Genomic DNA, 72,089 nt, shown 5'->3' on the forward strand with positions numbered 1-72,089 from the left:
CCTGGAACATAATATTTTTTTCAATGCATACAAAAACTGCAATACCCCCCGGACATGTGAAAAATAGTACTAAGTTGGTACTACTCGTTCAGCCATTAGTAAAAAGTATAGAGCATAAACATTTAAATAAGGTGTACTCTAATTTAAACCTTATTATATTACATACACATATATTTACAAAATTGCCATCCCTATATAAAGTTGAAGTTGAATTACTTGAAGACTTCATGTGAGATACTTTTAATTTTTGATATATTGCATAAGAAGGTGAAGGACGAAATGACTTTTGAAACAGGAAACAGGATTGTTGCTTATGGCAAAGTGTAGCTGTGTGCACACTACCCCTTTTTTTTGATTATTTAATATCGTTTTATTTCATTCCTACAGTGGAACACTGAAATATAAGTTAGAGATGTTAGAAATAAGAATAATTTTCTCTGCTCCCCAAACAACTTAGACATAAGACCCTTAGACTTAGACCCTGCCCTCGGATCCAACAAAACATACTGTACATGTGTACAGTACCTAAGTGCAGAGTATTTTTGGCACAATATTACCTAATATACTGTAGATGTTTTGGAAAACTGCATTCAAACGATGCAATAACTTTGACAAAGACTGCCCCAAACCATCAAATCTTTCCTCTGTGTTGGTCGATCTGGAATGTCCAAGTATCAGAATTGGTATCGGGAAGGTAAAAATAGTTTCAGAGCATTTTGCTTTCATCTTGTCATTCTTATTCATACAATTGTACAATTACAAAATGTGAAACCTTTACTTACTTAAATTACTTTAAGACCCAGTTCAGGCACAGGCCCTGACTGTTGACCACGGAATAGCACTGCAGTGGTTCGGTTCCTTGTTCAGTACCACCATCTCGACAGAATTTGAACCAGCATGTTTCCACTCATTTACAGTCTTCTCTAACCTTTTAGCTTCTCAGGTCCCCCATTCGTTAAATATCATAAGAATACAGATTTAACATAGACCACAAAAACCAACAGTCAACAGGAGAGACTGTTTACATAACTAGGCCCAGGTAACATTGACATATCCCAGCTATCCTGTTGAAGTTTTTCATGATTAGTCTGTGGTCTTAATTTTTCTTTTTCCACCCAAATTGCCATCAGCACAGGCCACAGAACCCACTTCGTTGTTCTGACGCAAATGTGAGTAACACTTAGTCATGTAATTACTTTCTCCTCTTGTAAAACATAAACAATATACATATTAAAGCACCCAATCACACACACTCAGATGAAGCGACAGTTCTTCCTTTCAGAGAAAGAGGCCTCTGTAATTTCAATTTTAATGGCATTTGCATGTGTATGTGTGTGTGTGTGTGTGTGTGTGGGTGTACTTGTGTTTGTGTGTGTGCGACGGAACCAGACATCCTACCCTTGTGTTAGTAACAGGACTAACGGGGGGTAGTGCACCCACAATATTACACCGCCTCATAAATCTATGGCCCCTGTAACGTTTATGTCGCTGGCCTGTGATCTAAGGTGATAGGCATGTCCGGACACGACTGCCCTCCCTCCTGTGCCTCGGCTCTTTTCTCTGTAGCGTGTCTGAAAGAAACAAGAGGTCAGGGGTGAATCTGGTCGCATGACAACGGGCTGACAGCCTCAGTTGCTAAGGGGATAGGTGACAGGGTGGCACGGACGCCGGGTGACAAGGTGATGGCATGAGGTGACAGAAAAGTTACCAGGTGAGCACGGGGGTGAGTGACGGCATCTGACCGACTCAACCGAACCCCGCTTTCTCTTTCTTCTTCTTTGTCTGTCTTTCTTACTGTCATCCTCTCTCCATCTGTCCACCTCTCACGTCTTCGTCTCACCAGCAATCACACTCTGTCACACCTTTGAACTCACTCCCTGCCTTTGACAGGACAAGAGTGTGTGTGGGCTTTTTTTTGTTAGAGACACTGTATTTGTGTGTGCGAGCGCGCTTGAGTGCATGAGCTTGTGTGCAAACATGAAAGCGCTTGTGTACTTACACGTGTCATGTGCTCAGTCCTATGTATTTGTGGCTGCTTTTGCTCCACTTAGACCTTTGTTGTTTCACTTTTTTCCCCCTTCTCCATGTACTCTTTAAAGCTTCTTTGGGCCATGTTCTATATGTGTGTGTGAACTTGTGTGTCACACAGCGATTAACATCCTTCCTGTTTGCTCTCTTCGCTCTGAGTCACAGCAGTGACGTGCTGAAACAGCCGAGTGGGGAGGCAAACACTCCTGTTGGCAGTTGAGGAGAACCGGGGAGGATATGAAAGGTACTCCCCTCATTTCATACACCAGCAACCTCACACACTGACTCAGCAAGCAACCGTGGTGTGTGCGTGTGTGTTTCTTTGAGTGTTCGTGTGTTCGTGTAAGTGGCGAGTGAGAGCTTACATGTGTATGAATGCATTGGTCCACATATTATGCCTTCTAAGAATAACTTTGCATGGTTGCACAAATTGTTTGAGATCAGCGGTCATATTTACACAATCTGCAGTGGAGCGGCATGTTCTCAGAGTATCAGGGAGACATTATTCAGCCCGGTACGGGAAAGCATTTGACCTGTCTGGCCCTTCACACACCCAGTGTCTTGTTCAGTGGAGCTCCTCCTTGCTGGGGAGGTGAGAGGAGACACAAAAGCAGCACTCATTGACCGGGTTAATAAGTATTCTGTCTTGTTCCCAGTCAGATGCTCTTTACCTTCTAATACACTGTCTGTGTGTTTCAGTCTTCAAAGCGGCACAGTGACCTCATGTCTGCCTCACACAGCTTTTGTAAACTAATGAATGACAGGGGCCAGGGATTCTGCTGCCTGTTCGAAACAGGGCACAGTGTGTGTTTGTGTCTGTTAGGGGTTTGGGTGTTTGTGGATTTGCACATATATAACGTCTTCCCTCTCAAACACCCCCATCTCATCTACCGTGTTGGTTTGGGCCCTTTTTCTCTGTCGTATATGGACCATGTCACTCCACACTGTTGTGGATTGTTACAGGAGCTGTTTTGGCAGAAACCAACTTTTTTAATGTGGGTAAAGTGGCCAATCAGCTTCTCTAAATTCATCAGTATGAATCAGTGTAAATGCTTTTACACAAAGAATAAAGTACAAAGAAGTTAATTGAATTAATGTACCTGTTTGTTTTGAATAATTAGAGACAGAGAGATACTACAAAATTATGTCCAAATATAATCAGTTGAGACCTGCACTGTGAGGTACCTGATTGGTTTATTATTGCTTTTGTAATATGCCTGTCCCGCTCCACTGCCTCTCTCAGCCTTTGATCCAAAGGAGGATCAAGAAGAAGCCAATCTTGCCATGGATGAACTCATCATCCAGATGTTCACATCCCACTTCTTCGCTCTCCTTTCACCACTGCATTTATTCAGTATGTAAACCTTGTTTCCTGGGGTTCTTAATGTGCGGTTTGGTGTTGTTTGGGTGATGGAGCTAAAACTATTCAACAGTAATGGAGCTTTAAAGCCAACGTGAAAAAAAAAGCAAGATTGAAACAATATCACAGTTGCCACAGTTCTATATAAAATAACACTGTAGCTTCATCTCACAATAATTATAATACAATTAACACATCTTTAGTATCTGCTGTCTTTAAAGATAGTTGTGGTTAGACAGAAGTAGATCACTTGGCTGCAGTAGCAAATGCAGGGACTGATGTCTATATTTACATTGGGTCTCAGTTAGAGCTATACAGATATTACATTAGTCATTTCATGTCACATATTCACATTCATAAAATCAGTGCTAGATCCCATCTCTGTCTTGACATAACACTGAAACCCTGCATTACTGAGTTCTGCACCCAGTCGTTTTAGTTTTACCACCCGCTGTTGTATCTTCTGTTTAAAAGAGGAAGAAAAAAAGGTATCGCCTGCAGCCATTTTCTCCTGCACTGTGGTTGAAAGGTGTTCCTTCCTGGCAGTATCTGACCTGACAACCATCAGGTGTCCTGGCTTGCCCAGCTGGTTCTCTCTTCAGAGCCAGAGGAGAGCACTAATGCATGAGGGACATAAGCCCTGTGAAGGGAGGGAGAGAGGAGCCGCTGCCATGTCCTGCCGCTGCTGCGTGTTGTTTGTTTACAGGAACGTGCCACTTGGCTGTGTGTGTGTGTGTGTGTATGTGTGTGTGTGTGTGCGTGTTGCTAAGGGCCATGGGTCTGGATGGAGAGATAGGGCCTCCTTCATCCCTAATGACTATTGAGTGTGTCTCACAAGATGACAGCCTGCTGAGAGCACCTGGCTGGCACCCCGCACCAGTTCTTCTTCACGTTGTAGGAAGCCAAAAGGAACAGTTTTATGTATGTGCAAGCTCCCACTGCATATCCATGAATCAAGAGGTCATGTCATCTGCTCTGTAATTGTCATGTTTAAGTCTCTTCTAAAGGAGAAATGGAAAATTCCAAACCCTGGAGTTCATGCACTCAGGCCACCAGACCTTTTTGTTTGCTCATGCAAGACTGAAAAAGGTACCAGACTATGTTTGTATAATTTTATAGCTTTTATGTCGGGCAGGAAGAACAAAAACAACATGTGTCTCAGAGTTAGTCAGTGATTTATGTCGTGTTTGTACAAGTATGAACAATCCATCTTTACACAGGGTCCTAATTTCCTTAAAAAAATCACTATTATTCCTCAGAGTGGAATGTGTCTAAATCTGAAATTTAGTGTGTTGATTTAGCGCATGGAAATATAATCAAGTCTTTCATAATACAATATGTAATATACTTAAAATATATGATGACAGATAGGTTGTTGTTTCATATAGTAGCAGTACAGTAGCCACTGTGAAGAAAGTCAAGCTTGTAAAATGTCATTTGTTTTTTTTAATTTCATACAGCAGCCCCCACTAAGCTTTGTTCCAGGCTTATTCCAGTAATCATACTTGTCAGAGCCCCTCCACTCTGCCAAAGTAGGGGTGAGACACCTCGCAATTACTTATCTGTATTTTGTTGAGACGTTTATAATTCCCACAACCTAATACAGGAGCATCGACTCAAATTACAGGCTTTGAGTTACACGGTGAGAACTTATTTATTGTGGCACCTTCTCTTTCTTTGCCGGTGTCAGTCGACTACAAAACCTAATTAGTGCTTTCAGCTCAACACCCATTAGCGGAAACCCGATCCTTGGCTCGGTGGAGAAAAATAATTATGACATTCCTCTTATAAATCATTGGTTATGTCCTGTGCCCCTTCAATGGAAATATGATTTCCCACTACAAATTGTCCGACCTGTTTTATGTTCCCCAACATATAATTAAAGCCGTGGCGTGTGAGAGGAAGTAATTTTGTTCAAAGGCTTTTGGCAACAGCGGCGCTATGTCTTTTCTGCTTGTTTAGAGAGCAGCTACTGGCAAACCTGGACATGTGAGCTGTGTAATGGATTAGGAACAACGGCAGCAACATGTGTGAATAACCTGCGTTTGTCAGTCAGCCAAGAGACTCGGGAAGTGAAATACATCACTGAGTGGCAGGGGTGATCTGCGGGTCATCAGGTATACGGCGAGGGCCACTGGCGAGCCGCTTTCTGACTTGGAGAAAATGTGTCCGCACATGAGAGCTGCTGGGTTTAGTCTCAAGGGGAGGTGGGCTTCAAACCACAAGTAGCCATGCATGACCTACTGTACAGAGCCCAGCGTGTCTAAAACGATTACTATAGAAGAAAAGCTCTCCCATGTTGAACTTATATAAGTTTGACAGGAGCTATGACAGCCTAAAGCTTTTCGACCGGCAGGTTGTATGTTCCATTATTGTAATGGATGATGTGGGGGATTGCCACTGTGGAAACTTTGTACAGACGTAGAGGGTTTTATTCCTCTAATTACTGGTCTACTTTCTTTCCATATGATATCTTGCGAACTATTTATCTAGTTGACTTCACAGTCGAGCATTAAATGTTTTCATTTCATGAAAAACATTAATGTTAAAACCTTCACTCCAGATAAACCCGGTAGGATGAAGGCAAAGTTTTCTAACATCAGTCTTCACCATAGACTCTTAATAAAAAGCTCTACACACAACGTCCAGCAAATAAACAATGAAAAGTGAGAGTAGATTGTAGAACTGTTTAAAGAGGACACACTAATAGCTCCGGAGCATTAACACAGGCCAAGAAAACAGTTCATTCCAAACTAGAACTAGCACTGGACTGGTATGGATAATTTGACTTTGATTGAACGATTTTTATTATTGTGTAATGCACGTAATGTGCCCAGCCTAAAACAGGCTTACAGGACACCATTAGAAAAGAGAATTAGAAAGAACCCAGAGTAACCGCATCAATAACAAAACTGAACAAATAAACCGTCCTGACGTGTTTTTTTATTAAATTTGTTAAATGAAACAACCATTCCACTCTGTCATCGCCATTGCTCCAGAACGTTTCTGGATTTTCTATAGACATTCCATCTAATATAGATATTCTTAATTCACCGTAATAAGGGAAATACAGAATAGGATGTAATTCATTCTCAACCTCTCAAACAATGCACACAACCTGGTTAGTGTTGTTTTTCTGTTTGACTCATTTTCTAGACCTCACACTTCCTGACATTTGTGTTACAATTTGAAAGCAGCTAGTAAATTCAAACCTCAAGAGTCCTGTAAAAATCAAGAATTTTAAATAAAATATGAGATGGTGGTTGTTACACCAATAACTCCAGTCCTATGATCTCCAGCTAAGTCTCAGTATGGCCTATACCTCCAGTTTAATACTGGCGCATTAGGGTTGGCACTTGAGAATACTTGGGTTTAACCCAGCTTATTGTTGTAGTGGATGGGCTAATCACCTTCATACTTGTAATCCTCCCGAAGCAGGAACATTACGTTATTGTGTCCTGTTTATCTTTGTCCTTCCAGGCAGGGAAAGGTTACACCATTACAATGCCTGTGTGTGTGTGTGTGTGTGTGTGTGTGTGTGTGTGTGTGTGTGTGTGTGTGTGTGTGTGTGTGTGTGTGTGTGTGTGTGTGTGTGTGTGTGTGTGTGTGTGTGTGTGTGTGTGTGTGTGTGTACTTGTACATATATCTTTTTGAGGACCATTTTGAGCCTACAACCTACAGAGTGAGGATTTTTCTGACCCACTTTCAAAGAGCTGTTTCAGGGTTAAGACTTGGTTTTAGGGTTAGAATTAGGTTTAGGTTAGGGTTAGGCATTTTGTTTTGATGGTTAAGGATAGATAGATAGATAGATAGATAGATAGATAGATTTTATTATCTGTCCCAAGGGACAGAAATTCTTCTTTTGACAGGCTTAACACATAATTCACAATGGGGTAAGGGGCTAGGGAATGCTTCATTCCAATGGGTGTCCTCACTAAGATAGATGTACAAGTATGGGGTTAGGGTTAGGGTTAGAGTGTGCGTATGTGTGAACTCTGTATAAGTGTGGGAGGAAGTGACAGCCTGTACCAACGTCAGCCAACTACATGGCTGTCTGAGTGCCTTCCAGAGGTCATAGGGCAAATCTTGTGGTAATCTGCTAATCCAATTGGCCTGCCGTATTCACATGATCTGCCAGGCTGCAGGACAGCCATCTTCTGTTCAGACACACACATATATCTGGGCAAACGCACACGCCCGCTGTCCGCAGCCTTCTCTCGCGACTTGACTGTATGACACCGGCCTGTTTGATTCCACTTAGGCTTGAAGCAGATTAGTGAAGGTGACTCCTCGAGGGGAATTCCGCTGCATAATTGGCAGAATTTATAAACCAATTAAAAGCACATTCTAAAGAGCAGTATTCTGCAGCTATTATTAACTCTCTGTGATGGGATAAGCAGGGCCCCGCTGATGCATGCGTGCACACTTGCTATCATACAAGTAACTGTACAAGTGCGCCTCTGTGATATTTAAAGTTAATGTGATCTAAATCCAGTGGTTATCCAGTTCCTGTGTAGGAAAACTGAACCTGTTAATTCCCCAGAGTCACACATGTTGACTGATCCATAGCATATTCTCTCTCTGATAACCTGCATGTTGGAACATGAGAGAAGTTATGTTCCAACCTGCTTTTCATATCTTCCTATCAAGAAAGAATTGACCACATCATAGCAAGGAGACATTTTGCCTTTCAGAAATAAACACACACATATACCTTGCTCAGGGAAACTTTATCATTACTCTTAGCCAAACTTAACCATTACAGGACAGTGTTTCTAATCCTTAGCCTGCGCTGCCACCCTGTCTGGGCTAACTAACATGCCACATATGAAAGGAAAGCACTGACTACATGTGGTTCCCATGCAAACATGAGATAACAACCACATCATGGCTGGCAGGCTGCACTGGGAGCGTGTCGTGCTCTGCAGCACCAAAGCCGAGGCTTAGGAGGGGACTGGATCCCATTTCCCAGGCTGGAGCAGGACCCGAGGGCAGAGTGTGGAAACTGAACTAATTGCAGGATATTGGTCCTCGGATGATTAGAGGAGGACATGGAATGCCTGGTCTGTGATGCAAGCAGACCAAGGTGAGACTAATGACGGATGCAGTTTTTAATGTCTTCAGATAAGTCTATATCCTACAGTAGAGGCTTGCACCTCCTGTGGGCCTCATATCTGTACTAAGAGGACAGTTGTGGTGCCTGGATTCTCATAACATACACATTCCTCCAAGAACACATTAACATTTATATTTAAACATACATTTCAAGTATGTTGTTGTGGGAGGGACCTCCATCTATATTTTTTTCACATATACTGTATGTGTAAGTGGTGTAAGTTTCCAGCTGCAATGACAGTGGCCTTTTTCATCACAGCAAGCTTACACACACCATCATGCCTTTGTTTGTCAATTTATTTAGAAAAACACTGTATCCTGCATCTACTTTTCTTTTCTTGACAGTCGCCATGATGCATCTCAACAATGACCCATAATATTTACATTTCGTTAACCCTGACAGTGACCCGACAGATCGCAGAAAAAACATGAAATGCTTTTGTGAGATTTTTTTAGTATTTCTGAGTTTTGTTTGTAGTGAATTGCCACACAGGCCAGAACAAACTCGTATGGGCTACATTTGTGCCAGACGCTCACCACCCCTCTCTTAAAAGACATTATCTATACCAGGTGCAATGAGAAACATACTTTGAAAAAAGTCAGAAGAGCTCACTCTGCACTAAAACCAGTCAGATTATCATAGGTCGAACCTTCTTTTAATGTCTTAAACTGTGGACTTATAAATAACAGTGGTCTATATAATGGTGATTTTGTTTAATCATCAAATAATGTTTCTTTCTTCTTAAGTCCATAGGTTGATTTTTATAAAGTGTCTTGTGAAATCGTGTAACTTTAACTATCAGTGTTTTCTGAAGGATACATGCTGTGGATAGTTGTTCACTATTCATTTTCATTGTAGTGCTCAGCTGACACCTGTTCAGTTAAATCATAATTTAACAGTGGAACACCATGTGTAGCTGCAGTCTGAAACAGAACAGCAGCAGTTTTGTGTAATTCAGATAATAATACAGAAAACATCTTGGCTTTTATTACAGACATCTCAAACGGCAATGCAACAAGTGGTTATTATTTTCCTTTTGTATGATACAGCTGGCCCACCTCTTCAGCTATGCTTTACTTAATTGTTTGTGTCCAGAAATGTTGGCCTCACTGTGCAGGAGGCAGTTTGGAACCAGTGAAGTGTTGCAGTGGCTCTGTGCAGACACCAACCCTTTGATTCTGTGTCTGCGTTTAGTAGCCCCCCTTTGTTTGCAGTGTTTGTTTGATGTTACTTTAGCAGAAAGAGACAGACACCATTGAGTAGTGGGAGTGCTGTTCTGCTGCGTGCCATTCACGCCTGCTGTAGAGCGCACAGAGTCAAACACAACAAGGGTAGGCCATTGTTTACCAGTGGAACTAATCGCCCTGATGGCACCTCCATAAATCCCCCTCCCTGTCGACAGTGATTGGAGTGTACCTATGTGTGACCATGGACAATACAAATGCGCCAAAGGCAAATAGAATGGGGGTGCATTGAGGCAATATTTAGCTTGGCCAGATGGCCGGTTGCATGGAGCAGGCTTCTTGGCCCTCCACATCTGCTCCTTGTGATGTGCCAGCAACTGGGCGAGTGTCTGAGCTTTACTTGTTAGAGCTTCCCTGTGCACCCAGGTTTGTCCCACTGCAGAGTGATTTCTCCCCACTTTCACCTGTCTGCTGCTCTCCCAGCTCACTCCCTTCCCTCGTCAGTCTCCTGTTTTTACTATCTTTGTGACAGGATCTGAGTATTTTGAGGGAGACATCAGTGCAGGTCGCAGTCACAAATTCTCCTCTCCTGATTTCTTTATTCCTTCGTCCTGGGAGATGATCAGATTCAGACTTGTGGTGTGGTCCTGTTGCGTCACCCCCTCCGCACACAGAAGCTTGCTTTTGCAGCTGTTTAATATAAATTCCCTTCAAATATCTTTGTCCAGATGGTTTATTTTTACAAACAATACACAGAGCAGCATTCCTACTGAGCCCCCGCCCCGTTACTGTCTAACTAGGCAGCTTCACTTCAGAGGAGCAGAAAGATGGGCGCTGTCACGTTGAGTATGCACAGATGGTCCAGTGACACTGCTGTCATACAAACAGGCCTCAATAAAAAAGATATATACACATGTATAGGTATGGATATATACGCCATTCATTTTCAAAGGAGGAGACGTGCACGCGGATCCTTCATACACAGGGAGACAGATGTGCAGAGAAGCAGGGAAGAGGAAAAAAAGCACATTTATGGATTTTGGATTCCAATGTGTTTATTTTAATGGGGTACATACACATTTGTCATAGATCACTAGGTTTCTAAATGATTTCCAGATGACAAACCAGTGTTGTGTTCTTGTCACTGATATTCAGTGGTTAGGCGTGTCTGTCCTCGCTGGAGACAAACGCACCACATAAGAGCCTACTGTGATTTATAAGCTGCATTTCTGGACACTAAACGCTGTGTAGGCACCAGTGTTGCACCTGTTGAATGACAGCAAGACCCTGAATTCAAATCCCCCAAAAATGTTGCTAAAATAAATCTAACCTTTTATTAAAGTTTGTTTTTCTACATTGTATATCTTTAAAAAAAAGAAATATAATGTCAGTTGGACTCTTTGTTGGATAATTAAAGGTTTTGGCCAGTTTATAAGCTATCAATAGTTTTTTTGATCAAATGGATGATGATCAATTAATTAGTTAATAATGACTATTTGCAGCCACATTTCTATCATCAGCAACAGGTACCTGTTTGATATAATAAAAACACAGATCAGAGTATTAAAAAGCAGTGTTTTTTAATTTTACATTAAATAACACATTTAAAATCCGAGTATTTAACATCAGAAATATTAAAATACATAATTACGTGTATGTTTTCTCTGGAGTATAGAAACTATATTATGAATCCCATTGGTGGAATTAACAGCTTCTTATAGGGTGGGCATTTTTTGCAGTGTAGGTTCAAACCCTGACCCCCACCCTCACCTCTCCCCGGGCCTTACTGCCACATCTACTGCACATCCTCAGCTCCTTTCCGGGCCCCAAGCTCTGGAGCCTCACAAAGGAGCCCTAACAAGAGAGAAGAAAGAGCCAGTGCCACTTGGACGGGATTACATCCTAGTAAGATTCTTCAGTCTTCTTGGCCAGCCGCCCCTTAACCCTCCCTTCCCCTGATTAGAAAGTGAGCAGGGAAAGGCTGCCTGGACCAGAAAGGGTCCAATGAAGTGTTGCGCTGTTGTATGGAGTAGACTTACAGGGAGACGTGTCAGTCTGGACTCATCAGAAAATCCTGCCATTGAAGTCACTGTAAAGAGCTTATTTCTCAGTGAATGTGCAATGGACATTTTCTTGTCCTAAAACGACAAATATTTGCGTTATTTAAATCTCTGTGTATAACACATTATTGACTTAATACTTCCAATTCCTTTTAATAGACAAACTATAATATATGTTTTTACAGTAGATTTAAGTGTTTTAGTTGATTTAAGTATAGCTCCCATGCGCCCAATATAAACTTTAGTTCATGCTCTGACACGCCCAGAGTAACAAGGGCACCACAGCGCTCGTCTTTTTTACTTTATCCTTTCGGAATCTAATACCTGACTCCTCCCGTCTGTCCTCAGATCCACTCGCATGCCCTTGGTCCTGACCTATTCGTCTCCTCTCCTGCTTCCTTCACTGTTTACATTACACACCGCCATTTACGTGGTTGTCATCTTTAAATCATGTTATACTGAGACTTAAACAAGTCATGCAACCCATCAAGTACCAATATGTCATGTTAAAATCTTAACAAACATAAACAATGTGTACACACACTGATATAAATAAAAGAGGGATATTTTTTGCAGTGTAGACGTCTGAGATGTACAACCACCAAGGGTGAGTGATGGCCTCCATGTCCCCCCCTTTGTTTTCGCCACCTGAGCCCCATGCCCCCTCCAACAGTGGTGGAAGGGGTCAGGTGACAGGTGGACAAAAACCAATAGCTTCAGAGTAAATGATGCATACCCCAGCAACAGTAAATAAGAGGCAAGGTGCCATTAAAGAATGGCAGCCTGCATAGCTGCCATTCCTGCTGCTAGTGATGTCGGGGGGGTCACCTAGCTCAGTGTCTCTAGCAGGACTACATGCTCAAGAAGAATAGTGCGTACACCTTTGTGTGTCAGAACATATATGAATGTGTTATTCTTGTTGAAGTAGGGGATTGGGGCAGGGTACTGATGTATGTTGTTGAAGTAGTGGTCAAGGGCCACGACACTCACCAAAAAAAAAAGACCTGAAATAAATGGAAATAGCTTTGGGGCTGATGGCGTAGACCTGATTATAGTTGTTTGTAGAGGACGGCAGTAATAGCCGTTATTCTTTTGTTGTGTTTCACTTATCTTCCAGAGAGATGTCTGACATAGTCATTTCAGCCGTGAGGAAGGTTAAGTAATTCAACAAAATCAAACTGATGGAGTAACCGCTGCATCCACCTTCAGGCTTTTGTCGCTGCCATTAGCCATTCCAATTTTTTTTTTTTTTTACTTCAGCCAGTGCAAGAGATGAGCTGTTGTTTGGGGGGCGGTGGTTATTGTCTAAAGCAGCTACGTCAGAGCAGCTAACCTCAGAGCTGAGAGAGACAAAATAAAACAGAGCTGGGCGGGGGGTGTTCTCGCTTCCCTCAGGAGCTGCATCGTATCATTGGAGCCAAGGAGGCAGCTGCTTGCTCGCCGATCCAGGGCTCCCCTCAGCCAGGCCCTGCAGCACTTCCCTGCTCTCCCCTGGCTGGGGACTGACGAGGCCTGGAACTCTTCCCTGTTGCACATCGCAGCCAGGACAGCAGCCGCCAAGCCAGCCAGCCAGGCAGGCAAGCCCCCTCCCCAGCCCCAGTTCCCAGCCAGGCCCCTTTGTGGTGCTCCACTGCCCAGTAATTGATGCCTTGCACTGGGGATATATTTAATCACCATAACAAGGAGTTGGTAGGAATAAAATGATCTTGTAAAGGCACTACAAAGCTCTCTGAACAAGCTGGATCAGAGTTTGTGGGAAGCTGAGGGTGAGATCTCAGCGCACGAGTGTATGAGCATGCATGACTCTTGGTTGTCTTGCACATGACTGTTTGGAATCTAAGACACTCACCTACGTTTTCCCCTGTCTCTCCCCCGACTACCTCCCAGCCCTGACTCCATCTCAAAAACACGACTGCAGGCCAACAAATTTCATTACAACAGCCCTAAACTGCACAGTTTTAGAGCCTTCTAATTATTCCTCTCTCAGATGTGGTCGTGTTGAGAAAGGCTGTAAATCAACAGAAGCAGGAGTGCCAGGCCTGGAGCTGTGAGAAAACTGGAAACAAATGACCTGCCCCTTCCCCTACCCTTTCCTTCTCTCACCATTCGTCTCTCCAACACCTTATCTCACTGTCGGACTCCGCCTTTGACTTCCAGGGACAATGAAAGATGAAACTGTAGGGCGAAAATGGGACGACGTCCGCAGCATGGGGTCTGGAGGTTCAAGAGACTGCGGCTACATCCATAATACTATGTTTTCATTTGAAAATACATCAACTCTGCTCCAGATACACCTAGCATCCACACTACTCTGGAGTTTTAGAGACACCAAAACAGAAATGTTTGGAAACGCTGCTGACCCCGTTTTAGTTTGGGGCTGCGTTTTAGTAAAGACGGGTAGAAACGTCTATACTAATGATTGGAAATGAAGACGTAGGCACTCACAACTGCTTGCTGATTGGGTCTTTTCAGTCACAACGTAGCCTTCACTGATTCATCAGGCTCCTATCACATGAATCAGCATTAGCCTTGGCTACCAGTTTAGAACACAACATGAATAATCAATTACCACCATTGCTCACCACATAGTTTTATGCACCTGATAACAAAGTGATTTCTTGCACACCTTCTTGTTTACACCAGTACGTGCAGGCCCAGTGTATGTGAGCGGTCACGTGGTTTGTGTTAGAATGGACGGGGATTAAAACGATATGGAGCCAAAACGCCATAACGTGGACAAAGACCGTTTTAGTTGGAAAACGTAGTAATTGAGGAGCTCCACCGCAGCAGTTGGGTGCTGGCGTTTCTATCTAAGGGCGCCATAACGGTAGCGGCGATGTGGTGCGTGGTTGTAAGATGGCCGGCAGACAGCTGAGTGATACCTGAGACCAGGTTTGTCCGTCTGCTCCACAGTCTGTGACCGCCTGTAATCAGCTTCTTTAAAAGTTCCAGCCAGTAATTGCTCAGTATAGCCCCAAGATAGTAATCAAAGAGATGCTGAACTCCATGCTCTCCCTCTCTCTTTCCTTTTTGTCTCTATCTTTCCTTCCTTCTATTTCTCACCCACTCTTAGTTTCTTTCTGCGGCTTTACATTTGGAGACGGTGTAGAGAAAAGCATCTTAGCATCTGTTTTTTAGTGTTGGAGAGAAGAAAATCTATTCCAATTGAACTAATGGCAAAATTGATATTGCTTTGAAGAATGCCCCCCTCCCCCCAACCCACTCTCCTGTCTCTGTCCTGGTTGCATTTTTCCCAGTTCTCTGTTCTCTTATCTTTCAACAATTACAAGAACAGTCTAATGGCCCTTTTAAGTTGCCTGCCAGCTGTATTTTAAAAATAATGTCTTCTTCTTCTTCATCTCTGGGTGAATGTAGCAGTGTGGAGGTTCATTCTCATGTGAGGATTGCTGATGCCTTTCCTCTGAAGTCATGATGAGGGCATTAAAGCTGTTTGTCTGGGCATGAGATATGAGTCTATTCCCGAACACGTCCCATAATGTTGTGTCAAATCTGTCAACCATCATAAGGTACCAGGCAACGTTTGATGTGGAATGTACTCCTGATTTAACAAAGCCAAATTCAGTGCAGAATTGCCATAACTGATTGTTCAATGAGATGAATGATTTAAAAAAAACAGTGCATTATGTAAAAATAAACATGTTGTGGTTGAGTTCCATGGTGTTGTTGTTGCACATCAACTTCAAACAAAACCGTGTATAGACTGACAGATTAATCAAGCAAGAAAAGTAATCGTACTGTTCTGTGTCTCAGTTGTGGCAAAAATATTTAAACACTGGATTTGTTTGAGCCCTCGTGGGGCTAGCGTTATGTATTTGTTAGATGTCACTGAAATTGAATTTATGCTTGTTCTGTACTGTTGCTATAAACAGCATGGTGTCACTGGGTGAAGTCATCCGTTCACTCTCGTGAGACGAGTGAAGTAACGGACACCTGCAGTTCAGCAGATGTCTCGTCAATTATCACTGGCTGTTTTTCACCAGCCTCACCCAGCACCCACCCCCGGTTCCTGGAAGGTGGCCGCAGCCTAGCTACACCTGTTTGTCCTTTTCAACAGGGATCTGATGTCCTCATCATCTCATCCCATTGTTCACAATTTACAGTCTGTTTTTTAGTCTTTCAGTTTTTTTTATAATCAGACTATACACCCCCTTATGATAACAGTTACATTCTGTGCAGAAACACATGATCCCAGTCGAGTGGCGTGCTGTCACATAGTACTTAGTTTGATGGGCTCATTGCTCAACTTTAATGCCAGCTTAGCCTACGTCGCACTGAATTCAAGAGGGGAAAAATGAAGCAGTGTGTCCTTTCCTCTTAAGACTTAGAAGTTAACCTGCTTAAGAATCTGCCTGACGTGGGATATCAGGTGAGGATCATCCAGCATGGGGGATCAGATCTCATCATCACCAAGCACGCGAAGGTTCAGAGATGTTAATACATAGAGGAAGCAGAGTGAGCGAGGGAAGGGAAGGTGACAGTGAGGATGAACCCGTAAGAGAGAGAGAGAGTGCACAAACCGAAGCAGAGAGGAAGAGAGAAAGAAAACAGCTTACAGATACTGGAGAGAGGAATGAAGGAGTCAAGGAGAAGAGGGTATCAGTGGTGCAGCTCAGTTGAGGCTCAGAAAGATAGAGAGTGAGAGAGAGAGAGCAGAACAAGCCAAGTGTTTGAAGTGGATCACTTTAGGCCAAACATCTGAAGAGGACAAGACTGCAAACATGTCACACTGCAGCCTGCTTGCATTTAATAACAGATGTTTGGTCTCTCCGTCTCCGGCAGTGGTTCCCCATCCAGGTTGGTCTGACCTAGTGAATGAATAATATATACAATTTATTTTTATTTTCCATCTTTATAAAAATTAGGTTCACTGTCATTTTAGCAGCACCGAATATTCCCAACTCCTCCTTCTCCACTGTCTTCTGTCCACTAGTGAACAGTCCCTCGCCTGAGGCCATGTCAACACTACTTGTTACGGGAAAGGAGACGAACATTACTCATTCACTTATCCCCACCCAGTTTTTCCCAGAAAGCCTAAGAAGTCAAAGTGGCAATCTTCAGTCCCCAGTCCCATCCTCCTAAATACAAACAACCGGGACTGTAATAAACCAACTGCAAATCTTTCCCTGCCTTTTTTCCTCAATTTGTTCTGTCCACTCTCTTCATGGCAAAATGCTCAGCCACGCTTCCTCTTTAAGTGTGTAATTACTCCATGGCTAAAGCAGCCCATATATTGTCCCCGCGTAGTGGCATCGTCTGTGATTAGCTCCTAATTTATGGTTGCACAGAGGTTTAAAGTTTTAATAATATTTGGGCAATCTCATGGCAGGCCCCGCCTCGCTCCACGTGATGGATGAAGACTGGACAGAGCCATTGCAATTCTGAGCATGACAAAATATTGGCACCAAACAGCTTTATACCTCTGCACTCCTTTATGGAGTCTGGCAGTGGCATGAGAGCGGAGCTAGAGGACTCTCATGAATTATAGATATGAGTGTGAAGGATCGGGGCCGAGGCCATGTGAGCGATGGACACGCGGGACAGGATGTGGCTCGGCTGATGCACTGCTGTTCCTGTTGTCCTGCTGGATGCTGATGCTCTCACAGATTAATGATGGTATGCTGAATAAAGCAGGTCCTGTGTTGTGGCAGCTCATCGGCAGTAAAAGGCGAATCTGTCATGAGACGCTGTTGACTGCTGATGGCGAGTCAGATGTGTTTTTTAAAGTGTTTTTGACAAATAGATCCATTACAGGGAGCTTTAAAGACTTTCTTTTAAAAGTCTGACTTTATGATGAGAGCGTGATGGAGAAAAACTGCCGCGGCAGGAAGTTGCTGATGTCACTTTAGGCCTAAATATGCACCAATATTATTAAAAAATGCAGGTCCTCAGCTTGAAGGGTGGTCATTAAAGGGTATAAATTATACTTTTTCCATTGACAAGGTTGCTGCGGTTGCCATTTTTTGTCAGTAAAATGGGGTCTGAACCTACTCCAGCATTCACAAATGAAGAACACAGCAGGAGATTCTCTGGTCAGACGCTTTCACAACAAGAAATCTTCAGAGGGTTCAAGTGAGGGGTGGCGCAGCATGAGCAGTATAAATTCCGCTGAAGAGATCACAGGTTTTAGTTTGTAGTACATCAACACCAGCGTGGGCCCTTATCACCAAAATCCCTCGAATCTCATTGTCTTTCCAAGTTGACATCGTCGTCAGTGTCTTTTACGTATAAATGACGCCTCTTTTTCATCTTGATTTTTCATTTATTTGAATTTTTTTGTGTCTGTCGTGCGTTAGAAACGTAATCGACACATCCTCTGCCTCACTGAAAATCCTAAGGATTTTCTGCTCTATTCTCACATGGGCTCATTTTACTATCTCTCTTGTAATTATTTTAATTATCTATCAATCCGCAGCATATTTTATTTATTTATTGATCTACTATTTAGTCTACAAGATATAAAAAATACTCATGATAACTCCTTAGAGCCCAAGGTAACGTCTTCAAATTAACTGCTTTGGCTAAATGGTTTGCTGAAAGCAGCAAATCTTAATTTAAAAATCTTTTAAACCAATAAATGTTTTTTTGAAGAAAAATACTGAAACAATTAATCATTTATTGACATAGTTGCATTTTATTTTGTTGCATTTCAATTTTGTAGACTAATTGAATAACTAACTAATAATTTCAGCTCTAATTCCGTCTCTTCATTTTCACAGATTCCATCTGTGAATTTACTCATGACAGTAATGTGTATTCATCTCCCTCTCATCAGTTTTTTATGCCAGCTCACATTTGCAATACATGGAATTAAACATTGCCATTCTGTTTTAATGAACCACTTGTTGAGGAGCATTGATTGTGCCGACATTAAGCCCATGCTCAGATAAGATAACACAGAACATTCTCTAATCTAGCGCTGTCCTACTTCACACTTGACCAGATGGAGATTTTTTTTCTATATCGCTGAAAGAAGAGAGAGAAAAAAAATCTCTTTAAAAATTAATACATTATTTACACCCATCAACGGCTTACCAGCCAGTGTAAATCAAGTCCACAGCAGGCTCCACTCAGTCGCTCTTAATGACTTCTAAAACATATGCTTTTTTAATCTTTCTCTCTTTTTTTCATTGCTTTATTGCAGCCCTGAGCTTTTTTGCCCTTTATTAAACCATGCTTACACAAATACACACAGACACACACAAATACACTGAATTACAGTGGTCCTCAACTTTCCTGATAAAAACCAAGGAAGGCTACACAAGCCCCTTTTCCACGGGTCAAAAAAAACACTAACACCCACCAACATGTGTTTTTTTGTCCACAATGTGGACGGATAGAATTAGCATTCACTCCCGGGTCAAATGACTCTGCAGTGGACACAAGGTTTTATGGGCTATTGCTCCAATTGGCAGTGATGGAAACATGACACCCGGATGAATGTGCTAATACCCTTTTCTTCTTCTTTAATTGGGCAGTGTGTGACGTGCATTGAACGTTTGGGCATTGGTGCATGAATAGCCATGAATGTTTGTGTACTTGCTGTTTTTGGGAACAACGTCAAACAATATTTTTTTTCTTTGTATTGTACAAGATGCAACACTATTAAGACAGACGGGTGAGAGAGCTTCTCAGTTTCCAGCACATTCGTGACATTGATCATGACTCACCGGGGGGAACACAGAAAGGCAAACTCCTTTAGGAGGAGGCTCGTCTTTTTCGCGGGATTACCCATGTTTAAAAAAACGTAAATTTTGATGTAAAAGAGGTAACAGTGAATTGCCCAGCCCAACAAAACCCACCCTCTTTCCTCTCCTCTTCTTCCCCCTTTCTCCTACTCCCTCCTGGAAGGAGAAAGAGGAGGGAGACAGGTAGTTAAGCTTGACCTCGTGTCCAGTTGGGCAGCTGCCTCCTTTGTCAACACTTGTCAGATAAAGTCAGCCATTGTTGTGGCAGGTAGCTGTTTTTACATGCGACTTACACAGTGTCAGGTGGGCGGCACTGGGAGATTACCACCTGAGATTTATGAAAATAGTCAGTGATAAAAAGAACAATGAGACTTAACAGGGCTGGGTAAGTGCTCCTAATTCAGCACAGGAAGAGGGGCCTCCACGGCTCCACACCTACAAACAGAGGGAGTCGGAGCATGAATGCCCCCGCAACCACTTTGCCATCAATTAGCAAACAAGCCCAGTGGTTGGATTGTCTCTGAGACAAAAAGAGAAGAACGGTATACGTGTTTGATTATGAAACAGTGAGGAGCAAGCAAGCTGAGAGATACGTTTCCAGACTACTGTCTGAATGACATCAGGTAGGAGAGGAAATGGCTTGTTTCCAAGATGATTTCAGCCAACTGAATGTTCCAAATAAAGCTGTAACATAACTATCCCATCCCTTGTGTCATACAAGCTGAGGAGGAATTAAGTTCAACTGAAGAGATTTCAAGGAAAATTGTGTGTTACATCTATTTAAGAGCAGCTACTGTGAACTGAATGTATTTCATGTATGTGGCTCTCTGCGCATGCCGAGCTCTTCCTTTGCTTAATAAATATTTTGAGATTAAAAGCAGTGATCCTACAGATGTTCGGGCAGACATGCACGGCAAGCGTATGTTTTTTCGTGTTAAGAGGATACGTTTTAATTTAACTGGAGAATAATTATTGAAATACTAGGCTGCAATCCTAATCTGGGGTCCAATCAAAGCATGAGCCTTAGTCAGATTAAATCTAACCCTACATTTCCATCTGCTTCAAGACATCTCCAATGAAATACACATTTTCTTTGGAGGAGAAAACAACAGAATTAGACGTTAGCCTGCAGCGGTCTTAACGTCAGTGTTTACCAAATCAGTTTGGATTAAAGAGAAGGCCCTCGTCCTGGCACAGGAGCAAGTCTGTACAAAAGGACAGAGCAGCATTCCTAAAGTTCCTTGACCCAGACTCATACACGCACACATACACACACATACACATGCACTCCACCATGACCAAATATATGACTTTATTTGCAATCAGCTTGTATATTGCTTGGGTGCATTCTTAAATCCGCAGCAGCAAGGTTGGCCTGCGAATTGACAGAAGGATTAATCAACGGGATGTTAAAATGGATGAGATCATCATACAGATTCCGGTTCAGCTGGGACGTTTTGTTAGAGACAATGAATGCAGCTACCATCACCTGCTTCTTTTCACCTCCTCCTCCTCCCTGTTATTGTCTTTTATGAGGAAGAAATGCTATCTGTGAAACTCTGTTTCAGACCATGGCCAGTCTGCAGAGAGTAGTTGTCTTAAATCCTGTTTGTCAGGCTCCTGTCCAGCAAGTTATCACTTAACCTTTTGACTGTGGGCTTGTTACCTACTGTAAACACAGGGATTGTGTCGGTATTAGATGGGTGAGACCAGGGCTGCGGTCAAACAGTCAAAATAATCTCCTTTAACCACTATTCTTTGACCCAGATGGAAAACGTCACTAGGTCAAGGAAAGATGTGAAGGAGAGGCAGTATGTAGTTAAAAAAAGGAGAACCACGGTGTGAAGAAAATCGGAATTTTTTGGCCCATGTCCCATCCTTACATCCTTCCAAGATTCGTGGAAATTGTTTCAGTAATTTTTGCGTAATTCTGCTGATAAAACAAACCAACTGACACAAGCAGTGATGACAACATAACCTCCATGGTGGAGGTAAAAGGGTTTTTAAACCGTAAATGTATCGCCTAACATTTTCCAAAGACGCCAGAAAAGGACATGAACATGTGGAACATATTGTAATTTCTCATGTATGAGATTGACGCCTTACGTCACAGTTGTTGTGGATGTGTCACACAGATGCAAACTGAATTAAATACCATGCTAATTCTTCTCCACATCACAATGTACATGACAGTAAAACCCTGTCATATCTAAACTGCTGTTGTTTTTAAAGTGTATTTACCCAAAAGACAGTGTAATGTGTCATCTCAGCAGAAAGCGTCTCGTCTGTCAGTTCCCTCTGTGAGAGTGACAGGAGATGACAGCAGGCTACTATCGCCTCCTTCTCTCAGACATGATCTCGGCTGCAGACATGTCAGCCTTTGGCATTCTGGCTATTTGATAATATAGTTACACATGTTCACATATGTCTGAGGGAATTAAGACATACATGACGCTCGGCTGTCTGTCTCTGGCCGATGTCATACTCTCCCTGTTGGAAATGACGGCCCTGTCTGTCCACACCCTGCTGCATTTCACACTGTGGAGCATTTCATTGCTCACTTTGTGGTTCACACTGATACGTCGTAATATATCATCCTCTGACTCGTCTGCCATCTCCCCACTCAAATAACTCACTTTCAGTGTAGCTTGTTTTAGTCCCTCTTTTTTAATGACCATGACCAATTGGATATTTTCTGTTGGCAACTGTCTTGCTCCTCTCATACACTGCTCCATTGTGAATAAAAACTAAGAGGGCCCCTCTGGATTTTTAACTTGTGTGTGACACTCTGTAAATATGTCTCATGTGACTTCCCATCTACAGACTGTGTAGTGGCACAAACTTCATGTTGTGTGTAATTACCAGTGTCTGTCAGTGTTTCAACATTGTGTATCCATGATTTTCAACAGCATTAATTAAAGCCAAATTCTGCATGAAATGTGAAAAAAAACATTAGATTTTAGAAAGGTAATCATATCAAGTAACTCTCTTGTGTGTGTGTACTGACAACCAACTTGACCCCATTGGGTGGATTGAATAGCTTCTACCAGGAAAGTTTGCTTTCATGTATTTGACTGGTCAATGCTTAGGTATTCCAGATGGTGCCAAAGTTTACCAACAACTTGATTTGTCCTGCATTTATGTACTGGAGCCCTTTGTGTTAGCATCTTTTCTGAGTGGACGGAGTGTCCTCTCAGTGAGGGGGCTGCATTCTGGAAATGCCATATTCAAGAACCCACAGACCCATGAACCCAGTCAGCAGCTTACGGATAAAGAAAATTGTTTATGTGGCAGATGACATTTAGAATTTAAAAATGGAGTACTAATTAGTATTTTGTTATAAAAAATTAGCTAAAAGACTGAAAATATAAAATCCTAATCAGAGCTGAATTGAATCATGGCAAATCGGCTTCAAATGATAATATCATTACAAATGTTTCTATATCATTTTTGTATTTGATTGTGCACTGTGTGTTCACATGATTAAAGACTATACTTTATATTTATTCATAAGGTCGTATCTCTAGGATGATTTGGCAGTCAATTTAGTTTTCTGTTAAAGTACCGATTACTCACAGTTGTAAGCATGGGGACAGTTGGTATAACAGCATTGTCAAAATTGATTAATTACACCGATAATGGAATTACTTTGATTTTATTTAGATAATATTATAATATCTTGCATGTGGTAAGAGCCCAAACATAAAAGACTAGAAATTATTGGATAACAAAATCTCACTATAATTAGATCAAATATAAAATCAGCAAATAAAATCAAATATTAGACTGCCTTCATTAATCATTGTTCACATGTAAACCTGCATGCGATCAGTCTGACCAATATCCAGTAAATCTGTTTAATGAATTTAAGGACAATACTGGACGTATATTGGTTTAACCTGATTTGTGGGAGCGCACAACACAAGTGTGTTGACATGACGCTCGAGGTACAGATCATAAAAGAGGGAGGAAGTATCATAATCTCTCATTACATCATTCATGGAGGTTATTGCAACGACATAAACCACTGCTGCAGGAAATGACTTAATAACTGTCATAAAAGTCGGTTAAATACTAAATACCAAAGTCAGTTAATACCCGCGCTCTCTGTTTCCGATCGATATCTGTTGAAATGAGACATATCCTTTTTTCCATTCTTGCAGCGTTGTGTATTCTTTGTAGACAAAATGTATCTGAAGACATTTGTGTGAAGTATCATTTAAGTGCTAGAGTATAAACACATTCAAAATCACTCAATACAGAAAATTCTTCTAAATTTTTATTTACATGGCTGATTTTCAAGAACATTTTGCTCCATTTTGATGTGAGCACATCCTACCCGGCTTCAGATGGATCCTCTTTGAAGATAAATCACCTTTAAATCTGTGGACAATGGCGCAATGGATCAAGAGCAATATGTGTGGTACAGAATATCAGTAGCTCTTATGGGTAAGCCTTTTATCCACATCTCCAGGAACTCCTCCAATAATTGTCCACCAACTGCTACTTTTTAAACTTGAAATGCCCAAGTTCTTTTCGCCCTCCAGTGCTGACCCACTCAGTGCTCTCCACAGGTCATGTTTTTGGTGATGTGCTTTACTCGGAGAGCTACCTAAAGCCATTTTATCAACTAAAACAGACTTGGTGGACCTCCTTCTCAGTTGTGTCCCAATTATCCCTGTGAATCTTGCAGCAGGTATCCAAATGTCAAGCGTCTTCCATGTAATTTCTCCCACAACTCCTCAGCGGGTTAGATTCAGTAATTAGTACCTGTGGGATGTGTCAGTGTGATCAGAGGGCTAAGCATGGCTCCTTGCTCAAGCGGTCCTTCATAACAGCTCTGTGGTTGCATTGTGCAGACAGGGATTTTTGTTCGATAGAGCCCCTAAATCAGACGTCACAGCGGTGTCAGCAGTGTGCGGGTATGGAGGCCAGGGCAGCTGGTGTATCGAGGGGGGTCTTAGTGTTCTCACAGTCTTGAGAGTTGCATTCCCACAATTGTCAAGACAGAAAAAAGTATGAGCTTTTAAAAGTTTGAAAGTAGTTCTGCAGAGGAGACAGGCGAAATATCGGTGACTGAAGCATTAACGGGAGATCAAGTGAAGTTGATGATCTCTAGATTTGCCCCAGAAGTCAAATCTGGGGCTTTTTATTTGCCACAGTGTTTTTTTTTTTTTGTCTAGCCTGTCCTTTATTATGCAAATAACTCTTCTTATGCAATTTGTTTAATGTTTAATGTCTCACGTTTCGAATATCAGTTTAGAGTTTGTTTGTTCCAGCAATTTCTGTAACTGTGTGTATTTGAGAAAGTAAGCAGAGTTTGAACTTCTCCTTCACACTCTCTTTTTGTAGTCACATCTATCTCTGTCACATTTGGATGTAAAAACGAGGGCCTATCAGAGAAGACCATCTGAAAGTGTGTCCATATTTACTCTGCATCAACATATGAGTTAAAACTGATACCCTCTATGACCTGAAGATTTTGACCTGATTCTTTTCTAAGGTCATTCAGAAAGCTATGAACAATTTGTCCTAACTATGTGGTCAGAGCACCTTCCTCTTTTCAAGTATAGCCCGGCCTAAAGTGAAATACTGATATTGTCAGTGTTTCAGTTCCTCAAAATATATGACAGCAGGTTACGTGTATATCGAGACGTCTGGAGGAGAGCTATATCATGGAAACCCATTCCGAGTCAAGTAGGCGTGTCAGGTATGTTTTAACAGTCAGGTATGTAGGGAAAATGTGTAACCCCCCCCCCCATAGCTCTACAGACCTATTAACGTTTCCTGATTTAGGAAATGAGGTATAGTTTTCAAACACAATATTTTCTGATTATATAAAGTGACATAGTTCCTACTTAAATTCGGTTATATTTTGCTTTGAACCCAGATGCCAGCATGACACAAACCAAGGGTGGTGGAGGACCATATGATAAACCCAGCAGCCAGTGCAGTGCAAATCATTTTCTATTTGAAAGGGTCTTTTGGGATTGATAGGGGCCCTGGGCTCATAGGCCTAAGAGGTCAATATAGCCTTGTTATCTAGCTACTGTATAATGCAACAAGTTGACCTAAACCAGGTAAGCTGTGCTCACTCATGCATTAATAATCCTTATTGTGTTTTTACAGCTGTTTAATTTCTAAAATAATTAGGGACCCATTGTTTGAGTCGTTCAAATTAGCTGCAACACAATGAGGAACAAGTGAGATCAGTGACCCAATCCTCGCTTACTAAGACTTGGAGTCAATCCAGATCACATTTTGATAAAACATGCTTGGATTCATCTTAGAGCAGGACAAAACAAATCATGTAAACATTACATTTATTTATGTGCCTCTTTATTTTAACCAAACGCTTTTGTTCTACTAGGTTTCAAGCTCCCCTGAAAAAGAGAATAGGCGTTGAAGCAACACAGGGAAGCTGTGGGAAATCGACTGATGGGGCCGCTCAGCTCTGTGTCTCCGTTTGATATAAGAGCTATTCTATGCAAAAGCACTCCCCGCTCGTTTTTCCCCCCTCTCCTCCCCCTTTGTCACTTAAAGAATGCTTGGCGCCTGTGGATTAATTAAAGTCTAAACATTAAATATTGATTGATGCATTATCAGTGGCTCACAGTCGCCTCCTCTCAGATTGATTTCCACTGTGATTTATTGTCATATTTGCAGAGTCATTTCACTTGATAACAAAGAGAAATTGCTTGCAACCTTGGTACCCCCACCATTAGCCCCCCACATTGACATGCTCCCTGGTACTTAGCTCTCCTCTCATCCTCCCCCTCTTTTTCTCCCTTGTTTTCCGCTGTCCCTTTTTATTCTTTTCCCTCTTTTTACTGACTTCTCCTCCTTCATCTTCGCTGTCATGCCCATGCCGTTTCACAATAAGTCTGCACTGCCATTTCCTTCACAGTTGTTTGTAATGTGATGCGGGTGCACGGACGTGTCGCTGCTCTGTCACAAGCCTAATACAAAATAATAATAGATAAATAATAAATTAACTATTAAGAGGACATGAGGTGCAGTTATTGGTGTTTTTAATTTTTGATCAAATATATTTATGCCCATATCTATACGACTATAATACTACCACAAGGCATTTATCTTTTTAAATGGTAAGTATGTCATGTTAATGAAAGCAAAACTCAAAAACAGGCGTGGGACTCTTCTGTGACAGGTATTCTCTCCCGTTGTTGTGCCGTTTGAATGTGCCAGATATAATTTACTTCTTTTTTTCTCCTCAGCCTTCGACTGTCAACAACTCTATTAATTTGTAGGGGGGAAGTCTGATTTATAGGCTTATGAGCCCATGTTTCACATCATCATTTGTTAGGCAGATATTTGCTGCCAACTCCCTGGATGATGCCATCATCCCATTTCTGCAAAGCAAACACACTCGTTTGGGACAAATGCACAGAAGCACACACAGAAAGACACAAAAACAACCATGATATATAAAGTACACATACTAAGGGGGTGGAAAATCCAAATATCTCTTTCTGCCCAAACTCTATCAGTTGGGTTTCTTTCTGTGAACAGCATCATGTCATTTTCACACAGAGCAACTCTTCACCTCTCTGTTACCATTGAATTAAGCAAACTCTCTGCTATAATTTAGATCCTATTCTTACACTGGCATTAGGGACAGACATTACCGCGCTTCCTCAATTGCACCATGTTAAAACAGAAAAATGCTTTGTCTACCAACACTTAATATTTTTAGAACTTCTACTCAAATCAACTCATTATTTCAAGGGCTCGGGACAAATTGAGTTTTCCTGATTGCAATTGGATTTGGTGACATTGAATTATGAGATATGTCTTAATTTGTTTTTGTGGCATCTGCCTGTGTGCGTATGTATGTGTGTGTGTGTGCATGCTTTGTAACATTGAAGATCTTGTGGGTCTTAATGTCTAAGCCAGTGTTGAAACGAGGGATTCATGTCATCCAGGTCTCACACGGTACTGTGTTGTGTGCTAAACTGCATTATCACTCATGAGGAGACGGTGTGGGAAACGACATGGTCTCAAATCAGGCGCTGAGTGAAGAACTGAACACATGTGACCTGAGTATGGTTCAAACCAGGCAAACTTAACAGTACATAATTCTTCAGACTTGTACTGCATCACTTTGAAAACTTTTGAGTTGTTGCAGAATTAAATAACTATTTTAATTTCATCTGCAATATGTTGTATTATTTTTTTTTATTTAAAAGTACATTTGCTGCCTATATGTTTGAGGATCGATAGTAATTCTCTGTCTTTATTCACACATTTTGACCTTTTTAAAAGATACATTTAGATTTCCATTCGCTCTGTATGGGAATTTCAGCTCAGCTTCACATTTCTTCATTAGCCATACATCTTCTATCGAGAGCATTCTGCTTAATCAAATAGCCTCTTTGTGTTTGACATGCATAATCAGTAAGCAGCGAGGGAAATTATGCAATTAACCCTAATTAACATTTTAATATTCTACAAACTACATGAAGATTAGCCGTGTGCTTTGACTCTTTCAGAGCATGTTCACACACGCTCTACAAGCTCATCTATTGTCTGCGAGCGCTTAATTAAGGCTAAATTTGCTAATTGTTCATTTGTATTTTTTCTATTGGCCTATCATGATGAATCACTGTGCAGTAATTCATCTGGCCGGATGTACTTCATCTCTGTCGCATCGGAGCTGGCAGCGAGGCTGAAGATGAAATGTTCATTGTTAGCATCATCTGTCACACTGTGGGAGGAGAGCGATGAAACAGCTGGGATTTGCGTGAGCTTTACAGTACCAGGCCTCTTCCCCGACACAGCCTGCTCCAACTACACAGCGTCTGGATTAATCATCACAATTAATTTCTAATTTTATTACTGCACACACATACACTCAGTGTAAGAAAAACAGGCCTTTTGCTGCATATTCAGTGGTTTAGATCAGTAGTTCCTAATCCTTCCTTGTCTGACGTACATCCTCAGATCTGTCATACAACCAGTCATGTTTAAAATGTGTTGCAGTGTAAAAACTGTATGTTTAAAACTGTGTTTTACTATATTTTGTTGATTGCATTGTCAGTAGTAGTGTAGCTCACATTGTTGCTAGTTGCTAGACGTCTTACCCATTTATTCATTATACCCGTTTTATTATTTTAACTGTTTTTCATCAGATCATTCATCAAATCTCGCTCACTAATTCAACTGTTTGAACATTTAGCTGAATCTAATAGACCCTTTATTCGCTAGGTAATGATTGCAAATGTTTTTGCACTACTGTTTCATAACTTTGTGCTAACTGCTTTTTCTATTTCCTATATACCCAACTATTCCAAATTGTTTCTAACTATTTCATTAATGATAATAAAATTGTTTAAACTGTCAACTATGCATTCATTACTTTTTTTAACTCCACTGAGGAGTTTATTTTTCATTTGTTTCTTTGTGTGTTTGTTTTGTGTTTACACGAAACCTTGTAGAAGAATCTGGTATGAGTCAGGGATTAACCTGTTAAATTCTGGTGCAGATGTAGGGGGTCACTTTCTTTAACATTGCAAGCATTTTTTGACATTTCCCCCAATTTTCCAGGGAGTAATTCATGAATCTAGCTGAAAAAAAATGAAGCATACTAAGGGAACAGATATGTATCAGTGTGTGCAATTTGGTGCAGCTAAATTAATTTTAAGGGGACAGTTGGGCCTTGGCAGAGCTACGCACTGTACTGACTGTTGGTTTTATTTGTTACCATTAGCTTGTAGAAACTATTTCAATTATATACTTTCATTTCATTCACCCATTTCTTTAAGCTAGCTAATTCTGTGTGTTTTCTGATTCACTAATTTTACAACACATGTTTATGTTTTACAACTTACTGATGTTGTAACAGGCAGGCAGAGTTTACTGGTGACTTCATGTATAGAAAAGATAAGCAACGCACCAGTTTATAATCCTGTTAGTTTTCCTTCTTAAGAATATGTTTATACATTTGAACCAAATCTTAACTTGGTGTTTGAGATGAGTGGCTCTGGTTCAGAATCATATAGATTAAGGGCAACCTGCTATTAAACTAATACTAAAAATAATCAGAAATCCTTTGTATGTTGCTATGACGACGCCACACCACACTGTATAAAACCCCGGAGTTTTATCATGTCTTGCATGTAGTTACAGTTTTCTCCAAGGCCTCCTGTTGAAAAATCCCAGCCCTATTCGACGTAACAGTTCAATACTTCTCTCTCTCTCTCTCTCTCTCTCTCTCTCTCTCTCTCTCTCTCTCTCTCTCTCCTCTCTGCAGTCTCTCCCTGCTGCTGCATGTATTGGCTTTAGGCTCCACCAATCGTCTTATTGATCCCAAATGAAACACTGAACTCATCAATACGGTCTTAATGCGAGTTTGTTGTTCAATCACTTGCCATTTAAATCACCAGACTCAACTCCCGCAAGCCATCCGTTTTCTGTCATGCGCTGCACATCTCAACAATTTGCTTTGTCATTTTGGGAGGAGCGTGCAATTATCATAAATATCTCCCTGCACTCACTTTGTCAACCCCACAGTTTGCTGTGATCAGACCTGCTCGAACTCAGGAGTCGGCCCCCTTTTTAATCTCCTTTGTTACCTTTTATCCCGTGTGGAAAATAGGTGCTTTTCTCTTTGCACCAATACTTACGATGGCCTATTCTTACATCTTAAATGAGCTTTCATGAATGTCACAAATGAAGTCAAAGTGCAAGCCCATTGATTAGGCTGGTAATTAAGATGTAAATGTGGCTGTGGGCTGGTGAGCGATCACACCTGTGATAATAGCAGAGTGCTGTTAACATCACCAGGGGCCTGACTGCCATGCGGTGCGCTGCCTTATCAATGTTTGGAGTGTATCTTCTGTGTAAGTATAGGCTCCACTCCTAATTCATGCTGTTTGCTAGCGCTGTGCTGCCACTGGCGGATCACTGGGCTACAACGTAATGACAATTTTCTCCAGTGGGTGCAAGTCTTTCCAGATATCTGCTCAGTGAGGGGTGTTAGCCACCTGGTTAAACAAAGGGCCACTGTAAAATGTTACAGTCCAAATGAGAATCACCCTATCTGCCAAGTGCGATGAATGTAAAGGATTCACAGCTCGTGTTGACGGAACATGCTGACACACAAGGCCAACAACACCTCCTTACTTCCAACAGTGTAAAGGGGACAATAGAAGGCATACATGTGCTTATAGTGGATTTAACATGCACTGCATAGATAATGTATATAGCTGAGGGTTGGTAATCTTGGAAAAGCTAGCATGAGCATGCTACACTTTAAAAATACAACCGCGTCTCTCTGCCCCCCTTTCAACGCTAGCTCTCTGTCCTATCAAAATAAAGGCCAAAAGCCCAAAAATATACTTAAAAATATACAACCGGGGATGATTCAATGTGTAATTTTGAGTTTTGCTAAAAATGTTACTGATATGTCCCACTCCCATCAGCCCGTTTGTCAAATCTATGCCCCCAAAACACATGGACGTACACTGCCTGACAACTGCTAGAAGCTGACTTTTCTGTGACTCGCTCGCTAACATCTGCTGTCGTCTCTGCTATAGTGGTGTATGTCTCTCCGGCTGAAGACAAGTCATCCACAGTGAGGGAACAGGCAAGGTCTTTGCAGTTAAGCAGGTCAGTTAGTGACAGACAGGTATGCCATTTGGTCCGAATGAAATGATTAGTCATATTTTTACCTGTGAGGCCCACAGAAACAGGCAACTTTACTTATTGATGGATATCGTAAAGTAGATTTCAACAAATAATTAAAAAAATATTTCAGTGACAAGTTACCAACCCTACCTTTAAAACTGAGAAGTAAAAGAAAAATTAACATGGCAAGTATCTGAAGCCTACCAAAAGCCATTTAATGTTAAGAAACACAATGATATGCTCATATCCTGCATCCTGTTTTTTATGGAGATCATATGTGTGTGTGGATTTTCAGTGGACCAGGCAAGTGCAGTCGCTGGCAGTCTTTTTAGCGTTCGGGCGCTCACACCTCGGTGTTAACAGTTTAGCTGTGGTGCCAGGTAGAGAATGAATGACACGGGGCAGGGTGGCACATCCTCTGAGATATTTGTCAGGAGATGTCCCTCCCTCCTGCGTGTTTACACTCACATGGGCCACACTTGGCTACAAGCAGGGGAGAAAACTGGGAAAACAGCCGTCTTGTGAGAGCCAAGACTGTTACTCTGAATATTAAAGAGAGACAAGAGAAGGGGAGGTGGGGGAGAGAGGGAGAGAGAGAGAAAACCAGCTATCTGGACAAAACAAAGCTGGGTTTGGAGAACACGGAGCACATAATAAGCACGGCTCTTTCACTGCACACCCAGGGCACTCTGGAAAAGTGGGGAGGCTTCTGAATGGGAAAGGAAGTAATAAAAAAAGCAAACTTCTTTGAAAAGAGTCCTGTGTGTGTGTGTGTGTGTGTGTGTGTGTGTGTGTGTGTGTGTGTGTGTGTGTGTGTGTGTGTGTGTGTGTGTGTGTGTGTGTGTGTGTGTGTGTGTGTGTGTGTGTGTGTGTGTTAGAGAGAGAGAGAGTGAGACCATATGCATGTTTGTGTGCAGCTGTTTGCCTGTGTACGTTTAGCCTGTATACCTGCAGCAGAGGTTTTAGACATGAGATAACCCCACTTTCGTTTTTTGATACTTGGAAGGGTGACCGACAGAAATGATTAAACACAGTGACATCATCACGGACGGTGGGTGGATCTCTCTCAGGGGCCTTGTTGTGAAAAGGTAAGGAAATCTGTGCCGTGTCCCCCTCGCCAGACATTTTGATGGGAGTTTACAAAGCAGCAAATTGCCAGACGAGACGAGCCAAGAGGTAGGAGGGGATGTAAAAAAAGTGCAGTGGAGTTCGATGAGAGAGTCTGATTGCCGTTCTGTCTGACGTGCAGCCTAAATGAGCTACGAGAGAGAGAGGGGGCGAGGGAGAGAGTGAGGAGATAGTTGGTTGTTTTGACCACACACACAAACACAAGAGTGGGTACCAAAGTGTCCAGTGTTTTGCATAAATGCATGGCCCAAAAAAATTCTGTCTTCTGCAAATGTGGCAATAACAGAAAGTCGAGGAAGAGAAGTGGACGACGGGAAGAAAGAGTGACTTGTGAAGACAAAAGGAGACGAGTGAAGGAGAGAAAGAATCTGAAGTGGTGGCAGCGCTGGAACTTCACTGAGTTTACCCCACACCCCCCTCAGGGTAGTCTTTTCGCCAGTCATCAGGGACCTAACTTCTCTGACGTCTCGTATCTGACTCGACTTCCACAAGTGGGGTAAATAAAGAATGACAAGCACCTCAGCACCCCCCACCCCCTCCACTTTAACCTCCTGGCAGGTTTCATCCCTCTCCCCTCACCAGTACAGACGTGGTGTGTGTGTGTGTGTGTGTGCAACAATGCCGCTTTAACCAAATAACGTCTCATTCCCCCCCCCCCTCCTTTCTGTTTGGCTTGTTGAGGGATGTGCCAGATTTATACCGAAATTTTTATCCCTCGTGTTTTATCGTGTGGTCACCGCTTAGCTAAATAATACACTTTACAAAAACAGACACGCACACAAGGAGACTTCCCTGTGACACGCACACATACGCAAACATACATTTAGAGCCCCTCTCTTGTGTGGTCACAAGGAGCTGAGGAGCACACACATGCAAACACATGAGGACCTCACATTAAGCTCTTTCCAACAGATTGCTGATTTTTTTTTTACCACCGAAACCTCAGTGCAGTCTATTCTGTGTTTGTGCTTGTTTTAAAGAGCAATTAAGTATAGAAAGGCGTCATATTTTCTTTATTGGGAATATGGAAGGAAGCAGAGGGCAAACTGAAGTAGTAGTTTGATGAACTATGCGCTACAGGCCGCACACTAACATTGTACTCTGAAAATCTAAACCCATGCAAGTGAAATCCGTCTATTCCAGCCAATCAGTAAATACATGCACAAAAAAATAAAAGTCACTTGAAGAGAAGAGGAACGGATAGGAGGAATTCTGCAGAAAGGTAAAACACTATTTGACTTAACCTAAAATTGTAGATCCCGACCAATGGGAATTTTTGAGGCACAATGCCGAAAACAATATTAAGTAATAGAAAAATTCCAGATATTCCAATATATATACTTTATGATTCTTAAAGATGTCATTATCAAACCTTATGACAAAGAAATGTAATGAGGCTGAATATTTTACATTTTAACCATAAACATTATTATAAATAACTAGAAATAAATATATAAATGATGCAAATACAACCAAACTTGTAGACCTTCAATAAAGAAAAACATTTTCTTGTGTAAAATGTTAACATATATGCACATCTGTACCGCATGGCTTAAGCTATATGAAGTTTTCATTTTGGCACTTATTGGCAAACATTAACACAGACACCAATATGATATGCTATAGATGTTGTTATTTTTGTTTTGCAGGCACTGCAGACAACTATCACCATCTTTTTAGAAGAAAGTCCCATATGTTCCTTTAATATCTGCTAGCAGATAAGCTGGCATGGGCTCAAGATAAACTCGTTAATGTAAGAACCAATAAGAAATGTGTGGCTTCCTCTGCTCCAAATGTGACCTGATTCATAAAAACTGACTGATTTAATCATTTTGGTGCTATTTGTGGATGGAGGTGATCAACTTGAATGTACAGCAACAACAGATAGGAGCAGTAACTTTCTGAACACAGCACCAGTATCTGTTCCAGGTGGCAGACAGTGAGTTTATGGGAGCGTCTCGGAGGCTCCGTCCGGCTCCCAATCCTTCCCTCTAGCTCCAGGCTGGTCAGGGGACAAGCCGGAGATCAATAGCTTTGCGTTTGCTCATAGCAGCCCCATTTCTCAGCCGGGACACTGATGCTAACTATCAATAGCAATAAGGGGCTGTCTGAGACACAGTTAACCGCTGGCCAACCAACACAGCTGTCTGGCGGCAGTTGATAAACATCTTGTGCCCAGAGTTGCAGCGAATAAACCACTTTATGTTTCTACTTTGTGGCTGTATTTACTGTAAGAATGTGTGTGTGTGTGTGTGTGTGCTTTACGTGGCGTGTCTGAACGCTCGGTGGTTACCTGCACGCTGCTTTGTTGTGTGCTCATACACTTCTCTCTCTGGACTTGCTCTGCTGCTGTGACGCAGACATCACATGTGCATGCTCTTTACATTCTGTGTTTACGATCACGCAAAGTAATGTAGGGATAATTCAATGTGTAATTTTTAGTTTTGCTTCCAGGTTCTTAAAAATACATAAACACTCAGCTTTCAGAGGGGTGATGTAATTTCTTCAAGATGTCTGGTGTGTTTTGGTTCCTCGGTAACCTCCAGTTCTTAGTGATGTGTGTCAGTGTAATCCGGCTCCGTTCTGCGAAACATCTAACGATCTCAGCATCTCCCTTCATCCAAATATCATTCGTCAATGTCATATGAAAGTAGAATGTGTTTTTTTTTTTCTTCAAGAATGCCGAGGAGCCAAAATGGGAGTCTTGGTGGTCGTCCAGTGCTGTGGTGTTTCTCGTTAATGCAAGTCAAGCGAGAATGTTTAATCAAATACAATCAAGTGAATTTGTATCATAACAGTCGGAGGATTTAATGATTGGATCTCTGTGAATGTAAGTATCTATTCAGAAAAAAAAACATGTTGGGTGCTGGGTAATGAGAAACAGATTAAGTCTTGTAACTGTAACTAACCGAAATTAAATAGATATGTTTATTGTGTGTTTGAGCACGTATTGATTTTTGTTATTGTATACTGTACAATTTGAAATTATAGATGTAAATTTAAGAAAAGAAAAATTATAAATAACCTTTTAGGTTCAGATTTAAATAATATTGTGCATTGTGCCATCATTTGAATGATTTATTGTTTAACTCTGAATTATTATAACTAGTTAATAACATTATCTGTGTATATTATATTCAGATTACATTATCATTATTACCAATGAATTTGTTTCCATGTATTTTTTTGAAGTGTGCCACTGCACAGTGCAAACTGTACGACAAGATGTGACTGTGGATTTCTATTCGAAAACGCACACCGCCTGTGGTGTCTGCTCTCCAGTGACACCAGTGAGGATGAGACACTGGTGCATCCTCTCCTCTCTCGCTAATGACTGGGAGGACGACGCTAGTCAGGGATCCTCAGGTATATATTTCCTGACACTTGTACACTTGCTCCTGGCCAGTTACAGCTGATACACACACACGCACACACACACACACACACACACACACACACACACACACACACACACACACACACACACACACACACACACTCACTCACACTCACACTCACTCACCCAGAGTGGGCAGTGTGTGTATGTCTCAGTTCACTGTATCAGTGACACATGCAAAGTTACATTCACACACGCACACGCACACTAGCAGGCTGTGTGTGTGTGTGTGTGTGTGTGCGTGCGTGCGTGTGTGTGATGGACCACTGACCTCCAGCACCTCCGTGACACCCTTGAATGTTTGCTTGTTTTCCCTCAAACAAGACGGGACTGAAAGGGGATGTCTGTAACTGCAGCTGAGATAATGTAAAAACAAACACGGCCCATTGATATCGGGTGATGCTGCAGGAAGTTGTCAGGGGCCACAATGGGGGGAGACAATCTGCGGGACAAGTGGTGGCAGGGCTGCTGGAGGACAATAGAGAGGGTTTGATCTCTTAATTAATGGAGGCTATTCTCTGCTGCTGCAGGTACTGAATTTTAATGCAGGCCATTTTTCAATGGGGTTTCTTTAGTGGCAACACGGAGCTGTAAATGCTGCATTCTGATCATGTGACAGGCACACTAATTTATTTTCATACTAGAACAAGTTATAGTTTCTGCAGCAATTGATAACTTACATTGTAAATGTTGATCATTTAAAAGGCACTCCTCTGAATTGGTATCTTGTAAATATGAAGAAATTGAAAATGATGATTTAGTGATACTCAGAGAAATGTCTACATTTTAAATGAGGTAATATTATTACAGTTTCTTGCAGTTGGACACCTTTAACCAAAGCTACATGGCACTAGTAAGAGTCACACAGTGACAGCATGTGTGTGTGTGACTCGATACAAGGAAAATGTGGGCCTATCGCTTTATTTCTTTGAGCATGAGGCCAGCTTACAACAATCCGTTTAATCAAGCCCCTAATCCTGCAAGACGTCAGCATGCCATGAATAAGGCCGTGCACTTCTTCATATGTGTTGGAAGCACGAGGGTCAGAGTCTCCGGTATTTACAGTAAATCGAAAATAAGGCTTGAGTACGAGTATATAGAATGATACACTTTTATACTTCATTTAGAAAATGATGTGTAGGTAATGTACTGCTGTCTGTGTGAGTTGACATATTTTCTTTTTATTAAAATGTAAGGCCTCTCTTCTGTCTATAGCTATAACTTTGATTTTTTATTATCAAAAGGGCTTTAAATGTTGTTTTTAACTGATGGTATGTAAATCCAACCTATTAAATAATAATGGAGTGTAATAATGACACAAGTAGCAGCAGTCATGTGAATTAATGAATCACTCCTCCACTTAACACACCATCCTTATAGAGCCTAAACCTACACGTTTTCCTCTTTTTCTTCTCTTGCCACTTGGGCTCCCATTATCACACACACACACACACCCACACCCCCACACACACACACCCACACACACACACACACACACACACACACACACACACACACGTCACACACACCCACACACACACGTGCAGCTGACCCAGATGAAGGCCCTGCTCCAGCTCGTTGTCATTCTTTACGCGTCGCGTGGATCAGGGAGCAGAAACCCACCACGTGTTGAATCCGCTGTGACACGGAGGAGTGGGCTCTCCGGTCTGCAGACACGCTGAGTGACTGAGGGTCACTAACTGCTCCGGTTTGGGGAGAGTCGTCGCTTTAACTGTCACTATTATGGGGCCAAATGCGCACTTTTCCTGCGCTGTATGATCCATCACTGGATGTCGATGGCGGTAATGAATGGAGGCACGCGGGCCGGACCTGGTGTGATATGCAAGGATTGCGCGTAACAGGCAAAATGCGCGCTCTTTATGCGCAAAAGGCTCGTCTAACTAACATTTGATTAAAAGACAGCCCCTCCCCAAAAAAACGAGTCAAAAATGCTTGATTAGATGGATCCATAGGCTACCGCTTTTTTAATTAACTCATATAATTATATTAATAAAAAATACATATTTTTTTCATTTGAAAATAATTGTTAATATTAGATCCTACTCTAAATGTATATTATTTGCTGTTTTTTACATCATAAATATCTTGGTAAAGCCAAAATAATTCACAGATTATTATGTGCTGGATATTATAAATAATATTTCATCATTAATATTGCATCCTGCAAAATGAACACTTGAACTATCTCCTCAGTCATAGCTGAAACTTTATTTTGTTCCCAGTCGCTGCTGGGTGTGACTTATGTGTGCTGGGGTCTCCAAACTGTGTCCGTCTCCGCAGTGTCATTCAGCCCATGATTGTTAACACTGTATCCTCACCGTCCCGAGTGAATCCCATTTAAAATGTCTCCCGCTCGGCTGGGCTGCAAATCACCCTGTTTACAATCTCACACCAACACTCACATCAATTAACTGCCCATTGATTTTCCCGCCCGGGACATTACAATATTGCAGACCCCCTTTTTTTCCTCTCCCAGCAGTTTCAAGTTTGGTGCACGTAATTGCAGGGGGGGGGTTAAACGGCGCGCGCACACACACACACACACGCGCGCACGTTTTCCTCTATTAATGATCACTTGCTGTTAGTTTTTTTTTTTTAGACCAAGCCCACGTTTCGATCCATCACATTTTTAAACTGTCCTGACATATATCAATTGTCACCATATGTATATATATATATATATATAAATATATATACACACACACACACACTATATATATATATATATATATATACACACACATATATCCTTAAATGATTTTGTCAGAACGCATTGATAAAGCAGATCACTCAGAGCCATCAGAAGTATTTGATTTTCCTCCTCTTGCTCTTTCCCTTTTTTCATGAATAAGTAAATAGTGAGGCTCGTCGAAACTAAAAGATAGCTGACACAAGAGAGGACCAGATCCATCTAGCCCGCAGCTGCTCTTTAAATATTCAGTGAAAAATAATGGCATCCGAGGCATCACCTATAGTAACGTTATTATCTTCATTTCTCAAAATCAAGCCGACTGAGAGCTTCGTTTATCTTTTTCACGTAATAAATCTACTCGACTCACAGGGAGCCGGGCTCCTGTGGGACATGTTGCCCTCTTCAAACATCCCAGTCCACTGAAGGAAGGCGCACAACTGTTAGTCTGCATTATTTAGACAGGTGACAATAATAACAATAATTATTATTATTATTATTATAGCAATAATTATAATAATAATAGTGTGTCGTGGAGAACTGGACCATAACTTTATTTACAGGTTTGATGAACACATTGTTTTATTGGCTGTACAGTTACCAGGAGCATTGCCTTGCTTACTTATCACTAGGCCTACAACGCATCCAATTTATAAGAATACAGTTTATTCATTCAAACTGGTTTTACTGTACAAACATCCCACTTGATGGTGACGACATTTAGGCTTTTTAAAGTTTGTATCTAATAGTTAAATAGGTGGTGTAAAGGTTTCACATGATGTGTGTGTGTGTGTGAGGCCTCCATTTGCTGGGGGAAATAAATGTTTAAGGAAGAAATGTGAAAGCTTTATTTATCCCTATTCAGACAAACAGACCTCTCTCCGCTCTCTTTACCACTGCTCATCCTGGTGCGCACAAAGCGTTTGGATCTGCTGTGCGTAATCAGAGAGAGAGAGAGAGAGAGAGGGAGGGAGGGAGGGGGGAGAGGGAGAGAGGGAGGGAGGGAGGGAGGGAGGAGGTGGAGGTGAATGGCAGCATGACTGAATAGCCCGGTGACCAATCAGACCCTCGATGGGCCGGGCTCCACATTTGTCCCAGCGCTGCACGGGCCCCGCAAAGTTTGTTTATTCGCGGAATGCAGTGCGCGATGAAAACGTGTTAGTAAGTGACCCCCACCTCTTTTTTCCTTACTAATAATCATCAAATGAAACTGATTGGGACGTCGGATCGCACCGTGGACTTTTTTCTGGACGAAGGGGACGTGAACCGGTGCCATTTTACGCACGGGAACATGCTGGCGCGACGCTGCGTTTCGGCGCACCGAGACCTCCGCTCGAAACTCTTCAGAGAGTAGGTGTCCGCGCACCGCGCACAGCGAGTTCAGCGGAGGACGGACTACACCGAGTTGGAGAAGAGGAGAAAGTTGGCTGGAGCGCACGGAGCGTCCGGTCAGTCCACATCTACAGGAGGAGAAGAAAGAGAGAAGGGAAAAAGTGTGATCGCTGCTTGATGAATGTGAAAGATTGAAAGATACTGTCGCAGGCATGGACTCGAGATGCTGACATTCCCCTGTAGTAGTCGAGATAAGCGTTGACTCGGGCTAACACAAGGGGTTAAACCGTATCCAAAGGGAGTTTGGAAGAGCCAGCCTTTCTTCCCCGTACGGATCAACTCATTGGGTGGGAGCTGAGAGAGAGACAAGAGTCCCCAGCAAATCAGGAGCTAATTGATTAAAGAGACTTCATTTGAATAGGAGGGGGGCTGGCGAGGTGCCAATCGCCTTTCAAAGAAGCCCCCTCCTGTATGATTAATCGCAGAGCATTATTGATAATCATAACGCGGCACATGCGCGGTGGATGGGCTCGATTTTACGTAATTTTTTGAGCAGGGTTTTTGTAGTCATTTTTTTATTCTGCGCTCGCTGATGTGCCAGCCAGCATGTCGCGGAGGAAACAAGCGAAGCCGCAACACTTCCAATCCGACCCTCATCAGCCTTTATCGGAACACAATGGTGAGTCCAAGCTGCTTCTCGCTCCTTTTATACCACCACTATGAATTCTACACACTTTTAAAAAACTGTTTCAGCTTATTTGAGGTGAAGCATGAGCGTAAAAGTTCCTGCTTTAAGTTTTGAGCTCTATACTTTTCTGTATCTGTTTATTTCTTTCCAAATTTCATCGTGTGCCTGATAAAAGTCTGAGCCACTTTTCAGAAAACTTTAGGATGTCCCATAAATGTACAGTATTTCAGTTAAAAAGATGATTTAACGCTTTTTTTTTTTTTTATTTACCCCTCATTTAAACCTCTGTGGTCGCTTTTATACCAACTTCACTATAAAAGATAAATTAGTTAAAGATAATAAATAACGTACGGGGCGCGATTCTCTTCAGTTTTACGCAACGTGTGAGTAAAAAAGTTTCAAAACTTCGGTTCAGTTTGAAATAGTGTTTTTAAGGTAATGTATAAACTCAGTTACGACCAGCAGCCGGTTCGGCTCGCGGTCCTCCCCGAGGTTTTCCCTGCGCTCGGTGCTCGCTCTCGGTGCGTCCACACGGACCACCCTGGCGCTCCTGTCGGGACTCTCCAACTTTTCCTGGGTCCCGGACACACAGATAAACCATCCGCATTTTTTTCATGTAGAAAATCCTACAATATCTCCCCTCGTTTTATGTAAGAAATCGCTCCTATTAGTAATTCGCTGTTTACACACTGCTGAGCTGTTTGGCTGTAAGTTGGATGAAAGGAGGTCAAAGTGCTGCGAAGAGCGCAAATAAACACACAACCTCTCCACATCCTGAAAATATCCCCTCGGTTTACTCATCGTTTACACGTTTTTTTGCTCAACTTTGTTATAGCAGCTTAGAGAAGTCACGTCTTACTCACACACACACACACACACTCACACACACACACACACACACATACACACACTAACCGTTTTTGTTTCATTACAAAATAATGTGTGGTTTCCTCCACCAAAATTAAAATAGACGTTTTCGTTTTTTTCTTTAAAGTAACTTTAGAGGAGTTTACGCGTTTGGATGAGCCATCGCCTGCTGTAAATTTAAACACTGTGCGATGTTTTGTTGGTAAAGTGAACAATACTCTCTTTTACTGGTGCTGTTGTGCCTAAAATGTGAAATCAGTTTGTACAAAGTGCCATTCAGAGCTGGAAATCCATGCAGGAGCTCTTACAAAGGCCAGCGAAACACAGGCGAGGTTCAGAGAGATGGTAAATTATCACGTCTATTTTGAAAGTAGAAAATAAAACGTCAACAAAACTACGGTGTGAATAGATTGTAGGTTAACATTAATAACCCTTTAATTTCGTAACAGGACGTTGCGTCGCTACGTATTACTTTGCCTGACCGACTCTTCTACTCATCACCAAGAAAATAATACTTATTAAAAATGTCTGCAATTTAAATAACTATTCTTTACCTGAATGAAGGCCTCTCTGTGGTCTGTCATGCAATGTGATGAAATTGTATTATAAATATTTTAATTGTCACCAGAAAAAATATATCCACACATAGAATAATAATAATAATATTAAAATATGCAATACATAAAAAATCCAGCTCAAGTCAGAAATTGTTTTTGGCTTACACACTTATTGGATAAGGCCTGTAAATGTAATAAATCTGATGTAAATATCTGTAAAAGTCACAGTGTATTCAGTGCAGCCTGAAAAGCCTGTGCTGGTGTGTTTCAGGGGGAAGCCTTGCATAGAAAGGTATTTTCAGCCCATTTCACGTGATTTGTTTTGGAACTTGATTAATGCAAAAATCGAGTTTTTTCCCTGGGACTTGTTTTTGTCTGCAATTTCCTTAAACTCTGATCAACTTAATCAAATGTTACTTTTGTCACAAACCCTGGTAAACTGCAGATTGCTAAATGATATATTGTGTCCAAAACAAAGCTGCATTTTAAAAGTGTTCAATGTCTCTTGTGTGTGTGAAATTATAAAGTTAGGGACATGTTGTCCTCAGATTAGCTGTGTTTTAGCCGAGACAGTGCTGTGTTTGGCTTCTGGAGGGTTGTGGTCGCCCGGAAATGAAAAACAGAAAGTCATTGTATTAGTAGGTGAATGTCAGTGATGCTTAGGGCTGTAGTTACTATAGGAAGTCGGAGTGCGAGCCACAGAGGGTGGGATGTTGAGCTGTTTTAACCTTTGCCAGTGTCCCTCTATGCAGAGGTGATGAGAGTTCAGGGCCCAGTGTGTTTCTCTCCACCACGCCATTGACCCTGCTGATCAGAGCTGCAGGCGGCCCAGCAAGGCCCCGGCTTTTTATTCAAGTGTGTGTGTGCAAGTGTGAGGCCTTATCAATGTTGTGGCCATCCCCTTTCACCCTATCAGAGCGGCCCCCCTACAGGGGAGATTGGCAGGGCAGCCCCCTTTGCACCGATGTTCTCAACAAACAGAGTGCGCTTTGCTCGTCATTACGCCAGTGTTTATGTGGTGTGAGTCCAGGTGTAGCCTGAGGGACTCGTCGCGCCTCTTTCCCTCCCCTTAAGCTTTAAGCGTGTCACCGGGCAGAGCTTCTGAGATTGGAGTCTTGTCCTGGACCACGGCAGCTTAGTGGAACCCCATCTAGTGTTCATTGGGATGAGTCCTGAGGGCTGGAGACGATGTGAGCAGAAATCCTCCTGAAGTTACAAGTGTCAAGAGGCTCACAGAGGCCCCCCGCGAAAAAATAATGTAGGAACTCTCAAAGCTCTCCGTCAACTTTATTGACTAATCCTCGCTTTCTCGCCTCTCATATTCAGACTTTGGTCAATCTTTTCTAGGCTCTGTCCTCTGCTCTTTGTTTCTCCTGAATCCCTGTGCACTGCTTACATTGTGCTTTTTGATAGAGATTCTATGGAAGTTTTACAGACTCCATCTTCATACCAGCTTGACTTTAACTTAATTTTAATTCAAAGTTAATCCTTGCTATTTTTGGAATTAAGCCTATTGCCAGCATCTGCGCTGTTTGCTTTAGTAGTCTTATGTGGACAGTGGGTTTTCAGACATGCATGAATTTCATTTTGATCCTTATTTGTGGTCAGATAAAGCAAAACACCGTGTTGTACAGTTAGATTAGAAAATCTGTAGCGGTGTAAAGATTTAGGTTATTTGGTGAGATATTCGTCCAGACATTCTCAGCTATCATTTTACAGTTACATGAGCTTAGTTATTACTTTCTTCTCTCACATTTCAAACGTAATATAGAGTGGCTGAAGAGGAGACTGTACACAGCTGCATTACAATACTTTGATGGAAATGTTTTGCTCCAGTTCCAGTTAATAATTAAAACAGATATGCACAAAATATCTTAGTAATATATATGTTCCGATTTCTCTTAAATTTTTTCCCTGTAATTATATATTTTGTCGATAGTTTTAATTTTGGAATTCTTGGCACTTTCATGTCAATAATAGCACGATTGAAAATCTTTGATTGATTTTAGGGGTTTTGAAAATGTGCGCCACATAAAAAAATGTTTTGTTAAGAAACTGTTTAAACTAAAGCCACACATGTAGAAATGAAATGGTAAATTATTTTCATATCAGTGTTCACCACTGTTTCTCAAATATATGCACCATGTTTAATTTTTTTGCAATGCTCTGCATACACTGAAGCATGCACGCGCACACACACACACGTCCACACACACTCAGAAACACATTTTTTATTTATCAATGTTGCATCTTCTTAAAGTTTGTTAGACAAAAGTTTTTCTCTTGTTACTTCTGTCTCTCCTATTTTCACCCACTCACTGTCCTTTTTATTTTACAGTCAGTCTTGAGAAAAGAGGCAAAAAAATGTATTTAATCCTCAGATTTCTCACACTAGGAATCAAACACATTTTTTCAAAATTAGTGCTGGGTGTAGGTAGGTGGGTGGGTGGCAGGGGGGATTTAACATAAAAAGTTATCATTAAAGTGGAGTCTTCCCTGTTTGCATGGTTTGGTGGTGTGAGGGCCAGGGTTTACTGTCATGGCAACTTTGCGTTATCTGATGTCTCTGAGTAGAGAAACATTGAGGGAGATAATCCCTGAATTAAACAGGATCTGCTTTGAGTCGACTGAGATGAGCAGGGCCAGGCTGTGCCGACGATCCCCGCCGCTCCCATGCTGCGCGAACAATGGGAAGGCATCCTGTCTCTCTGTGGGGCAGGGCTGCACTTCTCTGGGTTTCATTTGCAAATGAATTCTTGGCTCTGATGAAAGTGTTGAGGGGCCAGAGGCACAATGAAAGGGATTCATAGAGAAATACAATTTGTAAATCAACTTGTATGTTAAACAGCAAGATTTTAGTGTGACAAAGAGGGAAAAGAATAAGGAAACTCTGGAGCACAGCAGTGGCTCTGGGGGCCGGGTGTCGTCTTGCCTTTTCACTCCCTGACTCGTCCTGTGTATAAAAATGTGCATTTTAATGGCGGTAACCACTTTCGAATCTTCATCTCTGTGACCACAGAAGCTGCTGTGTCTGTACTGCGTGTTCTGTGAGCTGCTGTGTCCAGTTTATCAGTTTGTGATGCCTGCACTCTGATGAAACACACTACTCTTTAGTTTTGATTAAGCCATTATTTCAAACTTTTTTTCCATTGCTGTTTATCTCGAAGAATTTACTGATGAGTGCTTTTTTGTAGTTGATAGGGGGTCAAAGTTTATTCACAATTTCACAAAAAAAATGTATGTTGTTTTTTAAATTATATTGCAAAAAAAATTATTTGTGAAAAAGGATTCCATATCATAAATACTTATTAAGTCACTATTTATTTTGTAAGTCTTTTCTTTTCTTCTTTTGTTTTGCTGGTATTTAGTTTGTGAGTTAACAGTCTGGAGGCCACAGGCTCTGTTGTTCATGTCTCACTGTGATTGCAGCCTGAGTGGATACAAATTAGTTTAGTGACATAGATAACCTGTCCAAGATGCCCATAGTTGGCTGAAAATGAGCAAAGTTGACAGCAAATTGAAAGTCTAATAAGTCCTTCAAATGCTTGATTTGCGCCGAGTGGACAAGTCGACTTTGAAGGGCATGGAATATAGGAAATCAATGCCTTTCTATGAAATTTCATTAAGACCAATGTCCTCACTTCACTCTATTCTATATTTTGATGGATTATCTGGAGAAAATGATTACCTTTGGTTGGACTGATGAGACCCAGATGTGCACCTTCAAAGATCACTTTTAAGCAATATTTGAGTAGTTCCCATTGATTTTGTATCCCTTCTTATCATGTTCAAGAGGCCACTGCATTGAATAAGGCTTTTACACATTTCTTTTGGCTTATTGTTGCCTTTCGATCGTTGTTTTTGTGAGCGCATCAAGGGGATAAGTGTAAAACTGATTAACTTAAGATTAACAACAATGGAATTTGAGGAGATAAAGCTGCTTTTTCAGCTGCAAAACATTTCTAATCACTAATCCTCTGTTTCCTCTTTTTCAGGGGACACAGAACTTTGCTCAGAGGACCCCCCCTGCAAGGAGTCAGACGCCCACGTCTGTAGCAGATGTTGTGCTGAGTTCTTTGAACTATCGGATCTTGAAGAACACCAGAAGAATTGCACTAAGAATCAGTTAGTTCTGATAGTGAATGAAAATCCTGCCTCCCCCACCGGGACTTTCTCGCCTGGATCTCCCCACCATAATCCCGATGACCAGATGAATGGCACAGTTAATAACACTGATGAAACAGAGTGCAGCGACCTTTTGGAGCGTAACCATCTAGAAAGAGAAGAATCCATGGACGTGGACATTTCCGGGATGAGCAGTGGTCATGAAGAGGAAGGCAGTCATACAGAGAGTGGGAGTCCCATCAACACAGTCAGCAATGGTGGCCGGGCCACCTCTGGCCCCGCAGTGGGTACTTCAGCTATCTCTGCCCCTCTACCTCAGCTCAGTAACCTGACTGAACTGGGAAACTTCTCCATGATCAACAGCAATGTCATCATTGAAAATCTTCAGAGCACCAAAGTGGCTGTGGCCCAATTCTCCCAAGAGGCCCGTTCCACTGTGGGCCCCAGGGTAGCAGTGCCAGCACTGATGGAGCAACTCCTGGGCCTACAACAGCAACAAATTCACCAGCTGCAGCTTATTGAGCAGATTCGCCATCAGATACTGCTACTGGCCTCCCAGTCCCCAGAAATGCAGGTGCCCCCAACTTCAGCTCCAGGCACAATGGGGCCTGCTGCCAGCCCACTGACCACACTCAGCTCACATCTCTCCCAACAGCTGGCTGCAGCCGCAGGCCTAGCGCAGAACCTGGCTAGTCAGTCAGCAAGTATTAGCAGCTTAAAACAACTGGCTGCGGCGGCACAGCTACCTCAGCCCAACCCAAGCACCAGTGAGACATCTCAAAGCATTAGCACACTGGGGCCATCAACAATCAATGCCCAGTCCTCTGACAAGAGGCCGAGTCATATGAGTAGCCTCCACTCTCAGCTCAGCAACTCCTCACTAGTTAAGTCATCCAAGCCAGCATTTGGAATAGGTAGCTTGTTAAGCTCTGCAGTCAATCCCCTTCTACCTCAGCCCCCTCCTGGAAACCCCATGTTCTCCAGCTCTCTGCCGAGTGTGGGCAGCACTGTGGAGGACCTCAACTCTTTAGCAGCTTTGGCCCAGCAGAGGAAAGGCAAGCCACCAAATGTCACCTCATTTGAACACAAGAGCAGCTCGGAGGAATCTTTTTTCAAGCATAAGTGCAGGTTTTGTGGCAAGGTGTTTGGGAGTGACAGTGCCTTGCAAATCCACCTGCGCTCCCACACTGGCGAGAGACCATACAAGTGTAATATCTGTGGAAACCGCTTCTCCACCCGTGGTAACCTGAAGGTACATTTCCAGCGTCATAAAGAAAAATACCCACATATCCAGATGAACCCCTACCCTGTTCCTGAGCATTTAGACAACATACCGACCAGCACTGGCATTCCATATGGCATGTCTATGCCCCCTGAGAAACCTGTCACCAGCTGGCTGGACAGCAAACCAGTTTTGCCCACTCTGACTTCCTCAGTCGGTATGCTGCTGCCACCAACCATGCCGAGCCTTCCACATTTCATCAAAAAGGAAGATCATTCAATAGCCATAACTAGCCCTTCTGTTACTGCAAAGAGAGACTCAGGTTCTGCTGAGCCTTCAGCTAAAAGTAATGATGGAGTGTCTGAAGAGGGTGAAGGTGCGACTCTGCCTACCTCAAATGAGAAAACCGAAGAAGGCAGCCACTCCTCATGCTTCATGACAAATTTAAGCTCTGCTTCAGAAAGTACAGCTGAGTACACAACGTCAAACAGCCCGCCCATGATGACCAACCCACTTATGCCCCTTATGTCTGATCAGTTCAAGGCTAAGTTCCCCTTTGGAGGCATTCTGGAGCCTCTCCATGGGTCAGAGACCTCCAAGCTTCAGCAGCTTGTGGAAAACATTGACAGGAAGGTGACAGATCCAAACGAATGTGTCATCTGTCACCGGGTGCTGAGCTGCCAGAGTGCTCTGAAAATGCACTATCGCACTCATACTGGGGAAAGGCCCTTTAAGTGTAAAGTCTGTGGCAGGGCATTTACCACCAAGGGGAATCTTAAGACCCACTACAGCGTCCATAGGGCCATGCCTCCTCTCAGAGTTCAACACTCCTGCCCGATCTGCCAGAAGAAGTTCACAAATGCTGTGGTTCTACAGCAACATATTCGCATGCATATGGGTGGACATATCCCCAACACCCCTCTGCCAGAGAGCTACCCGGAGTCCATGGTCTCTGACACTGGCTCATTTGAGGAGAGAAACTTTGATGATTTGGACAACTTCTCTGATGACAACATGGAAGGATTAGAGGAGGGCCCTGATAGCAGTGTGCCAGACACACCCAGGTCAGCTGATGCCTACCATGACAGTCTGTGTAACTCCCCAGCTCCCCCTGAAATGTTTGGCCAAGAGGGGGAAGCAAGAAATGGTAATGCTCATAGTAATGAAACAGAGGAGCTACATGCCAGCCACATGAAGGTTATGGCAAATGGCTTAGTCGAGGGGGATTGCCTCACCAATGACTCCTCGTCACTGGGAGGAGATGTTGAAAGTCAAAGCGTCGGGAGTCCAGCTGTGTCAGAATCTACCTCCTCCATGCAGGCGCCATCCCCCACTAACATGCAGCCCCAACCACGTAAATCCCCCAGCCTTGAAGAAAGGCAGCAGAGGGTCTTATCCTTTGAGCACACAAGTGCAAACTTCTTGCACTCTCATCCCTCTAACATTGGAGCCTTGGACCTGACATCTGTCAATCCCTCAAAAGACCCCATGGGTATGTTATTCCCCTTTCGTGAGCGTAGCATCATCAAGAACACATCATGTGACATCTGTGGGAAGACATTTGCTTGTCAGAGTGCCTTGGACATTCACTATCGAAGCCATACCAAAGAACGACCATTTATTTGCACGGCCTGTAACAGGGGTTTCTCCACAAAGGGCAACCTCAAGCAGCACATGCTGACCCATCAAATGAGAGACCTGCCCTCACAGCTGTTTGAGCCGTCAAACACCAGCCTGTCCTGCAGCCCAACCCCTTCTCTCCTCTCTGTTGTCTCTATTAACAAGCCTGAGATCAATGGCTTCCTCCATTGCCTCCACCCTGACAAGGACATGCCACCAGGACTGGTCACATCATCTGCCTCCTCTTCCCCAGTGCTTTCCGGTGCTCCACCACGCAGGACACCCAAACAACACTTCTGCAACACCTGCGGGAAGTGTTTCTCCTCCTCCAGTGCTCTGCAGATCCACGAGAGAACTCACACAGGAGAGAAACCCTTTGCTTGCAGTATCTGTGGCCGGGCTTTCACCACCAAAGGAAACCTCAAGGTAAATGTCGAAATAATCTAGAAAATCGTTGGTCTCTTAAAAGTTCGTGCTTGAGAATGTTTGGGAAAAATTTGTCTCCAAGCTGCTATTTAGTTTCATATGTCGTGTCAGTGCACTAGGCATCAAGAGGTGGTGATGTTGTATAATTAATTAAAGGAGCAGCCCTGTGATAAAAATTGCCTTAGTGGAAAGGCTGAATCACGCAAGTAATATGATTATTGGATAGAAACTCCAGAGTGTGGTTGGCTGGTAATGACTCACCGCTCAGAATTAAGTATCACAGGCAATCAATGTAAGCAAGTCAATCGGAATTTTTGCCAGATCAGATTTTAAGAAAAAATGCCGCAGGTCTAAATCTTTAAGAATCCCATCTGCTCAGTGATCTACTAAAACTTGCGAAAATTATGTTGACTAAACAAAAAAGGTGACTTTTTTTCTGACTGGGTCAATACGTATCTATAGTGAGGAATTTGAGATACATGTTATTTTTTTATTTTGTAGTAAATCCAGCTGTTAGTTGATACTAGTTTTAGACAGAAATAGCTGAACTTTTGTGAGTCTGTCATTGTACTTTACATGTTTTTTTTATCAAGGAATGGATATTGGCAGATGTGTAATATCAGATGCAACCCTGGCCAGAGCTTTTTTACCCCCGGGCCCCCTTGTCCCTTTGTGAGATGAGCAAATTAAGGCTCAGATTAAACTGCTTGTAACGGTCTTGCCAAAATAAGATGTTTACATCATGCCGGTACTGCTCTAGTCTGCTGCACACAGGGTGTGAAGCTGTTAATTCAGACTCAAGCATTATTATTATTTTTTTCCATTGCATCATCTCATGTGCAGCTCTTGTGGCCAAGTTTGCAAACATCACTAATTTTCATCCCTCTCATTCCTCTGTCTCTCTCCTCCCTCCCCTTTATTCTCCCTCTGTCTCACTCTGGTTAGGTTCACATGGGCACACACATGTGGAACAGCGCTCCTGCCAGACGAGGCCGCAGGCTCTCTGTGGATGGGCCAATGGCCTTCCTGGGTACCAACCCAGTTAAGTTTCCAGAGATCTTCCAGAAGGACATGGTATCAAGGGCAAGCCACGGGGACCCGGCCAGTTTCTGGAACCAGTACGCTGCAGCCTTCTCCAACGGCCTTGCGATGAAGACAAATGAAATCTCTGTCATCCAGAATGGAGGCATCCCACCGATGTCAGGTGGATTGGGAAATGGGGGTAGCTCTCCCATCGGCGGCCTGACAGGCAGCCTAGACAAGCTACACAGCATGGAGCCCAACGCTGCTCTCGCTGGTCTTGAGAAAATGGCCAACACAGAGAACGGGGCCCACTTCCGTTTCACACGGTTCATGGAGGACAATAAAGAAATCGTCACCAGTTAGAGTGTTTGTCCTGAGCCGCACACAGACACATGAAGATGCCTGAGGGCATACTGTACACACATGTAGACACACAGAGAAGAAGAAAAGAAAGAGAACAAGACAGGGACAGAATCAACCGAACTGCTTCGCTGACCATTGAATCTTTACGAACACAAGTGTGAAGACAAGTTGCTTTTTTGTACAATGTACATGTTATAGTTTTAAGGAGCTTATTTATTAGTGATTATAACCTTGCTTGAAACCAAGTGGCAGCATTAACAGTTAGGTTTTTGTTTGTTTTAAAGACAGAATGGGTATGTATGGGGGATTAAAAATGTGCTTTTGAAACTTAGAATATCTGGGTAGATATCCTTCCCTTGGCATTAAGTTATTTTCTGTCTGTAGTAGCTATAACCGAACTGTTGATGTTCATGTGATGCATTAGCCCTGTAATAAGCAAACAGTTTTGCTGTAAATAATGTACACTGATCTTCTGTAGATGGTCTAACATCTGTGTGTTCATGCTCCCCCGCCCTTCATCAAAACAAAACAATGAAAATCAGGCAAGGGACTAAATTATGCTGTAGTTCCTTTCTTTCCAAATCTTATTTACTTGTATTTTATTTAAGGAAGACAAAACATTGAAGTTTGCTATGTTTCAAGGGTTTCTTTAGTGTTAACTTGTTTTGTTGTTACTGTTTCTGTGTATTGTACTTTCTACTTTTTTTTGTTTACTTCCATATTTTTCCCTCGATCTCTTCTCTTTTTTTCGTGGCTCGTATTTTGGTGTTGTTGAAAAGCAAGACAGTTGCTAAAAGGGGAACATTCGGCCTGGCCTATTTCCTGGTTTTTTGGAGCTGAGACAGCCAATCAAATGAGCAGGATTCTCCTTTAGTTTTTTTTTTTTCTTAGCTGGATTTCCACATTGCTGCTAAGTCCCAGCATCCTCAATGACATCAAGTGCAAAGTTATTGTGTCGAAGCTTCTGGTAAATCCATTCAGATGTGGAAATGCAAACTCCCTCGCAAGAAAAATGTACATATAACTCACGCAAGAGAAGTCCATCAAGGCCTGGGGACAAAATGATAGTGTTTTTATAAATATAAATATATATTGGGTTTGAAAACCTTCGGACTGTTACATGCACTTTCTTGGAAAGTTGGAAGATCTTTATGGGTCCAGTTTCTCTACACTTTAATACCTACTAACAACTAAGATACTGTAATTCTTTACTCTAATAATCAAATACATCAGTTTTCCAAAAGAGTCATGGTTGTGTCTGTGTGCTTTTATTCCCAGTTTTTTTTGTCTTATCATTGAAATATATGTAAATATATATTTTCACTCATCAAGCATTTTAAAGAAAAATGAAAGTGAAATAAAGTTTTTCCTGGTGAATGACTCGTGCTGATGGCCGCTGTGCAGCTCTGTGAGCACCGACACTCAGCAGCAGCAGAGACGGAGGATTCAGCCTCCGACAGTTTGAGCTGCTCCTTCATTTCAAATCTTCGCACTTTTAACCGCATAATCTCCCTGAAATCACCGGTTAATCGCTGATCATGTGAATCAGGTTGATTTAAGGCGGAGAGGAGAAGCGTCCCTCTTCTCATCATCCGTACGCGTTTAATAGATTAGAATAAAAAAAGACTCCACGGGGAAAATAATACAAATAATATTTTCGTATGCTGACACAATTCGGTGTGATGGCACTGGTGTGTGATCGGTGTTTTCTGAGTAATTACTTTTCTTGAAGAAAGCGACGATCTAGTTAACGTCTCCACAAAGCTCTAAAAGAAGTTGTCACAACGATCACACGCTTACAGCGGATCAAACCTTTGAAGGCATCCGCTTCTTATATTTTATTCAAACTGAAGAAATCTCTTCTTTTGTATTTCAACAGCTGCATTTCATTTAACACATCGTTGCACATCCTGCAACACAGGATCTGTTCATGTCTGCCCGGCCGCTCTCCTCCTCCTCCTCCTCCTCCTCCTCTCCCTCCTCTCCCCCTCTTCCTCCTTCTCCTCCTCCTCCTCCTCCTCCTTCGCATGCAGCCGAATTGACCAATATTTACGTTTTATATTTCAAGACATCGGAGCTAAATGATCTTTCCCCACAGAGCCTGTTTTCTTTTTAACACTCACTCGCTCTGCTGCTGCTGCTTTGTGCTGCGCATCGGCTTCTCCCTCACACATTCCTGCAGAGGACTAAAATACAACTGCTGCACGCATACACATTATTATTGTTCTTATTATTAACGTTTTAATTAATTGAATATTTATGTATTTATCAAATATTAATTAAAATATTTAAACGTTCATATTTATGCAGTTATGCTATGGGTGCTACAATATGTATTATTGCTATTATTATTGTTATTAATAACAATAATAATAAAACTCTTTAATTCGTTAGAATATAAACAGGTTTATTAAATATTAATTCCATATTTTAAATGTGCCTATTTATGCAGTTTTCAAAATTGTGGATACTATAATTTATATCTTTTATTAATATTTAATATTAGTTTACATGTCTTAAGAAAATAAAATACACAATACATATTAATAATTATATCACAGTTATAGAAAATAATACATTTAATTAATAGTATTTTTGTGTATTTTCTTGTACTATACATATTACTATATATTACTATATATATATAATATTACTAAGTAACACATTATTTTCTTGAATTATTTCTCCTCGTATATAGATCAATTAATAAAAAAAACATACATACATACATACATACATACATACATATACGTGGGTGTGTGTGTGTATATATATACAGGAGTGTAAATACAAGCTTTATCTTTGTGTGAGTGGTACCAGCACTAAGCATCATTGGTGTGGGCTCTTCCCAGTCGGCTCCTCGCTCCAGTATCGATTGAGCTGTGCAGTATTACAGAAACACTCGAATCTCAGGTGGCAGGAATGTGTACAATTGATCTCTTCCACTGTGGCTCCCAGCAGTGGCTTTTCGCTCCACAACACAGAACACCACAGGAAGAGCTGGGGCGAACACGCTGAAACACAATCGCCACAGACCAAGAGGGGCTGTCCCCAGTCTGTCCTGCTCGCTGTCACAATTTATTGTAACACTGCGAGTCTCATCCATGGCCCTGAGAGTGTTTTCTCAGGGTACAGAGATTCTACACACTACCCATTATTACACTCATAGGCAAGATGCACATAGGGCTACACACACACACACACACACACACACATAGTTCACTACTTTACGCACTTGCATATTTGGATTCACTCTTGAATTTTTATTGAATGTGTTCAAGTTATTTTGACTCTTGTCTGGGTTAAATGGCTTCACTGGCTCTTGCTGCAGCGTCTGGGTAGGATTGGAATCATCAGCAAAGAAACATTATGCTCTTTAGCTGTAAGCCACTCCTGTCCACTTACTGTACACTTGAAGGTTCATTACAGGCCTGGCCTTTAGTGAGGGCTGTATGCACAGCTGCCACACTGCAAAAATAAGACCATTTGTTTCCAGTGTGAGCTCACGTGTGGTGGGAATTATTTTCTTGCACAATATTAGTTATATCAGAACTTGAGGGGATGAGCTTCTTTCTGCTTTGCTATTTGTCAAAATATTTTATTATTTATGTATTTTTAAATTATAGTGCATGTCATGTAAGGAGAAATGAGGATAGAAAAACAATTTGTAAAATAAAAAAGCTGACAAACAGTTTGTGTGTGTGTGTGTGTGTGTGTGTGTGTGTGAGTGTGGAAGTAGAAATAAAACACACATCTCCTTAGCTCTGCAGCAGCATCAGCCTTAGCTCAAATCAGGAGTAAAATCTGTTTATTTTCTATTTCTTCCCTCTGCAGTTCTTCAATGTGCAGGTCAAGTTGAGACGAAGCTGGGCTGCACGGAGGCGATCTTGGGAAGTCGGCGCCCCCTCCCACATGCTCGCCGTTGTGCTGTCAGCCCTCCTGAGTCGATACAAACTGTAGCCTGCGGGCCTGCCCTGGACTCCCCACTGAGGCTCCGGCCCACCGCTGGGAGATCAAAAGACCCGCCGAGAACAATGGTGAGCCTCATTTATGGCGGCCGGAGCTCACTCTCCCTGAAAGCCCCTCCACACCTGCCCACACTGTCAGTCATGCTCAGGTGATGGATGCGCTCAGAGGCCTCCTCTCTGTGGGAACATACCTCTTTGGTGCTTGCACATATTTTTATGGAAAAAAACACGTAGAAAACATGTCCAAGTGTTGTCTCCTCTTAACGTGTCCAATGAAACACAGATTTTGCTTCTCATTCTTTAGTGTGTTTTTATCTGTGAAACGTTAACCGGCTTGTGCTGCCTTTAATTTCCTCTAATATGCCTTGAAATCGCAGTTTATTGAACAGAAAAGTGATTATTGGTTTTATTTTATGTTTCCGTAAGCTTTGCTGTAATTTGCGTCGTCACTCTCCTCCAGCCATTTCATGCTGGTTTTATCTTCCTGTGGTTCTCCTTGTGCTTCCTGTGGAAAATGGAGCCTGTCTGCAGCGTGTACACAGCTGGATGGAAGACAAGACCTCCAGATTGTAAGTACAAACATGGAAGTAGGATTTTTACGGCCTGTACACTCTCACAGTTATCACACACCAGTAATCAAAGTCTTCTAGGAAATATCCATCCAGCCCAAAAAACCTGATACTTCTTTTTTGACCTCACTTTGCTCCTGTTTGTTCTCCGTTTAAGTTATGCTTTGGTCTTATGAGGGTTTGGAGATAGTCTTTGCATGGTTTATTTTTATGGAGCAGCAATCTGGAGACTGTCCAAATGTCAAGGTCATTTATCTTGCAGTTCATCCGCTCTTTGCCTTTTGTGTGGTGAGAAAGAGAGGCACAGGCCCATATTGCGTTTCATGACCTATTGTGTCAAAGGAGTACCCAGACAAACAGGTGGGAGCCCTAATGCGAGCTCCTGGTGGAGCAGACTCACCAAACTCTTAAATAAGGCACTCATGCTTGCAGAGCGGCCACAGTGCTCTGTTTCCCTCATCGAAGGATGGGAACCTTCAGGGATGCTAATGAACATACAGTGAGGGTTTGTCTCACGCACAGTGCTCCCGCTATCAGCGTCCCCCAGTTTATCATCACCACTGAAATTGCAGGGCCGTTTCACTGGGCTTTTACTACAGGGGAGACATTTAGCCCATTGTGATGCTAATTCTTTAAAATTTGATGTCTGGGGTGTGTTCTTTCAGGTCAGAGTAGGTTTATGAGACTGGCTCTTTTGACGGGAGTACAAGCACCTTTTTTGTTATCGCAGGAAAAAAAACCTGTAGTCACGGGTTGTCCTCAGTGCCCCTTAAGGCAAATTTAATTTAATGTGCATTTCCATTTTAAGATGAATCACATGTTTCCTTGTTTTGTACAGTAGAATGGAGACATATCGTCTTTCTTTTGGTTTTAAAGAACAGCTTTGAGATTAAGTAGGCTGATTGTAGCCCTTTCACCATCAGAATTACGGTTGGTAACCTTAGCCAGGCCTGTCTGCTTGGGGGCTTAAACACACACAGAGTTGGGGACACTCTCTGTTAATGTCATCTCACAGATACTGTTTCCTCATCACAGTCTTACCTCCAGTCCCACAACCTCTGACACTTATTCGTATTCTTTCTCACAGTGTCAAAGCATGCTAGTGAGATGGAAAGATATTCCGCTGCGATGGCTGCGGACAAAGATATTGATATTGGGCATCAAGATGGGATGTCAGAGTGACTCTGAAGAAGCCCTTCAGCCCCTTGTCAGGTGTGTGTGATTCCATAGGTGCTCCGCAGAGATGTGTCTTGAGTTTATTGAATTTGTCATTTTTGGCCTGGGAGTGAAAAGGGCACCTGTGTGCTGCCGTAAGCCCCCACGCCAGGACCGCCACTCGCATCACGCAATGACAGATGATGTGCAGGGACAACCCTGAAGCTCTAGATTTTTTTTTTTGGTGAAAGCAGTCCTTCAGCTTGTGCGTACATTATTCATCAGGCATCATGGAAACGGCTGAAAAGGAAATTTACTTTGTCAATTTTCACATAAAAAGCACAAAAAAGTTACCCAGGGTTACGGCAAGAAGAACGTAGCTATTTAAGAGGCAGGTTCTGTGCTCTGTCAGACTCAAATTGAAGACTGTTGTAGCTGTGGATACTGGCCACCCACATCAGTGATAGATCAAAGCAATGGCCTGCTACAGAAGCTGAATATTCAGTGACGTTATTGGAGTGCGATAGCTTCTCCTACCCAGTCACCGACTGTGGGAAAATAAAGACGGGCTGATAGAGATTTTGCTCCGTCCTACTGTCTTCATGGGATTTCGCGCTGCTGTACAGTGTACGGTATCTGACGGGTCAGGATCACAGATCTGCCACCCACTCCTTTAAAGACTCCTCGCTCCTTTGGTCAAGGTTGGTTTTCTCATAGGACGTCATGTTGCACAGGCGAGAGGAAAACGGTTCCCTCAGTGAAACCTGCAATCAAATGCAAGATAAGCAATGCATTAGGTCATGGCAATTCCCACAATGTGCTGTTTGATATGGAGATGTGTGTGCACGTGTGTGTGTATAACTCAATTGCACCACCAGACTTACATGTCTGACTCCCACAGCGCTTAGACTGCATCACATTAGAGCATCTACTAAATGGCTTATGTTATGATTACACAATGTCATGCACATGTAAAAGGGTGTTTGTGTGTGTATGTGTGTGTGTCTGTGGGGGTGTGAGTGGCCCTCCTCCTCATGCTCAGTTAAGTCAGTGCCACCTGTGATTAATAAGAAATATCCCATATCCTGCAGGTTAATGTTTAATCAATTACCTGGCAGAGTCTAAATGGCCGAGTTGATTTTTAACCATTGCATCACATTAAATGCACAGAGGGTTTATGCAGCCAGAACTCATTATTTTTGCTGTCAGCTAATGTTTATCAGTTAGAACATTTGGCTCCAGGCCTGCTTGTTTTGCTGTCTGTAAAAAATCAGAAAGGATTCAGGAACATAATGTTCTGAAATTAAAGGACATGATGGTGTAGAACTGATTTCAAATATCTCAGAACAAGGTCGACGTGAACAGTAGATGAAAGGTCATTTTCGGCTCATATCAAAATTGTTATTCTCTGGAGACTTCTGTGTTCTTGTGAATGTGTCTGAGCAGAGAATCTTCTCCTGCGTTGTGTGAAAGGCAAACTCTGCATAAAGTCCAGATCCAATTCTCTGGACTTCCTCCGGACGTCCTGTCTGAAAACAGATAAAGGACGGCAGTTGTAACCAGTTGACACAGAAATCAGTTGTCTTGTTTGTTCTGTGTGACTTTATAAATGTGGAAAATATCAATCAAATCTAAAGTATAAAAAAGAGTAATATCTGAAAGCTTCTACTGCCACTTTGTGACTTGGCTAAAGCACACGCTCTATGAAATCAACACCCCACTCAGCAATAATGCTCTCGGAGGCCCGGCCAGTTTACTAAATAATCGATCCAAATAAAAGCAGCAGATAAAATTGACTGACCCTCATATACTTAATTATTGCAGCTATTTGACCAAATAGCATTTTTCAGGATGCTGTGTGTCACAGGCCATCAATATTCCTTTAATCGCTGTTAGTTATTGCCCCACTTTGTTACTGCTGCGGATGGCCCGTCTCCAGTGGTCAGTTTGGCCCAGGGCAGCAGGGGAATGAGATGCTAAATGGTTGCGCAAACAATTTGATTATGCTGTTTAATTCCCGTCATATAGATCTGCCGGGCCCTGCTGATGCACTCGTTTCAGTGAGGTTGTACAGCAGAGTGCTGACCTGCGTGCCTCACACCAGCCGCACTGAAAGAGCTGCTTTTTACCTCCATGGCCTCAGGATCAATAGTGGCTGCTCCGTGGGTATGTAACAGTGTTTTACATATATCACCTCTTAACCCTGACCTTTCAGCTCCTACGTGTTAGTGATGATGGAGCCAATGTTCAACTTCCAGGATCAGTTATAAATGTTGGAAACGTTTGTGTGGCCCAGTCCACAGTAGAGTGTGGACACCCGACCCAAGCAAGTCAGGTCCGAACAGGTCCAGATCAGCGGGTCTGTCACGTTCTCCGGACTGGTTATATAATCTATGTCTGTAATTGGTAAAACAAAAAAATAAACATGCGTGTCAGGTGCAGGCTCTGACAGTTTCGGACTTAAAAAATGTGGCACAGGCCCCTGGTCCTCTGAGCCGAGGTGTAGCAGTACCAGGCGAGTGGAGGGTTAACTCTCCCCCATCGAAACAGACCACCTCAGCCAAGTGAAAAATGAGAAATGAGGGCAAGCTCTCAGGCCCACTTGCCCAGTTCCCAAAATTAACATTTCAATTCAAAACCAATAATAACGCATTGTGTCTGGCATGAATGAGTGCTGCTGCAAAGGGAAGGCGATACCTCCTGTTCCTGTGTCACTGAAAAAGCTCCTTCATCTTCTGCTAAAGGGCCCACACAGTCTGAGGTCAGCCAGTCAGCCTTGGTTACACTGCACAGGCATGCCTGGGTGCACGGCTCAAACTTCCCGGTGCCTTTACAAAAGCCAGGAACTACAAACACACACACGCATAGACATACACACACACGCATGGACATACACACACACACGCATGGACATACACACACATGCATAGACATGCATAGAAACGCTCATATCATGCATGAAGTTGATGGCTCTTAAGTTTTGCCAAGGGCTACTTAGCTCATTCAAACAAAAGCACACTTTTTCTGCTTTGAACTAACCGCAATATCACATGACCGCTTCAGCTTCGGCGGCATATTATGATTTGAAACATAATCGTTGCATGAGGGTAAATAGCCTCTACATATACATTCCTCCTGCTTCTCCTTCTACTGGTCTGTTGGAGCCACAGTCATAGAGTCGTGACACCTTATCTGCCAGATATTCAGTGTGAAACATGTCATATCTGGAGTGTACTCTCTGTATGTATCTGTTCATGTCAAACCCTCTGATATGCTCATTGACACAAGATCCCGGCACTCAGCAGGGGCCGCGAAGCAAAACACTGTGTCGAGAGGTTTTTGGGCATCTTGGCTTTAGACAATGGGATTGGGAGCCAGGCTCTGCTGCTCTGCCAAGAAGGTGTCAGAGCCAACCTCCGCTACATGCTCGCCGCCATCAGAGAGCAGATTACCCGTCTGGGAGGTGAGAGAGAGAGAGGGACACCGGGCAATTTCAAGCGAGCACTGTGGCTTTTTCTACTGAAAGTGAAGGGGTGTGAGAGTCTATCTGCTGCCTGTCTGCCCCGAGTGATACGAGCTGTGTTAGTCTGAGTGAGTCCTTACATGCACCGCGCTGTGCACAGGGAGGAGGCTTGTCTGGCTGGGTTAAGCTTCCATCGTTGATGTTTCACTGTATATGCCATTGATGCTGTTTTACCACTTTTACACAAGTCTCAGTCAAGTCTCAAAAAGTGCAACCACTACACATAATATATGATATAAAACAAAAGAACTATGTTAGACTCACATGCTCACCTGAATGAAGAGTTTGGGAACAGACAAGACAGCACGGTGAGCACTCATCTCTGGTCAGGACGATAAGGCTGCATCCTCAGTCTAGTGCAGGAATATACAAAACTTAGAACTTCAGGTCTCTGCACACCAAGTCCGTAATTTTGGCTGAAATTGTCACACATTAAAAAAAATATATGACCTCATATTGTGTCAATAACACTTACACACTGACTCCAAAACCTTTGTCCCTCATTAAAGTTTTCGGAACAGGTTTTTCACAATCATCGAAGGCGTTCCGGAGAGTTGATGATCAATATGATCACAAAATGTGTTTCCGTTTTTCCAAAATGTGGCCTCAGTGCTGGTAGCATACCAAACTGGATCAATCACATCCTGAAATAGACTTGGTAGCGTTTGGGATAATTTCGCTGCTCCTTATTCAGAAAAAGAATTTTCAGAGCGAATGGAATAATAAAGTGCATTGGACTCAGTGTGCAAGGTTTTTTTGGACGACGGATTAAAAAAACACCTGAAAAATGCGAACACAGTGTGTAAAGACCTTAAGTCTTAAAGAAACGTCTGTGTTTCTCAGTATTTTTCAACCCTGTAGCTGAAGCAGCTATAACTTGATAAAACAGCCACAGCACAAAAAACAACCTAAACTGTGAATCAAATAATCTTCTTCTATTGTAAAAGACATAATTCCTATAAATGCCCCTTAAAAAAAATGAAACGCTCTCCAAAGAGATGTCAGAGGTGGAATGTGCGTAGCTTGATTTAGTAAACTTCTACAGTGTGATCGCACCAGACTGAGCTCTGCTGTGTAATGAATTCACAGTATTTCATTCACAATACTGAGAGAGGGATAATGGAAAATAAAATGTGATGTCAAAGACCACAAACTCGTCTTTTTTATGTGCAGGAACTGGTTCAAAAATATGTAAAGATAGACAAAAATTTCGAATAATATTTGGGTTGGGGTCAGGTTCGGTCATGTTGATTGCTATGCTGTACGTGCCTCTAAATGGGAAACATCGGGCTTGGGTCGGGTTCAGACATGATAAACAGAATGAGTTCTGGTCAGGCTCGGTTCAATTTCTCTAGCTTGGTCAAGTTCGGACACAAAATTGTGACCTGACTCGAACTCTCGTGTGAGTTGCACAGAGAACCTAACAACACACCATAAAGTTGGAAAAGAGTCCAAATGACAAACCTGACATGGCAGTGGCTTTCTATGAAATGCCCTCCCTGGCCAAGAAAGCATCTTTTGGCGGTCAGGGCTGACATCAGTGCTCCCAGCGAAGAGGCCAGCTCCACTAATAAGGCGCTGTTGGGATTGCTGCCCGCTTAGGTTGTCAATGAGTCTGTCTTGATCTGAGGATTAGGCCAGTCGTTCCAATTACAGCCTGGTGCCTTGAGGTTTGTCAGGCATTGACACAGACGCCTGTCGATGGCCTCGGTGCATATTCCAGGACCCTGCTGAGTGACAGGCGCCAGCGCGGTGAGAGACAATGATGAACAGTGTGCGTGTGTGTGCGTGTGTGTGTGTGTGTGTGTGTTTGTCAGTATAGTGTGACACTGACTCTCGATGACAGTCTGTCCTACACAGATGAAGCGTGTGAGCATGGATACTAGCATGAGATTGGTGATGCGTCAGTTATCTATCAACTGCTTATGTGAGGGAGTTTTTCTGATGTACTGGTGTGTTACAAAGTGTAGTGGTAATGTGAAAGGTGAACAGCACATGCTTGAATCCGTCTTTGGCGAACCAACCAATGGCAACCAACCACCTTCCTCATGGCAGCAAGAAATAAATGGAGACTGTCACTCTCACCTTCAGATACTTTTAAATTGTTATCATCAGTCTACGATTTATTCCAGGAATTATTTTTGCGATCAAATACTGTTATTGTTTCTGGGTTTCCTTGAACCTGTCTTGTCTGCATTCACTTGGGTCTGTACTCTGCTACATGTAATGTGTGGTATACAGCCTGCGTTTTAGATTTGATCAAAAATATGAGAAGAAAATCTGTTACCACGAGTGAAGAAAAGTGGGCGAGCAGCTCGACGAAGTCCGTGGAAAATAAGGAGGGTATTTGTATCTGTTTCTCTCTATGATGGGCTCAACCTGGATGATTGCAAAACATCAGTGCAAATGGCAGCTTGCAGCGATCATATCAACACCAAGACCTGATATTTACTCTTGATGTTTTCACTCTATAGCTGCAACAATGGTGTCACATAGGTTTCACTGTGTGTAGATAGGAATATGAAAACATTCAACCAAACAGCAGCAGGGTTTTGACTGTTTTCATGTTTAAAAAATAAAGAAATTCTTATTTAGCTTCAGATGCCTAAATTATAAACCATAGCAGTATTAGGGCCATACAACGGAAAGAAAAGGAGAGAATTTGAGAATTAAGTCATAATATTATTTGAATATATTTGTGATTTTACCAGAATTAAGTCATAATTTAATGAAAAAAAAGTCACAATAGAATAAAGAAAAAATAAATCATCCTTTAGCAAAGAACCCGAGCTCGTTCTGGATCCAAAATCTTAAAACACCCATTACCGTTGATATGGTTCCTTGGGGTCTTATGAAATGTCTGTAACATACTTTGGTCAATACCAAAGGATCATTTAACAGCACCCTTTACCCTTTAAAACAGCCCTCCACAGAGCGACTGTTGACTGCCTGTCTTAAATGCTAATGACCAATAATAATTGTGTGAGCACTACAAAGTGGATTTGTTATTGTCTTTTTACCAATCTTTTATTAATCTATAAACCTTGAATAAGATGTCATAACATGTCTTCACAGTGATCCTCTTATACACTCTTCATCTGATACATAATAATGTATTCATTGCAAAGTATATTTTTATTTGTGAAATAATTATAACTTAAAATATAGTCACGTAAATTTACCAAAACAAATTAAAATAATATTACAGCCTTATCATTGTAATAGTACGACTTTATTTTCATGAATGTATAACCTTTCATTCTCAAACTCTCACATATTTGTTTCCCTTAAAGTGGCCCTAATACTTATAAAAAATACATACGGTGGGACTGCTGCTGGCAGGTTTGCTGCGTCTTCTAAGCACAGACATGGCTGCTGATGTGTGTCTACAGCTCAGCCGCAGAGCAGCACCCAGTAACTTGACATGGCTTGGCTGGACTCAGCCACCTCTCATCTGGTCATCTCCTGCTAACTCAACCCCCCTCGCTCCCTCCATACACGCACACACACACACGCACGCACACACACACACACACACACACACACACACACACACACGCAAGCACGCTTGTCGCCTGGGAGGCCAGCAGTGACTTTACACCCACAGAGGAGGGTCATGTGACTGCTGTGTCCCATGTTTGATACTTAATATTCACCACCTGGTATTATTTACATGCCATTAAATGAGAGACGGGTGCTGCCCTCATTGACTCTGTTTATCTGATGCTGGATAAAATAATCAGAAATCCTCTTTGTGCATTTTAATTTTAATTTAAAACTGCATCAAGTCAACCTCCACTTTGTATTTTGTTCATTTCATAGTCGTCCTTCCCTCCATCTTTGCCAGGTGTAATGTTATCCACGAGCAACGTTAGCAGGCTGTAATTAAATATGAATGGGGCCCTGTTGGTGGCGCAGCCAGTTTCTTTGCCTGAGCGCAGGCCTGGAGAGGAAAGCTCATCAAATCAGTTGTGTTGGTGTCACTCTACACCCCATAACACTCCATGACAGGGAATCTCGGTGGTCCTGTGTTCGAAAGGGGCTCAGAATCACCTATATTTAGAGTTAATGAATTCGAAATAACTTGCAAGCTTGCACTTTAATGAGCGCTGGACTGATGAAAAAAAGGAGCTCCCTGCTCCCCCTTATCCCTGAATCGCACAAAAAACATTTTCAAATTGCACGCTGGCACTGATAATTCATTTACTCTGTGTAATTAGATGCTGACCAGGGTTAATATGTAGGGTGTCATTAAATGGAAATGTAGAGTTGTAAAGGGGGACTGTATGATACAGGGAGTCTTTTCTATAGAGCTGCCCAGATTGTGAGCCCCTTCTTCTAGCTGGGAGGGACCTCCTTTATTTGAGGCAACTCAAGCATGAATTCTGCGAGGGAAAGATTGGGGACAGTTATATTCACTTGTGTTTGTTGCCCGGTTGAATGAAATGACCTTTAAGATAAAGCAAATCTCTTGAGCAAGTCAGGTGAAGAAAAGGCCGCACGAATAGGGCAGATGTGGTGAAAGGAACTTTTTAAATTCGACATTGAAGGAGGGCTGCTAGACCATGGATAGTTAAAAGACTGCTGTTTGCTGGTAACCCTGCTCTGCCTCCAGGACAATGCCACATGGGAGGAGGCGCTCACTGTGGACGCTTCTTGTTGTTGTCAGACAAGACTGAACACCAGGGAATTGCTTTTTTTTATTTTCAGTGTAACTGTAAAGGAAAAGTCTTGTGATGATTTTGGTTGGGAGAAGGCAGCAGTGGAATAATGCAAGTTAATCTAGAGTCTGGTCAATTAAGTTGCTCCTTGAGCCTCCATTCATGAGAAAAGCCTGTAATTAGTCTCCCCAAAGCAAAGGTATTTTCTTTGGATGGGTCCATCTGGGTTCCTCCTGACTCCAGGAGAGGCCTGCAAGCTGCGTTCACCCAGTGAACAGTTAAACACGTCCTAGAGAAGAGCCATTAAAAGTGGAAGAATGTGGAAGTACAGTCAGTGATAAAAACAACAAAATAAGCCCTTTCAGTCACAGCCCACTTTTTGTTTTTCTTGGTCGTCTGGTGTCAGCTGGGCTGTGCCACGACTCACCAGCTTTGCCACCTACAGTGAGGGCAGACTCCGGGCTGCCCGGGTACTTTTAGCAAGGAAGTTAATCATATACCTCAGAGCAGCGCACACAAGAAAAGCCGTGTTTGTAAACCTGCCCCCACGGCTCTGCCCATAATTGGCTCTACAAGTGACTGCCTCGGCTTCCTGTCAGCATTATATCTGTGTTCACACCAGCCCAGCTGGTAAGACATTTGTTCCTTGGAAACATGGCTGCTGTTTTGATCTTTGGACTGTGAAAGCAAAGTAGCTCTCACAATGGTCGTAATGTGTGGAGGATTTTCCAGGCTGTGGAGGAAGCCAGGCAAAAATGTCCTGCTGCCTCGGTCTCAGGGTGATGAACAGAACTCTGGTGACGTTGCTGGTGCTTGTTTCGCTCTTTTGTTACATCTGTTTTAGCAGGTTAAAGCTGTCGTTGATCAAGACTCAGTGTAAACCCCATAAACCTGTACGTCAGATGTACTTAGTTTTTTAACTTTTCCTCTATTCTGGGAAAAAACTACTCACAACTTGTACTTTCATTTTAGTAAAAGTTGAAATCCCAGTATATTTTTAAAAAATCAATAAAGTTAAAATTATAATACTTTTTCCTGAGTCTGTAATAAGTAATATCATCTGAAAGTGCCTCAAAGCTCAAGGAAAATGCGTCACCATATCGATTTTTCACCACCGCCAAGTTTCAATTACTATTACAGTATATAAAGCATATTTCATTGCTCCTTCATAGTAAATGTGATCAGTATAGAACATTTACCTGTTTTAAATCACGAGGAATATATTATTTTGAAACATTCAATTCAAAACACTGAGCAGAACGAAAAAAGTGAACAAGGCCTGGCATCTTTTTTTGGCATCTCAAGCAGCAAACAGATTGTTATTAGGAGGCAGCAGGGAACTTTATTTTGAAGTTGACACATGGCAGGAATCTGCAGATTAAAATTGGAAATGTTAGAATACTGCTGGTGACACCTCGACGTGTGGAGGGATGTAACTTCCTGTGCAGCTGTCAAGAAACACTTCCCGGCACCTCCCAGGCTGCTGCTGCTGCTGCTGCGCTCGGATCTGCACCTCAGCTCTGCTAATAGAGCGTGCAATCAAAACGGGGGGAATGGAAAACACTTGTAATATGCTCATAATTAGTCCTAGTAACCTTAAAATCAGAGGTTAATGATACATTTGTTATAGCAACCATTTGTATGTCCCAATTTACATTTTACAGAACACACATCTCTTTGATTTCACAGCAGACTTTAATTTTGCTTGTTTACTTTTGTATTTTAATAAAAGAGACTTTAGTAATTTTGATTAAAACAGGGGGCGTGAACCTTTGAGTGTTGCATCATGTGTTTGTTGGTCTTTAGGAGGGTGCATGGGTTTTTGGACAGACACCAGGAAGAATAGCTTGAGTTGCAGCTGCTAGGCAACACGTTGTTTGCACCGTATGTGAATGAAGAATCACTCCTCTTCGGTCATACAGCTGAATATGACTGGTTCCTGCAGCCTCTCCCATTTATAGACAGACTGGATTTGTTTGGGATTTTTGGGAAAACCACACTCTGATGAACATCCTGCCCGAGACGTTTAATTGTGGCTGCTCCATTTTGTGCACAAGCAATGCTCTGCCTTTTTAAGACTTGTTTATTCAAAAGCGTCCACATGTTGATTTTCCCTTCCTTTGGCCCAGTCGCATTTTTCATGAATTCATCAAGTGTATTGTGAAAGGAGGGGAGGAGAAATCTTATGAATATAATCCATGTATTATCTGCAGAATACTTTATTTCATAAACTGTGATTTATCATAAATTAAATCTGTGACACTGATAACTTCTCACAGCAGGTTTGTTCCAACATTAGTTGCTGAATTGGATCTAGTTTGTCAAAAAACAACAAACAAAAAAGGAGTCGAGAGGAGCTTTACTTTGGGATAGAGGCAGTAATAATAAAGAATGAGCACAAATAATACTTTGAAATGCATGAAGAGACTCCTCAGTCATAAATAGCAGTGAGGTGAGGCTGAATATTGACTGTGTGCTTCCACACCGATTTCTCCTGTGGCTGTAGGTCTTTGTCTTCTTCACTGCCAGCGTGTGGCCGTAATTGAATTGTAAACAACACCCACCATGTTATTATTTACTGCGCTACGCTGCTCAAACTATTGGACCAGCCACCGCCTCTGCCACCGGAGCAGAGCTCTGAGTCACTTTGACGTGTTACCTAAAAGGCAAGTGAAAACAATATATGGCCAGCTCATCCATAAGTCATGGCATTCGGGCGCAGCACCGGTGCATCCGACAGAAAGGGGCTTTATGAATGGCTCAAAGTCTGTGAATGATAACGGTCATTAATATGTCCATTGAGGTTCACCACATTCATGCCACATATCAAATCCCCTTTGAATGAGATCAGTTCCCTCCTGTCAGAGCCCATTAGATCCGTCCCACAGCCCCAGTGGCCAGCTGACAGGGGAGAAACCCTAGCCCCGGCCTAGCACCATTAGCATTAGAAAATGAGCAATCAGCTGGAATGAAGCGCAAGAGGAGGGGGAACTTTAGCAGTGATGCCCCAACGCAAAATGTGTCAGAGAGGCATTGTGCTCTACAAACAGCCAAATACTCCACCATATGAATACACCATTCTCCACTATATTTCTTTTAAATCCAAACTTCTGAGCTTAGTACATTTCTGAGTTGAATTCATGTCTTACTTTGGTTGTGTGTCTTTGAAAAGCTGCAGAACTCAAACCACTTCCCCTCCACTGAAGATGTTCGGGCTGCTCATAGAAAATTGTGTTGAACCTCTTTGACTTTGCGAAATAATTGAGTTAAAACACTCGATAAAACATTAATTAGCTTAGCAGTCTGGAGCAGATAACATAGATAAAACCCTATGTAATTCATATTGATTAGAATATGCACATTGAGCGTAACCTCTTAAGACAAGTTTTCCTTATTAAATGGACACAAAGCCGAGGTCATTATTCGTACAAAGAAAGATCGCTTTAGATTTTATCTTTTCACATAAAAAGGTTTGATTGGATTTCTTTCTGAGGAAGCAGCACAATCTATTTTATTCTGGTTTGATTGTATTACCTCTTAATTAGTTTGTATATTGAGTAGAACAGGCCTTATTGATTTGAGGTGCATTCATTTGCATTGCAAAAATCCCCTTTAATCCAATATAATCTCATCCTTACTCAAACACATCAGACTGCATCTTTGAGTGTCTCTGTTCCTGTTTGTGCTGCAGCTCCTGCCTCTGACTCGTCTCAGGGTAAATATAACCTCTCGGAAGAAATTAGAGATGGCATCCTGTATGTAAAATCATCTTCCTAAATCTGGCTGCTTATTTAAAGGTAGTTACACTCAATTTCAATGTGTTTCATGTGGAGAATTGCATGTTGTGTGTGGTAATTTATGCGTCAAGTGGAATAACAAGCTGTGGTGGTTTCATGTGGCTATGTTGTGGGGTTTAATTTCGAGCTGTTTCAGTGAATGATTGGCCTTTGTAGGTGTTGTGTGTAAATCTGATGCTGAACACCCGTGGAGCCGGCGAAGCCGTGTCACACAGGCATCGGCATTGGAGGCGTCAAATCCCTCCCACCCGCCCGGCACACAGCAGCAGGCTTAACAATTCTCTGTAATTAACCTCACCTGAACTTTAATGGCCCACCTCCGGGACCAAGGGCCCCGGCTGTGTAAAATTACTGTCACACATGGAGCCGAGGGGGAGCCCCGCCGCAGCGGGTGTGTTCCACTCAGACAACTGAGAGAAAAATGGACCCCTGTGTAACACCTAATACCACCAACACCATGTCAGAGCGCTTGCAGACATTTTGGGGGTGGAGAGGTGGGGGCTGGTGGTTAAGAGATGCTCAAGCACAGAGACGCTGTTTAGAAGACTGAATATGACTGTTCCAAAAATGACTCATACGATTCTGATCGGCCACCTCTATGGTTAAGTTGCTTTTGAGCAACAAAACTATTCGGTTAATATTTGGATTTTATGGTAAAAAGAAAGCAGCAGAGGATGGAAACAACAGACTCTTAGTGTTGAAAACACTTTCTTCACCAACAATTTCTGTAGAGATTTTAGAGAGGAGTTCGCTCACACAACTACAAGAGGTTACCCATCAGAAAAATACCAGTATTTTAGGTAAACAATCAAAGCTGTTATTTTTCAGGTATTTACTTGGGCGGGGCTACAGAACCGAAAGGCCTCAGCTTAAACACACACAGGTTAAGTGTAAACTTAAGTATCCATCAGGTTATTTTCCATAGAATTACCTTTTAAATTGCTTTAAAAATATTTGCTCATTTTAATATTTGAGACTAGTTTTCTTTAGTATTAATGCAGGTCTGAAACAGTTGGGACTCCTTTTGGTGACCAGCCAGACAACTCCAGCAGCAACGCCCCCAGGACTGTTAACTCCAAAAAACTGAATGAATTTCATGAAACATTTAATACCTTAAATGACTAAAGGTAATATCACAAAATCCCCAAATCAAAAAGATTAGAAAGACTGTATTGTCAAAATTGCTAATAAAAGTGAGTATGTTGTATGATCCAAAATCTGTTTCTAGTCATTTTTATGTTTGTGTATTTTAAGTGTTGTGCTAAAACAATAAACTAAGTAAATGAAACAAAAGAGTCCCCACTATGTCCTCTGGTTCAGTGCGTGGCTGTATGAGCAGCCATCACAGTCACATTCCACTGGTGAATAGATTTCCTCTGTACATACAAAACATTATCGTCACATATCAAATCCAGTGTATTGATAGAAGTAAACAGGGGCTTCCAACCAAATAGGAATAGCTAGAAGAAGTTTGAATCAGGCATACATTTTATGTATTGGCTTGAATGAGTTTTTTTTTTTTTTGAGATAGAATGTGATATTACTAATAAACTCACTCTTGATCAGTTATATCAGAGGATCTGTATATGCACTGTATCAATGACTCAACATCAGTATCTTGCTCGACATCCCCTCACCAGACCAGATGAAGTCCTGTGGTCGGGGCCTGCTGCTGCTCTCTTTATCATCCTGCCCGAGCCACTTCAGTAGTCTGCTTATACAACAGCTGCACACAGCTACTGAGACATGTGGCAGTGTGAACATGGGCACGGTGAACACTGATCTCAATCCTGTGTGTGGCACGCCTGAGCCCAGGGCTTTGGAGGGGCAGCCGGGTGGGGAGCCGGCTACATTTCTGACAGACACAGCCAGACTGAAGTTATCCAGTCCCACAGTTAGGGAAGGTTTCCGGTAGAGATGTTCTCACTGTGTGTGTGTGTGTGTGTGTGTGTCCAGTGGCTGAAACACACACAGAGGGGTGAGTCACAGCTGCTATCCTAGGATCAAACACTTGAAGTGGGCTCTGGGTAAACCATCAGGCCTGATGTTTTATAGGCACTGTGGTCCTGTGCCTGGCTCAGAGACAAAACACAGATATGGACGGTGAGAGGGTCCAAAACCTCGACATCACTCAGACATTTGAACTTCTTCTTCTTTACGATGTCCCACATGTTAGAGTTGTGTCAGACGGTGGCCTCACTTTTTATATGGTTGTGTTTTTCTGCACTTCATTTAGTTTATTCTTGTATTTAAAGACTATATTAACTTCTGTCTTGAAGTATTAAGAACATAATTCTGCAATTCAGCAGTTATAGATATATATATATATATATATATATAGATACTGCATATATGACTATATCTGATGTTATTGGAGTGTCACAGGAATATATAAAAAATTTAAATCTGAAATTCTGAATAATTCATGATGTAGGATTTTATTTCATTTTATTTTATTGTAATGATAGAAAATGTTTCTATTGTTATGGGTAATGCATTTTCATTACCTCCACCAAGGAGGTGATATTTTTATCTGTGTTAGAATTTATTTTTCACATTCTTTAACATTCCAATTTTCAACATTTTCAGTGATTTCCCAGAGAATAATTCATGGATATACAAATAAAAATCTGGATCTAGTGAATGTAAATGTGGTTTCATAAGGCAACTGTTTGTCCTTAGCTGAGGTGGATGTCTCTGAGTGCCCTTGTAGTGTTTAACTTGAATTAGGTTTCTAGATTCTAGTAATTTTGAAAGAAACTATTCGATTGAAACAAACAACTGTGTGGGCTTGTTTTTGTTTCCTTCCTGTCACTGTGTTGTATTTTGATTTACCACAGGTTTACAGATTAACATAAATTGATTAGCTGGTGGGCAGTGGAGACAGCTCCGTCATACATATCAGCAGTTTATGCAAAGTGACAGGCTGACAAGTCAGAACACACACACACACACACACACACACACACACACACACACACACACACACACACACACACACACACACACACACACACACTGTGAGTCCCCCTCTCTCAGCCACTGGCTGCTGCAATATCCCCCAAGCCACTATCTGTCTGCCACTTGTATGAAGGATAAAGAGACAGGATGTGGGGTGGGGGGGATCGGGCCAGTGACTGAATGCTCCATCAATGGGCTTATTTTCATTACAGCCAAACAAATGTGTCACCCCAATCATCACACGGCTGATTTTATCCTTCTGTTACTGTAGCTCCACAAGCATTTCCTTTTGTGAGCGCTCGCTCCTGATAATCCTGCTCTGACAAAGGGGCCATGTGCCGCCACAGAGGTCCATGACCAAAAATGTAAAACTAGACGTTTCCACTTACATACTTTCTCAGTGATATCATACATAATGAAAGTGTTTGTAAGCACTTTTGCTTGTTTAGTAATTCCTGTAATCCTATATGTTGCAATAACAGGCATTTGGAGGTAAACACTTACTGGAATTCAGCTTGTTTGTGCACAGTGTTTGAATTAGAGTCCAGTTATTATTTAAAAACATTTGGTGATTCCTGAAATGATCTTTGACATCCTAACCTGTGGCCATCCACCTTGAAGCAGCTCCTTTACGGTGAGAGTTAAAGTATACGTTTTCACAGCAGATGAAGCGGTTGTGTGTTGTACAGTTATCAGGTGTATTATAGATTAATGGAGCAGTGCGAGTGTAATTGACAGAGGCACAGCTCTCAGTGTGACGGGGCCTCGGTTCTCTCTGATGGACCTTCTAAACCTGAGAAACTCTTTTATTCCACCCTTCACTTGCAGACTGACTCCAGCTTTACTGGGCTGGCCTGTCGTAAATGGGACTGGTATCTTTTTTCTCAGACGCCG

The 72,089-nt window shown here is 42.2% G+C and overlaps 1 protein-coding gene across 3 annotated transcripts; it reads left to right on the forward strand.

Annotated features, from left to right (window-relative positions):
• Nucleotides 1–35,464: 35,464 nt before the first annotated feature.
• Nucleotides 35,465–51,810, forward strand: sall1a (spalt-like transcription factor 1a). 3 transcript variants are annotated; one of them, XM_035161185.2, is made up of 3 exons: nucleotides 35,465–35,597; nucleotides 45,778–49,175; nucleotides 50,121–51,810. In XM_035161185.2, exons 1-3 carry the CDS (start codon nucleotides 35,528–35,530, stop codon nucleotides 50,559–50,561), a joined length of 3,909 nt encoding a protein of 1,302 aa, XP_035017076.1. In that variant the 5' UTR covers nucleotides 35,465–35,527; the 3' UTR covers nucleotides 50,562–51,810. The 3 variants fall into 3 exon arrangements, with proteins under 3 accessions (XP_035017076.1, XP_035017067.1, XP_035017085.1); XM_035161176.2 differs by lacking the exon at nucleotides 35,465–35,597 and adding an exon at nucleotides 39,451–40,349; XM_035161194.2 differs by lacking the exon at nucleotides 35,465–35,597 and adding an exon at nucleotides 42,798–43,040.
• Nucleotides 51,811–72,089: the final 20,279 nt, after the last annotated feature.

The sequence above is a fragment of the Hippoglossus stenolepis genome, chromosome 1, assembly GCF_022539355.2.
Source record: "Hippoglossus stenolepis isolate QCI-W04-F060 chromosome 1, HSTE1.2, whole genome shotgun sequence".
In the NCBI taxonomy this organism is placed as follows: domain Eukaryota; kingdom Metazoa; phylum Chordata; class Actinopteri; order Pleuronectiformes; family Pleuronectidae; genus Hippoglossus; species Hippoglossus stenolepis.

Bases quoted from the DNA above. Each gene is read 5' to 3' on its own strand.
- sall1a (XM_035161176.2), top strand. From the start codon at position 40,277: ATGTCGCGGAGGAAACAAGCGAAGCCGCAACACTTCCAATCCGACCCT. The intron at 40,350-45,777 runs GTGAGTCCAAGC...CCTCTTTTTCAG, and splicing joins GCCTTTATCGGAACACAATG to GGGACACAGAACTTTGCTCA. The intron at 49,176-50,120 runs GTAAATGTCGAA...CACTCTGGTTAG, and splicing joins CCACCAAAGGAAACCTCAAG to GTTCACATGGGCACACACAT.